A 72089-nucleotide genomic window follows, 5' to 3' on the forward strand; every position below is an offset into this window, starting at 1 on the left:
GGGGAGAGTACCTCTCAAATGAGTTTGCAAGGTTCCTGCAGGAGCGTGGTATAAAGCAGCAATATTCATGCAGTCATACCCCACAACAAAATGGAATTGCAGAAAGGAAAAAGAGACATATTGGAGAGGTATCTCATGCCATGCTTAATGAAAAAGACTTGCCAGATTTTTACTGGGCTGAAGCAGTTGCTACAGCAATCTACATAATGAACATGACTCCCACTGCAGCAATACATGGGATGACTCCAGAGGAGAGGTATACTGGTAGGAAACCAAATATTTCTCATTTGAAGATTTTTGGTTGCATTGCCTATGTTCATGTGCCAGATGAGTTGAGATCCAAGTTGGATCCAAAAGCTGAGAAGTGCATCTTTATTGGTTACTCTCTACAGTAGAAAGGGTATAGATGCTATAACCCTTTTACTCGTAAGTTTACAGTGAGCAAAGATGTTGTTTTTGATGAGATGAGTAGATGGTATAAAACAGTAAATGTTATTGATGATGTAGATGCACAAAATGGTAATGCTGCACAGAATTCACAACAGCAGTCACAAAATATTAGTGGACCTGGAACGTCTTCTAGCAGTGGTTTACATTCTTCGCCATGGACAGGCAGATTGAGATAAGGAGAATCTTCTCAAAGCAATGCAGATAGTGGTATTCAGGTATCATGAAAAGGAAAAGAGAAGGTAGATCAGCCCATGTTTGATGTGAATGCAGGTCACTCTTATGTGGATGGTGAATCTAGTGGCTCAGAACAGAGCATTGATGATGAGTTGGGTATTCCTTCTATTGTTACACCTGGAGTAAGGAAGACCAGGGATGTTTTGAGAGCACTTGGGAGTGAACCTACTTTGCGTAGGTCTACCAGAGCTAGGTATCCTATGGATAGGTTGAAATATGATGGATTTACAGCCATTCACTATGCCTATATGGTCAAAGTGATACAGGAACCAGAACCCACTTCTTTTGAGCAAGCCATGGGAAAAGAAAGATGGGAGAAAGCCATGGATGAAGAAATGGATGCCTTGGAAGCAAATGCTACATGGGAATTGGTACCTTTGCCTAAAGGTAAGAATGCAATTGGCTGTAAGTGGGTTTATAAGGTGAAGCACAATGCAGATGGTTCTGTGAACAGATACAAGGCAAGATTAGTAGTCAAGGGGTATGCACAAACATATGGTATTGATTATGAAGAAACATTTAGTCCGATTGCAAGGATGGCAACCGTAAGAGCAGTCATTGCTATGGCTGCATCAAAGGAATGGTCTTTACATCAGATGGATGTAAAGAATGCCTTCTTGCATGGTGATTTGCAAGAAGAGGTATATATGGAGCAGCCACCAGATTATATGCATGCTGTTCATCCTGAGTTTGTTTGCAGGTTGAAGAAAGCATTGTATGGCTTGAAGTAAGCACCTAGAGCATGGTCTGACAAGATAGGACAGTATCTTGTCACTATTGGCTTTCAGATTTCCAAGGCAGATTTCTCACTTTATGTGAGAAAAATAGAGAAATGTATTATGCTGCTTGTCATTTATGTAGATGATTTGATTATCACAGGTGACAGTGATGAAGTTATCCTTCATGTGAAAATGCTATTGAAGCAGAAGTTTGAGATGAAGGATTTGGGAGAGCTGTGTTATTTCTTGGGCATTGAGGTGATTAGATCACCAAGTGGGATATGGCTCTTACAGAGGCATTATGGATTGGACATACTGTCCAAATATGGGATGACAGGCTGTAAGCCTATTTCAGTTCCTTTGGAGCAGAATGTGAAGCTGAGCGCAGATGCAGGTGAGCTTCTGGAAGACCCTACTATGTACAGATGCATAGTAGAAAGTTTGATTTATATGACTATTACCAGGCCAGATTTGAGCTATGCTGTTGGATTGGTAAGTTAGTTTATGCAGGATCCAAGGAAATCGCATTTGGATGCGGCTAGACGCATACTCAGGTATGTGAAGTCCACATTGCAGTATGGACTACTTTATGAGACTAGGGTTCAGATACAGTTGCATGGATACACTGATGCTGATTGGGCTGGTAGTATTTTTGATAGACGATCTACCAGTGGATATGTGTTCTCTTTTGGGAGTGCTGCAGTCACTTGGAGCAACAAGAAACAGCCTACAGTTGCCTTGTCGAGCACAGAGGCTGAGTATATAGGGGCACAGCAATGGCTGCATGTGAGGTAGCTTGGTTGCATAAGCTACTTTATGATATGCATCAGCCTACAGATGGGCCAGTTGTGATTTATTGTGACAACATGAGTAGTATACACTTGGCAAATAACCCAGTCTATCATGCTAGAACAAAGCACATTGAGGTGCATTATCACTATGTGCGGGAGAGGGTTTTACTAGGTCTTATTGATCTAGTTTATGTCAGCACAGAGGATCAGGTAGCTGACATATTTACGAAGGCATTGGGCGCAGAGAAGCTACGCAAGTTCAGAGACCTGCTTGGTGTGCAGGAATTGGGATTGAGCTCGAGGGGGAGTGTTGAGATATCGAGCTCCACTCGTGATACACCAGGGTGACCGTTGTGTATTTATGTCACCGACTTGTCAGTTGCAGACGCGGTTGGTACACCGCCCATGAATAATAGCTACATGATAGCTATCCTTATCTACTCTAGTTCGTGGCTCAGTTAGTATGCCACCTTAGTTATTTGAGTTTGGTTTTGAGACCCATATATAGGGTTCTTCTATTTCTTTGTATGAGAGTTCTTTTTGGCTTACACAACTAAGAAGAGGAAAACTGTTTTCAGCCTCCACCTCTGTGTGTATTCCCCCATTGTGCAAGCAAGAAAGCTACAAGTGAGACTCCTTCCTTCTCTCCCACAATCTTGACAGTAGGCACACCCCCGAGTAGTGCACTTCCTTTTCTTTTCAAATACATTCTGCAACCCGCGATCAACCACTGACATCGAAGGCCCCCATCATCCACTCAATTCATCCTTGGCCTCCACAACTCCTCAATAACTGTGGTATGTCTCTTCTCCATAGCCAACCTCCCCAAAACCCCATCATTGACCCACATGGTAAACCTTCAACCACTCGAGCCCTTACTAATAACAAGTGCCTTGGGACTTGCACTCGGCTAGGAGGTGGGTAATGTTACAACCCAAAAAGAAGTCCAAAATGAAAAGGCCCCAAAAAGTCAAAAATGGAAGATAGCCCAAGGTGAGAAAAATGGAAGATAAAGGCAAGCTCAGAAAAATGTAGGAAAAGCCTTAAATGTAAAAGAAAGCACACAATAATAAGTGAACCAAATATTCTAGCAAAAAAAGCACTGAGCCTTTGCAATTCATTTTGTAAAAGAGCACCAAGCTCCCTCCTATGCAATTTGTAAATGTAGATGGGCATGGGTGAAAGAATCGTGAAAGTAGAAAGAAATTAGGAGAGAGGACCTAGGGTAAAATGGCTGATCATGTAAAAAGGGATGAGCACCCCAAGAGGAGGAGGGCATGTATAAAAAGGCAAAAAGTAAATGAAGAAGATCATTCTTGTGTGTTGCCAAAACTTGCTCTCTTCTTCTTCTTGTTCTTGCTTGCTTGAGCTTGTGGTTGAGAGAGGGAGTGTGAAGGAGTGAGGGAATGAGTGTGTGAGGGTGAGGGACCATAGTGGAGAAGCTATCCATCTTCTCCTCTCCTCTTCTTCTTTTCTCTTCTCTTCTCGTCTCGCGTGTGCGACAATGGAGCATGGAGCTTGGAGATTGAGGATCAAGCCTACTTGACCTTGCACCTCGGATGATTATGGAGCTACCAGAGTGCTTGAGGGAGGAGGAAACTCGATCGAGCATAGAGGTAAGCTCACTACACTCGTAGGTGTGAGAGCGCATATGGCTATGTGAGGGGTAGCCATTGCACTTGGCTTAAAATATTTGAAGTAATAGGTGGTCCGTGGGTCTTGGAGCTCCCAGAATTCCTCCAAAGACAAAAAATTTCGTATGTTGGGTGGCACACCCTCTCTTGAGGCTCATGGCTATTACAAGGATAATGCCTTAATAGTATTTTGTGAAGGCTAAAGTCAAAGAGTGTCAAAGTAAAGTCAAAGTGCAAGTATCGACTATTATTTTTTGGAAGGATTATAATTTTGTGGAGCTTCATTGTATTATTTTGGACACTTGTATATTATTATTGTACTCATGGATACTAGATTATCATGGATGTATTATTTTGCGAGAGCCACTCTTGTGAACATTGTATTTATCACTCGTGGTTGTATTTATCATACTCGTAAATTTTGCATATATTTCACACATATATTTGTGATTAGATTAGTGCAGGCTTGGTCTATTTAGACTAAGATACAAGCATGCTATAAGGATTGGCCAACCTAGATCCCACAAAATAGATAGGATGCCCAAAAGAGGGCAGAAATCCTAATTCATAGTGGTGGAAATCCCAAAACAACTCAGGGATGCAAATTCTAAAATGCAAAGTGGGGTGCAAACCCTAATCCTAAAATGGTACTCCATCCTAGAGAGATGACCTAATCCTAACCCTAATTTGTGACTATATAAGGGTGGGAGGTCTCAATTGTATTGACCCTTTTGGTACATCCATGCTGCAAAAGCTTTATCAGTGCAACTCTTGAAGATTTGTATTCTCTTTTTCTATTCTATTATCTTACCTCCATTATTGAGAGTGAATGAGAGTGAGCGAGTGAGAGGTATGTTGAGAGAGGGACTAAGAGAAGGTGAAGCTCTTTGTCCTCTTCTTGCTTTTCTCTTATTCTCTGCTAGCTTCTTGACTTGTTGGTATACTTGGTGGTGAATGTGAAGGAGCAATGATATTGGATCATGTTGATCGTGGTCGTGGAACCATCTTTTGAGACTTCAAGCTTTCAAACTACAACACACAAAGGTAAGTGGGTGAGTTCATTACAACTCAAAGCTAGTCTTGTATTCTCGATTTCTTGGGATAGAGATTAGTTAGTTAGAGTGGATTATTGAGAGACAAGATGAGAGATTGTTGCCGAAGTGAGTTATAGCTTCTGAAACTATAAAAGTCCATCCAATGTCTCGATTATCATGTGTTTGGCTCATTGTTTTGGTTCCATTTCCAAGACCTAGGAACCTTGCAACTCCACTCTTTCCTATCACCATAATGTGCAAAAAGACTAGGCATAAGCACTATTCTTGCACCTAGAATGCTTGTGGAATTAGTAAATGGTAAATAAGTTCTATCAACACAACAAACTAGTAGGGTAGAATTTAGCTTGGGTGGCAATTCTTCCAAAACAAACTTCCGAATTATGGACCTCAGCGCTTATGAGTGTTTGCTAGGAATGGATTTGGTTAATTCCAAATAATGCCCATGTCCATTGCGAAAAGCGCCAAATTACATTCCAGAACTCAAAGGGAGAACAAGTAACCACTTAGGGAGAAAGCAAGAAACCCTAAGGTTCAACTAGCTAAAGCCTCCTGAATAGTAAAGGGATTGAAGAAAGGATTACTCGTCTATCTAATTAAACTCAACAAGGTTGAGTAGGATAGTGAAGCCAAGGATCAACAATCTTGGCTAAAAGAATATGCTGATGTTTTTCCAGAAGACCTCAAAGCCCCCACCCGCAAGGGAAGTAGATCATGAAATCAAGCAATTCCTAAGGCCATTGAGCTAAAAGAACAACTCAAGAAGCTATTAGACCAGGGATACATTTGGCCAAGTAATTCACCATGGGGAGCCCTGGTTTTATTTCAGAAAAAGAAAGACAGAACACTGCGCCTTTGTATCGATTACCGTGGATTAAACCAAGTGACAATGAAAAACAAATATCCAATTCCCAGGATGGATGAGTTGCTTGATTGACTCCAGGGAGCAAAGGTCTTTTCAAAGATCGATCTTAGATTAAGATATTATCAAATAAGAATTAGGGAGAAAGATATCCCTAAAGTTGCTTTTAATACAAGGTACGGTCATTATGAGTTTATTGTGATGTCATTTGGGTTAACAAATGCTCCTAGCACCTTCAATAGGTTGATGCAAGACATTTTCGGCCCTACCTTGATGACTTTGTTCTCTTCTTCTTTGATGATATCTTAACATATTCCAAGAATGAAGAAGACCATGAACCACATCTATGAACAGTTCTTGAAACAATGAGAGCCCACAAGCTATATGCTAAAAAGAAGAAATGTGCTTTCTTCAAGAAGAAGATTGAATATCTAGGATTCATAATATCGACCAATGGCATTTCAGTGGATCCTACCAAGGTCCAAGATATACAAGACTGGCCACCCCCAACAATGGCCAAGGAAGTGCGAAGCTTTCTAGGGCTAACGGGTTTGTATAGAGTCTTCATTAAAGACTATACCTCAATTGCCGCACCTCTCACCGACCTTCTCAAAAAGCAAGTCTCCATTACATGGACGTCCACCGAACAATCTAGCTTTGAGAAGCCCTCTTGGTCCCTCACCCTTACTCTCTCACTCTCTTGCTCTCACCCTCACTTTCTCACAAATGAATGTAGAAAGGCAAGCACACAAAATTTGCACATACATGAATAGCTTGTTCTATTCGTTGTCATCCTTTTTATAAAGGATTTTAGGATTAGGGTTTCCCATCCCTCTTGGGCATCCAACCCACTTTTGGGACTCAAGAGAGATTGGCCATCTCTCATTGCATGCTTTTCCTAAAGTAAGAATGAACTAGAACCTTTGCGTTTCTTCTAGGGGAGCCTATATGATATCATTACAACTTGCAAGGGATCAAGATCGGCTTGTGGATTTACATGATTAATTAATACAATTGTTACAACCTCTTGGCAATTCAAATACGGAAGTGCTGCATGCACATTAAGTTGTGGTGAATAATTTGAAGATTAATCTGAAAAATAAGGCTCCTTCCTTGTGCTTTCTTACACATTGCACGGTTCTTACTGTTTGTGATTAACATGTAATAGTACTACCCTTAGTGGTAGACTCAAGAGAAATGAATAAACTATGTTGCAAAGTAATATGCTTAGTGACACCACTATTAAAGTATCACACATCCAAATCTGCAAGAAATGTATGAGAATCAAGTAAAAAAGGGATATAACTACATTTCACACTAAATTCTTAACGTTTGAAAATGCTACATTAGAAGAAGAGGCATCTACAACTACCATACTAGCCCCTTTCTTCTTAGCCTATTTTGTAATCGATTTAAAATAGTCCTCAATGGCATGATCTCTTGCCTATAACAACTATAAAATCTTTTACTATTAGTTTTTTCCTCATCCTTATCAACCTTCTTTATTTGACTAGTATTTGCAAATTTCTACTTACAACCACAAAAGCTTGACTTGTGATATGCATAATGAATCTATTTTCCAAGACTGTCCTTATTTTAGCAAAACAAAAACCAACTCATCAAATGACAAAGAATTGGAATTGCCTTTTATCATCAAACAAACAGAAGATGCAAAACTTTGATAAGAATCTAGAAGACCATTGAGATCAAGTTGCATATGTGAATTGTTTGATAAAATCTCACCGAAAGCAATCAACAACTCTTTAAAGATCTTTGATCTTAGAAAAAATTGTCCATGGAGTCACCTTCATCTAACTACTCACTCTCTAATTACTTACACATGAAGCTACACAAGCCTCATTTCTTCCTTGATACAAAAGTACAAGTGTATCCCAAGCCTCTTTAACTATCTTGAATGAGAAAATGTATGGAATCATGGTACCCTTAACAAATAATGAAATTAAAGTATGAGTTTTTGCAACTTTGCCATTCCAATGAATCTACTTAGCTATAGGTGTGGTGCTCTATCATTACTTGTAGCAAAATTAGAACCTACAACATCCTCAATAGCCCCTTTTCTACTACACTTGCAACTTCCATAGCCAAAACAGGACATACATTAATTTCCTAGAAAATGTTGTAGAACCCCTTTGTGGCCCCAATACATGACATATCATATAAGCCCATAGTGAATAGTTTGTTCCATCTAACTTTTCCTCAACATCCAACATATGGAATACATCTCATGCCAACCATGTCCATTGACTACACTTGATACAAAAGTTGCTTGTATGGAGGAAAATCTATACAAAACCAACATATGCTCTATAGCATAGCATAAAGTAGTTTGCAAAAGGCATTCCTTGTAAAAATGACATTTTTGTCAAAAATTCTACACAAAAGGATGAAGTGGCTTGTGGAATATTAATACTGTGAATGAAGCCCAAAATGAACTAGAATAAAAAAATTAACAAAGTTGAACCCTATGAGCTTATCCACTTTGTCCTCCTACGCATGTTGTTACCTTCAATATAAAAGTGTACTTTAAATTAACTTTCTCTTTCAGCTAGTTAAATTCATTATGCATATAATGATATAGTCATTGTCAAAAACCATCTCCAATATTTTAGCACTTTTTGTCTTTTCAATATAAATAACCTCTTATTAGTGGAAAAGTGAGGTCCTAGCTTTTCCTAGAAAACTTACTTCTTTTAGAAAGTCTTGTCCTACTTTTCTATAAGCACAGTGTGATATTGAATTTTAGCTTTTTGGTTAACTTTTTTGTCTCTTAGGGTGATATTATGATCACACATGAAAGCAACTCCATAATCAATCATAGCACTTACCATGGTGTTCTTCTCAATTTGTGAGTATTTTGCATTGTGGTTTGTAGTTATTTAAATTATTTTAGTTTTGCATTTATGATAGTTGAGCATATGCTCATACACTTCCATATTGTGAGCTGGGTTATTCTTAGTGGATGAATTTCACAAGCTTTAGGAGAAACCTAAAGCTTATAAAATTATATTGCGATTGCAAAAACCATTATGTGATTTATAAGAAAATTATCTCACAAATGAGTTTTTATAAGCTTTAGGAGAAACATAAAACTTTAAACAATACTTCATGGGTAAAAGAATTGCTTCTACAAAACCTAGCAACATCAAAGAAATAAGTCATTTCCAAAAATAAATATGAAACCAACAATAACCAAGTTTAAACTTTCCTACACTAGTGAACCACAATAGTATAAACATTTCTCTTCTCTAATGAACCACCATTTCTAATGTGAATACAATATTGCTCACCCTTCCAATGTTCATTTTGTGTTTTTTCCCCCCTCACCTCTCTTGCTATGCCTATTTTGTATGTCATTCCATCCACATTGATCTAATTTTTCTTGCTATATTGGTGGCTAACATTATATTGCTAAGTTGTTGGCTAAGAGATACACTCTCCTTGCCTCATAGCTATGTTTTTTCCATTCCTTAAAATTATGGTCACTAAAGAAGAATATTAATTTACTCCCACTAGTAAAAAATCTCTGAGCATCATGTGAAGCTCTAGACATAATGCTACCTTCACGAAATATATTATGCCTTTGCAAACATTCACTTCAAGGAGCTTTCCCACCCTAATATCAACATCAAGTCTCCTCCATTTTGCCTTCATCATGTATTCACACCCTATATGTGGTGGATGTAGCTGATCTTTCATGTATCACCATTTGATCACATCCTTATGCATGACTTTTAACCAGGGATCGTCTACCAACCTTATTACTGGGTATCCATCATTAACAAGGTGATTAGCCACCTACTACATCATGAGAGAGGACGTCCTTATACTCATCCTTTGATAATAAATAATGTAGGACCCTCATCCCAATCACAAATGACCTAAAAGATCAATGATAAAATCAAGACAAAGCCAAGCAAATAAGTCTTCAAGATTGAACATACATTATCTGAAATATAGAAGGGAGTTCATAAGAAGGGATCTCTCATTAAATTCAAAAGAAATTACATAGGATTTAAAAAGTGATTTATGAAGAAAAAGGTAAGTTAAAAGAACAACTAAACAATAGTGAAAGAGACACCAATGGACCATGTAGAAAAGTTGTAATGACAAAACTCTATTGGGTTTGTACAAACTCTCTAGCATATACATATGATGTATATTTTTCGGCATCCTTATTTGTCACTTTTTAGTTAATAAAAAAATTATTGCTTACATAACACCATAATATAAAAGCTTAAAATTTTCACATATTGATTAAAGTTCTGTAAACTAATAAGAAAACCTTGCCAACGACCATCCACTAATGTACATCTTTAGCACCCTTATTTATCATTTTTCATTTATAAAACATCTTCTATCTTGTACCGTACTAGAATATTTTTTAAAAGCTGCTCTAAAAACTCATGAGCTCAAAATTTGTGAAAATAATAAAGGAGCCTTGCAAAGCGATTCCCCAATTATCTCACAAGGCTTTTCATTTGAGAAATCACAATTGTCAAATCAATGTTGGTGAAGCAACAACTCTCATAAAATTACAAAGTAAAGAACTGAAAGCATCCTCCAATTAGCTCATTTCATTTCTTGATCGATGGATAATTGACATGCCAGTAGTGTTTGGGACTCATTATAAAAGAGCTTGCAAAAATAAGTAAAACCTCAAAAGGGATAGAGTGTTTTTTATACCTAGTTTGGAACTGCTACTTCATTGAATAAACCAACAACAATTTATGTAAACCTTACTTGCATTCACCTTAACAAGTTTCAATGATTTCAATCTTTCATGTGAAGTTTACATGCCTTCTCCCCCACAACTTCTAATTATTTCTTGTTTGAGAAATAAACATGGTTGCAAATGTTACCCTCTAAAAATTGATTTGCTCAATGTTGAAACAAATAAGTGTTTTCCATTTTCACAAATTGTATCTTTTCTTTTTTGAACTCAAGTTACTTGACCAAGTGGATTGTAGCGGAAATTGTTCTTCACTTTTTACTTGTGTGAAGAAACTACTTGACTACTTGTAGATAAAAAGTATCATAAGGTGGACTTTGTTGCATCGAGTCTTATGCTTATAACAAAATAGTTGTACATAATCTTCAGTAGACTGGTTACACAACAAATGATAAACACCCAACCCCTACCCAAAGTGTGTGCATGCAATTTTTTAAATTGGGCGTGAAAATCAACACCAACCCTTAACACACCAAAATAACACATTTTGCGGAAAAGAAAGTTTACAATTTTTTTGAAGGTTACAAATACAAAAAATGCACACACTTTACAAACTGGGTGAAGGAGACTCCCCGCCCAAAAGTGGGTGAGGAGTTTACATGTTTCATAGGTAAACAATAAGTCATTTCTCTCCAATGTGTAAAGGACTGCGGATGCCCAACCTTAAAAGTTCTTTGATAGGTTAAATCTTGGAAAGTGGATGTCTACCATTTGGTGTATAACCAACCTTATTCTATTTCTTAGAAGTTACCATATGGAAGGAAGGAATTGTGACTTGCTCATTTAATCAATCAATATGTGTTGTGTAATATGCTTTAGTGACCTGCTCCTTTAATCAATCAATATGCATATTAGTGTTTTGTTGTACAATCCTGTTCTGTTTTCAGGCTTTTTTGTCATGAGCACATGTGTGTGCGCACGTGCATGCATGCCACGGATGTATATGTGTACAATACAATTATGCTTCTTGTAAAAGTCCTTTTAAGATCAATAGATGCAACGTCACAAATCGTGTGTATACTGTCTAATTCAGTAGGTTAGAGTTTACTAGTTCAAGTGAAAGTACATTAGTTTCTTTTCTCAGCAAGCTGCATGTATTCAGAAGCTCTTGTGTAAGTTCATGAACTTCCAATGGACTTGATTGGCTAGGTCAGTGCCCTGTGAAGACTAAAGAAACAAAGTAAGGAGATTTTATATTATGTTGTGTATACATAACAGTGAGTAAATCTAAAAGGCTAGGATATCAACATTGCTGGAGCTTCCTGCACAGTGAATTTAATCCAGCATAACAGAATTGCAGACACATGATGTAGTCAACACCAAGTTACAACTTCAGAAAGGTGAAAGGCTGTTTTCAATATCCAACATGCAAGCTGAGCAGTCTATGGTATCTAAATAAATCAGGAGCATGCATAACATTAACTAACAGCATGTTACTCACCAGCAAATGCATGTGCTGTCAAGCAGATGAACTCCAAGACAGGACACCTTGTCCAAGACCCCAAACTTCCCATTGCAACGTGTGATTAGCTGGGTGTGCTCTAATTCTGAATGCACCTGCTCCCTTGATGGCTTCAGGTGAAGCTGTTTGTCACTTTCAATGACTTTTCATACCCTGCATGAGCAACTGCAGCAAAAGCAGACAATGCTTCGAACATAGGGGATAGATTCTCCCTTAGGCTATTGATGACATTCTCATGGCTTTTCAGTGGACTTCTGATGGAGTTGCCCAACAAACCTTCTTTCCTCTGAAAGGTCTTCTTGGCTGCTATTAGATCATCCTTGCCTTTCATCTTTAAATTATGTTTCTTGAGAAGATGAGTTCTGTAACTGGACTCCTTTCGAAAACTTTCTGCAAGTCTCTGCTTGGACTCCTCATTCTTTACCAACTGAGCATGTATAACCCCTGCAAAATATTCTATGATCTCTAGAGTTTGCATATGCTCTACAAGGCTTGTCAGAGCAGCATGCCAACTTTTGATAAGTAAATAGGTTGGACTTTGTTGCTTAGAATGATCCAGAAAAGAAACTTCCACATTCACATGGATTTCTGGCTCCATGAGACATATTTTGATCCATTCAAGCATCACATCAAGGTAATGTTTTTGTGAGGTTACCCATAAGTGGAGATGACTGTGCCATTTCTTAAGCTCATATTCCAGCTCGGTAATGGCATGCATATGAGCTTCGTCATCAGCATAAACAGTACCTAACTTGTCATCAATAGTCTCTATCTCCAATGCAACCCTTCTTTGAGCTTCATGGCACTCAGACATCACCCTCCACATGTGTGATAATCTATAAACAAGCATACAAACTCTCTCTCTCTCTCTCTCTCTCTCTCTCTCTCTCTCTCTCTCTACTTTTAAGATGCAATGGGAAATAAAGATCCTCATCTTCAAATAATCCTAAAAAGAAACCCCACTCACGTCAAATCCCTAAAAAGAATTTATTTTGCACTCAATGTCAAATGCCTAGGTCTTGCAAATCCTCTTCTTCAAAAACAAACCCACTCACATCAAATCCCTCAAAAGAATTGGCTTTGCACTCAATGGCAAATGCCTGGCCATGCGAGACCCACAACAAAAGGGAAATCAAAATCAAAATTTTGCTAAAAATCACGCCTCGGCTCATGACAAGGTGGCAATGCAGCCCCTCAAAGAGGGGGATTTGAGCCTACACCTCCTGATGGCCACCACCTTCAATGGAACCTTGCAGGTCATGTGACATTTCATAGTAGTCGTGTGTCATAGATGGTCATCTCCTGCCTGTGAACCTTAGTCTAAGTAAGATGAGGACATAAGGAGCTCTAAAAGAATCTGTGCCCATGATTTTACTTGTCCGAGACATTTTAGGTGGAGGTCCATATTTTCCCTTGTTCTAGCAGCCTGTTTTTCTTTGTTCCAGGCTGGCATTTATGCCACATTGCAGGGCAGACAGGTTCCACATGTGCAGGGAGTGCCAGGCAGCCTTATCTTTCTTCAGGTGGCTGAATTGACCAGTCCTGGCTAATTTGCTGGTTGGCCCATTTGCTTGTCACAGCCTATTTATGGCTGCCCCTCTCTTCATTGTCTCATTCATTCAGCCATCTTCATCAATCTGTTCCTCATCTTCTTGCCTCTGTTTGGTGCCCTCACTGACGCTCTAAGCTGCACGTAGGGACTGACTACAACCAGAGCCCTGTATCATTCAAATTTCTATTAGTTTGCTCCTCCAATTCACTACATTCCTTCCATCTCCTTCTTTTTAACTCCATGTTCATTGTTCCTTTACACTGCGCACTCTCACATGGTATCATTCACCTTGGTGGGAGCTGGAAATAACTATGGAGTCGTCATTTACAGGATGCATTTTTGTTGGTGGCATTGTGAGAAATTTGGGCAATCCTTCCAGACAGCTTCTCATCATCTAAGGAGTGTTGATTACCTGTGTTTCAACCAGAGTAGCCCGTTTCCCAACTGTCATGATCAGATTCAACATGTTCCAGGCTATATTTGCTGTCCCAGCCATCAGCCCCACCTATGTTTTGTTGATTTGTTGTCACGAGGACGTGAAATTTTATTGCTTTGCTTAACATTTGATTAAAAGTTAATCAAATGTGCAAATGTGACTTGTATATATGAGGTGCAAGTTAATTATTTCACAATGCAGGATTCACTACCTTGAAATATCAACCGATGCCAAAGGCAAAAGTTGTAATAAGTTATGCCTGATGACATTAGAGACTAGGCATAAATTGAGTAATTAATGGCGGTCTACAGGTCAATAATTACTTAAGAATACTTGGAAGACAAATTGGCCTAGTCAATTTAATTATTGGCTAGTGGAATTATTTTTTTAGAATAATTATTAAATTAATCTTCTAAATTAATATTCAGAAAAATAATTTAATAAGCTGGATAATGCTGGAAAATGGGATTAGAAGGCTGCCACTTGGCAAAACTTGCCCATGCAAGTGAAAAAGCGTTTTTAGGGGTTGGTGGAAGTCTATTCCAACCATTGTGAGAGAAAAAAAGGCTGATAGAGAGCGAGGAGAGGCTACTGATGTGATTTGCCGCCACCAGGGACCAATCCTACAGTAAGCAACAATAGTTTGGAGCCCTCCAGGTGTAGGTGACAACATCCCAAGATCCTTCTAGTGCAAGCGACAACATATAGGAGGCAGCAGCCTTTCTGGTGGTCCTAAGCTATAGGTGATAGCTTTCATGGCTGTTTGAGCATGGTAGCAACAGTTTTTCAGCCTCTCTCATGATGAAACTCCAAAACTTCTCTCTTTGTAGCATTCTCTCTTCTTTTTCTTAGGGTTAGGGAAATCCATCTCCCAACTTTTCTTAGGAAAATCCCGTCATTTGAGTCATGAAAGGTGGAGAATTTTGTTAATATATGCTGCAAACCCTAATTTACAATAGAAACTAGGGTTTGACAACTACCTCGAGATGCGTGCTCCAAATTGAGGGCTTAGGACTTGAATTCCAACAGCTGAAATTGAGAAATTTCAGGAGATTCAAGAGGCCAATCAACTAACATCAGATTTGGGGCTGAATTTGTCTTTCAAGGAGTAGGATTAAGGCCAATCCCCAAGTAAACCAAGGGAAAAATTGGTTTGAAGACTTACTGGTGGTCAATTTTGACAGCAAGACGCACTTGGATTAGTAGAGGAGATTAGAGGATCTTAGTTGTACTCCATCCATTTGCAATAAAGGTTAAAGAAATACCACAAGGGGCGTCGGTTTTGGTGCCAACTAGCTGTCCATTGTACAAGATTTAAGAGGTAAAGTGTGCATTTCAATTTATGTGAAAATTACTTGTTGTAATTACCGTTAAATCAAGTTATTACCACCCTATCCGAGGAGGAAGGCTGGTTTCATTTGCACCTTGAAACAATTGCATTTTCATGTTTCAGCCTAGATACTCCTCGATTGATCTGCTGGGAATCGAATTCATATGTACAACAACCATTCAAGCACCACATAGACTAACATCATCATTTTCCATGTCCCCTCTACTAGCAACAACCTTTTTCTTTGCATTTTGAAGGTTTTGTTGAACGATATATACAACAAACTAGTATGAGTGGAAAAATCATGTGGATTGGGATCACAATGACCACCAAAGTGATGATCAAGACCAAGAAAAATGGTGTTCCAATCGCCATTGTAGTAGGGATTGCCACAAAGATTGTTACAGACATATTACGGACCATACATCCCAACATGAAACAATTACAATAGTGATGGAAACTAAGGAAGAAACTCTCCATTCAGGAGAAACAATGGCAATTTTCGTAATCCAATGGGGCAAAGTGGACAGCAAAGGCCTAGAGAGGACCAGTGATTTGCTATCAATGTCAACAAAAAGGTCATATAGCTACATATTGTCCGAATGAGCATAGAAATCAAGATTATACCCCTCTTTATAGGAGGTTGTGTGGTAAAGGGATCATGAAGAGAATTGTCCTAAGCAAGAGGAAAACAAAACTAATGACAAAGGTAAATAAGTCTCTAATGAACCTTCAACGTCTACTCCAAATTTAGTCAAAGTAGAAACAAAAGAGCAAGAGAATCGAAGAAGAGGAAGACCAAGGAAGCCCAAGTCAAAAAGTGAATAGAGAAGCTCATTTTTCCCAAGCGAGAAAAGTGGAAAAGAAGGCAAGCTCAAAAAAAATGTAGAAAAGCACTGAATATTCTAGCAAGGTGCACCCAAGATTCTAGCAAGGTGCAAAGAATGTTCTAGCAAGGAAAGTGCAGGGCACAATGTAATTCATTTTATAAAAGAGCGCCAGGCTCCCTCCTGTGCAAATTGTAAACCTAAAAGTGCAAGAGCCAAAGAACCATGAAAAAAAGGAAGACATGAGGAAAAAAGACTTTGGCTAAGACGGCCGGTTATGTAAAAAAGAGGATGAGTGGCCAAAGGAATGATGGCATGTATAAAAGTCTTAAAGTGAATGGAGAAGCTCATTCTTGGTGTGTGGCTAAAGTGGTTCTCTTCTTCTCTTCTCCCTGCTTGTGCTTGTGCTTGTGTTTGAGAGAGGGAGTGTGAGAGTGTGAGTGAGTGAGTGAGTGAGGGCGAGGGACCATGGTGGAGAAGCTCTCCATCTTCTCCTCTCTTCTTCTCTTGTCTTCTCTTGCGCATGCATCTATGGAGGATGGAGCTTGGAGGTGGAGGATTGAGCTTGCTTGAGCTCGCATATCGGATCATGGAGCTACCGGAGTGCTTAAGGGAGGAGGCTACTCAATCGGGCATTACGGTAAGCTCACTACACTTATAGGATCAAGAGCGTGTACGGCTATGTGAGAGGTAGCCATAGCATTCGGCTTGAAACACTTGAAGCAATAAGTGGTCCGTGGGTCTTAGCAGTCTAGTGAAGGCTCCCACATTTTGGTTCTGTTGCTGAGACTAACGGATTCAAGCTTTGAGTACTTGCGTGCTCTAAAATCGAGCATTGAAGTAGGGTTTTCCCTGAACAGATGCTTGAGATAGGTAGGAAGCAAGGGAGTTGAAGAGGCATTCGATCTCCTTTGCAAGTAAGTTTTTCTGGCTTTTTGGATTTAGGGAAGTAGATTGGAGTAGCATGAGTGGTTACTTGTGATTTGAATGCATTTGGATAAGAAAAAGTTAGAAAAAACAGAGAAATGCATAGCAAGGTGTCTACTGTAATAGCAGGCTGAAAACAGGGAAAAAATAGAAAAAAATGAGCTTTAATGCATAAGAGAGAAGAAGAGGAGTGGAAGACTTATCAGGGGTTGAGAGACCAAGAGGGCAAAGAGAGAGCTCATTTGTGTACATTCAATTTGAGAGAGAGAGCTACAGGAGGGCAGGAGCACAAATCCGTACATTGATTCGCATTCCCGCATTCTCAAGCCCTCCAGGTATGTTCTGGATGTTGTTTGAGGCTTGTTAACCAATGTTAGCACTCCAGTTGCAATTGTTGGTAAGGCATGAGAATGCACATGCCTAAGATTTGAGTAAGTACAAAACGATTCTAAAAGAGTGTGCAGTCTGCAGGCAGAGGGTGGTCAATTGGGGCATGACCGGCTAGTCTTCCAATTGTGTTGGGCCTCACAGAGGTAGGGAAACTCCTCGATGATGGTTGCTGGGTTCCAAGAGGATTCTTCCAAGGGTAGGCCTTGCTATTTTATGATGTATTATTTAATGGATCGGGACCATAAGTGCTTATCTCATTGCCCAATGATTGCTTCAGGGATATATTGAGTGATGCCCTCTTCATCTATAAGGGGAAGTTCTTCCACATAGTCCACTGAGGGTCCCACAAAGGGTTTCGGCTAGCTGACATGAAACACATTGTGGATTTTGGTGGTAGGGGGGAGTTCTAATTGGTAGGCCAAGTCACCAACTCTCTTCAAGTTCTGGTATGGGCCATAGAAGCAGTGGGCCAGCTTGTTACTATTGCCCTCTTTGAGAGTCGAGTAGCGGGACTTAGGCACTTTCAAAAGGACAAATTCCCCCTCTTGGAATTCCAAATGCCTTCGTTTCTCATCAGCATAGAGTTTCATGTGTGTTTGGGCCTTTTGAAGGTTCATTTCACATTGCTGAAGTAAAGCTTGTATGCAATCCAACTCAACTTGACTCTAAGGATTGATCTTTTTTAGGATTTCTCGACATTCTGAAACTCATCGCTACACTCGAACAACGACCATAGGCTTCGGACGGCCGAGAGTCTTGAGCAGACTCGGATGTCTGAGTCACTAGTGTCTACTCGAACAACTCGGCCTCGGACAGACACATTCGGACAAGACCACTCGGCCTCGGACGGGGTCAAGTTTAAGCCTTGGATGGCCCAATTTGGACCTTCGACAGCCACCCTTTGGACACTTGGACACTCGGACACTTAGATTTGGCCCACCCAGCCATGTGTCATTCGGACAGTAGGACTCGGCCATTCGGCCCATCTGTATTCGGCCTACTCAGCCTCTGGGACTCAGATCTCTGCAACTTAGACCTTTGCAATTCGGACCACTTGGACCGAATGTGAAATTAGGCAAAATTGACATCCTCAAACCCTGACAAACTTGGACCCAAGCTCGATGAACCTCCAGAAGCCTTATAGACGAGTTAAGAGCCTTCCTGATGTGAGAAATAAAGAAACAATGACCTGACGACCCAGAAGCAACCGGTAGCTAACACATTAGCTGTCCGCCCCCGCTTAGTGCCCCAAATTGACCTACAGACCTTGATTATATCCTGACCAAGCTCGGAGACACAGTAGAGACCCTAATCAGCCCTTGAGAGTGGCCAGCAATCGCGCTTAGAGCCATGTTTGGCCAAAACTGGAATGAGGAGAGAGCAAGAGCTGCATTGTTCATCTAGCATTCGCGCCTCACATTGTTTTGACACTTAAAGTGCACTTGAAAGCTCAAAGCTTGATTTTGCACCGCGCACAAAAAAGAGCACCATACACACATAAGTTGAGGGCTGTTTGCAATAAGAAGAAACACACCAAGATGTAATAAACGAATTGAAGCCACTAATAGGGGACGACCCTTAGACTTAGATGGATGACTAAGAACCCTAACCAATAGGACCAAAGAGAAATTCAAGAGACTGAAAGCTCAGGAGTATGGACGAAGCAACATCATTGGAGACACATTGTTGCCGCACTTAATCAACCTGATCGATAGCCTAGTGGAGCAAGAAGCTGTCGACATGTCACGATCGAGCTCCAACCGCAAGAATGACCAGCTAGATTGGGGAGATTTTCCAGCCGATATCCAACAGCTGGTCAATAAATATGACTTGCAAACTAGGATGGAGCACCATGGTAGGCCGCCCGAGGACATCATAGTGGACCTTGAGGAGGAGAGGAGATTAGCACGGCAAGCACTACAGCACACAACAACGTACAACCATGAGCAGCGGGTTAGGAAGTTGCAGCAAGACATAGAGATACGGGAAGTCCAACGCGTGCTAGCTCTAGCCACTAGGAATCGAACAAGACCTAACACATAGAGGAAGAGAGCGTTGGAAGCAGACTTGACACTAAGCGAGCTTCTCATGAAGCCCCTCATAGACAATACAACCTCAGAGAGTTAGCGAAGATCACCGTAGTCGCAAAGCAGTTAGAAAAATATCAGCTGTCGTACAACCCCGTAGAGCAGTTCAAGCAAGTCTACGAGGCCAACGGCCTCACAGATCATGGTACACTAGTTTAGACATAGCGGAACAAAATAACTTCAACAACCTCAAGGATCTCTTCATCAAGAGGTTCTCCGAGGCTGGGTATTCCGACCACCTCATAGTATGACTGATGAACGTCAAGCAAAAGGACAAGGAGGACATTAGGGATTACGTTACCCACGTGCGGAGTCTCTTTAAGAGAATCCCACCTAATGAACAACCCAACGAAAGAGCGGTCTCCAAAGTGTTTATAAATGGAATTTACAAGAAGGAACTCTACAAGGCCTAAGCAACCAACTCGAGCTTGCAGAGAGATGTACTAGCTAGGGTCTTCGAAGAGGCCATACGAGTGGATGACCAACTCAAGGAGATAAGTTTCAAGCACTCAACTCGAGATAATGCCAATTCTAGACCCTCAAAGATAGCCACGACACCTAGCGAACAGTCAATCCCAAGCGACCAAGGCAAAGGAAAAAGTGTTGACCAGAGCCAAGAGCTAATGGAGATGAAGTTGGAGCTAGCTAAGCTGCAAGAGATGGTGAGGAGACCTACACGCCCACATATCCAATGTGCGCATTGCGGTGGAAACCACCTTCCAACAGAATGCTAGGACCCTCGGTCCCAACTTTGCATCAATGGCAGAAGGTTCGGCCATGATGCTATGCAATGCAAACTACCAAGGAAACTTCCATACAGCCAACCATACTTAGGGAATAGGCCACCAAACTTCTTCGGAAGGGAAGCCCCGTTGGCTCTCCCAGTACCTAACGATACGAAACCAACCATCCCTAGAATGGAGATTAATCCCACATGCATACCTAGGCCACCTGGACCTTTCATAACCCACCCACCGAGCAATGCCCCAGTCCACTACATGGAGGAGCCGAATGATGAGGAAGCATATGTGAACCCTTATGTCTCGTATGATGGAGGCTAGTCCTATTCTCATGGACTATCAACCTGTGCCAGTGATGGTGTAAGGCAGAGGTGGGGATAGAGGCCTAGGAGGGCAAACCTAAGAGCCAATTGCATGTTGTACTTGTGGTTACCCAAGGTATATTTCTTCGCACTGTCCTAAGAGAGAGCAAGCCAATCGAGAGAAGGCCGATCTTAGATGCCCAGAGTGCGGAATCACCTAGCTATTTGCCGATCACCCAGCTATTTGCATGTTGGACTTATGGTCACCCAAGGCATATTTCTTCGCGCTATCCCAAGAGGGAGCAAGCCAATCGAGAGAAGGCTGATCTTAGATGCCCAGAGTGCGGAATCAGCCAGCTATATGCCGATTGCTCTAGATGGAGACCACCCTCTGGTTCGGCGATCGTACCATCAGTACCATTGGGGTTGTTCGAAGTTGAAACACTCCAAGGAGAGGCTACACCTATCCCATTGCATGTTATGACTCCAGCATAGATGAAGCAAGCCAGCATATCACTGCCTACGCCTAGTAACCTTGATGCAGCCTCAATTGGTAAAAGAAGCCATAGGCAAAGGAGGAAGAGAACCGAAGTGAAGATCATACTTAAGACGAACAGTGCCACGACTCTAACCAATGGGAAAAAGGTCACACACGCAGAAGCGCCAAGGTCGGGGAGTGCCAAGGTTGAGGAGTACCCCAACCCAAAGCGCCAGCTTGAAGCCATAGATAAGGCCAAGGAGTGGGTGAGAGAAGCCCAAGAGTACCTCAAAGATGTTGATCCCATTCTAGAAGATGAAATCGGTGAGCTCTCTAGTGTGAGTACGCTAGTTTCACCTATGCAATTGAAGTCAAGAGATGCATCTGCACCACGAGTAGTGCCGCAAAGCTTAAGTGCCACGGGCCAGCAAACTAGCCAAGACCATTAGCCAAGAAACACAGAATTAGGAGGGCAGCAAGTAGCTGACAACTTTCTTATGACACTAATGACAACCCTTGTGACTTTGCACTTAGGAGACCTGCTTAGGCAACTCCCAGCGTTGTGGCAAGAGTTGAAGCAGTGGATGGAAGGACCAGCCGAGCAAGAGACAGCTGACTTACATGACCATGATGCAGTGACTCGGATACCTAGCTTGACGCTGCACTCAGTGCCTAAGTCCTTACACGTTAATGCCTTTTGGGAGGGCACAGAAATGCACATAGTCTTGCCAGTCTTAGAGCTAGGAGACACCACAAGGAAAGGGATAGTGGACACGGGAGCTAGAGTCAATGCACTTAGCCACACGGTCCTCCAGGCTTGGGGTGACCCGCTTGTCGTATGTACGAGTTGCCACAATTACAGAGATGGAGGACGAGGATAAGGAAGCAGTAGCACCCGCTTACCTATGCATAACAGTCACCGCCTAACAACCACATACTTTCAATGCGTTGATCGATGAGGGGGACCGACTTTAATATCTTGACTCACGATCATTGGACTCTCATTGATTGACCACAACTACAACCCACAAATGCTAAACTTGGCCCATTTGGGAGTCAGTCATACACACTTTTGGGAAAGTGCAAAGTTGCAGTCTCTATCGAGTCTGAGAGCATACCCATGGTCTTTTATGTGTTACCAAACACAAAGGATGCGAGTAAGGAATCGTTGTTAGGACGCGCATTTAAGAAGCAGGCACATTGCAACATCAATTACGAGTCACGGCGCATTCACCTTGCCCTTGGCAACATACACATCGTGACAGCTTTTAGCAAGGGCAGCGTGGCTCCATCAAAGCCCACTAAGCCACCGATAGAGGAACCAACAACCTGGTCTAAGGAGAGGGGTCGTGACTCGTCACGACTCTCTAAGCCTCAGCACCAGCAATCCATTGAGAGTGCATTCAAGGCAAATGATTCCAAGTTCAAATGGGTGCCTAAGCACCAAGGACTGCCATACAGAAATATGCAGACATGACCTCGCGCTACTAAAAACTCATACTCGAGGCCTAGGAGGCAAAGACGACATTATAGGCAAAGACAAATAGTCAAGCTGCGATGGGTCCCCAAAACCCTATTATAAGCGCAAGGCTATTACGAGGGCAATACCTGGAGCCAAGATGGCTAAGGGCACCGCTCAAGCACCACCCTCAATCTTACCTACACAAGGTCGCACCACAATTAAGGAACCAAAACCACAGGAGACTCAGACTACAATGCCTATAGAGCCCAAACCGCTAAGCCTGCAGAGCCTCAACACATCTATCAACAAAAACCGCAGCTTGCTGCTTCCAACCCGCCTCAACCTACCACTACTAGTGTCCCAAAGGCATCACAACCCACGCCTATGGCACACAAGACTAAACCACACCCTCAAGTTCAACCAAAGTCGCAGACACCAGCCACTGAGCTGTCTAGTCCAGTCAAACCCCAACCGCTTGCAGGGCTTAAATCCTCTTATGAGCGGCGATCCATCCTTACCTTGGCCTCTGACTTAGCTGAAAATATGGGGGATGACTTGGTCATCACTTGCATTCGACGTTTGGATGCTACATTTACCGAGCCTGCCAAAAGCTATGAGCGATTAGACTTAGGTCTTTTAGAAGAGCCTTTAACAACAAAAGTGCATACACTACCTTGCTCCTGGGAGGAATCAGACTTCGTGTTCATTAAGGCCACCACGGCAGTTGAAGCATTAATGGCCGACGAAATTTCTTGTGAGCAAGTGCGCAAACAACGACTCATCACATCTTATGACAAGAGCACAGGTCAAATTTTGGGCAGGGTCAAAAGGGTTGAATTAATTGATTTCAAAAATTAATTATATGGCTGAAAATTGCTGAAAAATGGATTAAGAAGGCTGTCACTTGGCAAAACTAACCATGCAAGAGGGCAGAAGGCTGTTTGGGGATGGTAGAGGCTCATTCTATGAATGAAAGTTGAGAGAGAGAGAGAGAGAGAGAGAGAGAGAGAGAGAGAGAGAGAGAGAGAGAGAGAGGGGAGACTATTGGTCTGATTTTCTTCTGTTGGAGACCCTCTAGAGGCTAGCGACAGCAGCAACCACCCATTCTCAAGCAGGCGACATCATTCATGCTCCCTTCTAGAACTGGTGATAGCATTTTCTGGCCTCCCTGACAGTAGGCGATAGCTTCTTTAACAATTTTGACACAGCAATAGCCAATTTGGCAGGTTTCTCTACAAAAAGGAACTCTGAAATTTCTCTCTCTACAGCATTCTCTCACCTTCTCCAGCCTATACTTAGCCATTCTCAACAATTCTTAACCACTTGGAGTAGATCTCAATCGGATTTGGTGGATAGCAAGAGGTGTCAAGGAGATGTAAATTTTGAGATGCTTTAATGTTGCTAATAACATTTGATTAAGTTATTAATCAAATGTGCAAGGTTGTTTAGTACATGTGATGCACATGGCAGTTATTCAATGGTAATAGGCCAAGGACCCTGAGAATACAATGGCTATCAAAGGCAAAAGTTGTGATAAGTTAAGCCAACTGGGTTTTAGTGGTCCGTCAATGTCAATTTTGACCCTAGGACTGTTGTTTGGCCAATAAGTGTCAGTGGTGACACTAGGGACTAGCATTAATTAATTAATTAATGCCAGCCTAAGGGTCAACAGAGGTTGGAGACCATTCCAAGTTACAAATGGCCTAGCCAAATGTAATTATGGATGGGCACATTAATTTTGGGCACAATCAGAAGGGTTGAAATAAATATTCAGAAAATTTGAAATTATTTTAATGGATGGATAATGTTGAAAAATGGGTTTAGAAGGCTGCCACTTAGCAAAAATGCCCATGTAAATTGAGAAAACGTATTTGGGGGCTAGGTCTCAGCCATTCAGGCAGTTTTTAGCTGGTGGGAGAGAGAGAGAGAGAGAGAGAGAGAGAGAGAGAGAAGACTGCTAATCATTTTCTATGCAGAGAAACAACAATTGGTTGAGGGCGACAACCATCTGGAACCTTCCAAGGGCAGGTAACAGCAAGGAGACACCTTCCAAGGGCTGGCGATAGCATTGCTGATGATTAAGTGACAGTATTTTGGGTGTGCCTGGCAATTAGGTGACTGCATTAAATGCACACTACAGTAGGCAGCAGGTGCATTTTAGGGTTTTCCCGCCAAGACAGACAAGATTTCTCTCTCATCTTGGCTCTCTCTCACCTTCTCCAATCCATTCTCAGGAGATCTTAGCTTATCTCAGTCATTTGGAGCAAATCTCAGTCAGATTTGGTGGACAGTAGAGGGAATTCTACTGTAAACCCTAAATTTTTGCAAAAATTAGGGTTTAGCCACCTCAAGACCTGTGCCATCAGTAGAAGACATCGTACACTGAAATCAGCACCTGCAATTTATGGTATTGATAGGGACTTCAGATGCCAAGCCATCCATTGTAAATTTGGGGCAGCATTTGGTCAATTGGCGTCCAATTAGAGCAAGTCCTAGGTGAAATTCAAGGGGCAAATTGCCCAATTTGTTTGCTGCTTGTTGGACTAGCTAGGGGCTTTTGAATCAGCCAAGGAGATTGTGAAATCTCAACTTATAATAAATCCATTGGCAATTGAAAATAAAGAAATATCGAAAGGGGCGCTAGTTTTGGGGCCAACAAGGTTTCCATTGTCCAAGAATTTTGAGGATAAAGTATGCATTTCAATTTATGTTTTTTTTTAATTATTGTAATTAAGTACTTGATCAGGGAATTACCACCCTCTTCAAGAAGAAAGGTTGATTTCAGGAGGATTTTTGCTATAAATCCTAATTTGTTGCAGAAATTAGGGTTTAGTAGCCACCTTGGGACCCATGCCAGCAATTAGAGGAGGTGATAACTAAAAATCAGCAGCTGGAATTTGAAGAATTGCTAAAGATTTCAGGAGCCAACCCATCCTGATTGATTTGGGGCAGCATTAAGGCCAGCCTAGGGTCAATTTATGAGAAGTCCTAGGTAAAAATCAAGGGGCAAACTGACAAGAAGGCTTGCTAGTCATTTATGGCAGCAAGGAGCACTTGGATCAACGAAGGAGATTGAAGAATGTCAGTTGTACTCCATCCAATTGCAATATACAGTGGTTGTTCGACTCCTCCCTCTCCTTCAGCTCTGCAATCTGCTCCACTAGGAGATAGTGGTTGTTGCCCACCCATGTGTCCCCAAGAGCTATCCATTTCCTCACCTCCCTTGCATTGCTCCACGGTCACTGACTCCAATGCAAGCATCAAGGAGATTCTATGCGATACCCCTTCCTCCACTCCCTCCTCTACTTAGGTTTGAAAGGCCACCTCTGGGGGCTGCTTAGCTTTTGTTCCATTGGAGCCCCAGATACCTTCTTAAACACCACTGGTGGGATTTTCTTCTTCCTCAAACACTCTAAAGGCCATGATCCATGAGTTTTTAGATTCCCTCTCTCACCAAGGGGGATTTAGAGGAACCTTGTCTTTCTTCTCCTTCAAAGGGGGTCTCTACTTCTCCTATAGTTATTCACATACCTTGTCGATAGCCCTTTACCTTCTTGGGGTGGTTGACATCTACATGCCATCTCACCCATTGATTCCCATTGATACCCAAGATCTACAAGTTCTTACTAGTTCGGGGACTTGAATGTCTCAACCATGACTTGGTGGCCCCTGGCTAGACCTCGTATACCTTTGATCATGGAGTAACAAAGCTTGTGGCTTCTTTCCTGTGGATGAGTTTCAGGTTCTATCAGCTCATTATGTCTACTGTTCTTCACTATATGTTACCGTACAGGTGAACACTAGGATTCCAGAGTGAATCTCTCTCTCTCTCTCTCTCTCTCTCTCTCTCTCTCCCTCCCCTTTTTGGGCCTGAGAGGTTGTTGAGAAACCCAGTCATTCATACATTTTTTTTACTTCATTCCTTTTCGTTTCACACTGATAGCCCCAAAAAAAGGGCTAGGCACCCACTTACCTAGGCGCCACACGAAACACACTGTGCCTAAAAACATTGTCTTCTTCATGCACCACTAAAGACAATATCCCTGTACTGAGTGTGAGGGCTCTATATGGGTTATTTGCTTGTGTGTGTGTGTGTGTGTGTGTGTGTGTGTGTGTGTGTGTGTGTGTGTCCTTGGCACAACATACAATCTCCACTCTCTCCTACTACTCTTTTCCATTTCTGTGGAAAGATTTTCAAGTTAAAGTGCTTCTGCAGTTCAGATAGCTAGGGTTAAAGATCATCTACTTTATCTTTACCCAGAGAATTTAAGTAAGATATGTGCAAAAGGTGAGACTGGATCAAGGAGAATGAAACTGTGTATGAGATATCTATGAGAGGTGTTGCAGAAAATATTTAAACCCTCTGAGGAAGAGTTGTGTTGCACAAGAATTGGCTTGTTCTGGGTTCTCTGGCCAAGATTGAGGTCTCAAAAGGATGTGAGTGTATTGTGTAAGAGGTTGTGCCTTGCCTGCACTTAATTTCACTTTATCCTAATCTAAGCCAAAACTCCAGTTTATGTGGAATCCTAGCCTAGATCTAAGGCTAGTCTAACATAGCATGGATTCTAACTATACCCCACCTTTCCTAAGATTTGTGGTTGTTCAAAAATGATGGGGTGGATTTTCCCAAGCAAGTGGTACTCAAGCGAATATTGTACATGCACAGTGATGCATATGGTGCGTTTAGTCACATTGTAATACTCCAATATAACATTGAGAAGCAGTGCAATGCTATGTTGGATGGCTGAAAAGATAAAGGTAACAACTCGCTTAAGAGGGAGTGTCAAGAATATAAGCTTCGGTGGTTTGCTGGGTTCAATCAGATCTAGAGCTGAACTTTTGCACAGGTACTTAGAAAAAATGCATGAAATGAACCCTCATAATATGCCTACTGAGACAAACTACTTTTCTCCCACCCTACATATCCTTCCTGCCCCTCTGCCCTATCTTTGCCCATGTCAAGCTTCAAGCCACAGATTGGTATCCACAAAAGCTCCATTGATGCTTTCAAACAAATTAGACACAATTCTTTGGAAAAAGGCAGAAGAAGGATAGTGGAGTGGAATGAACAGAAAGCAAAAACAGATTGAAAACACACCCTTTATCCTAACTTTAAAATGTAGTGATGAAATAATACACTTACGATCTGAGTAGATTAACAAGTTGGGGGTACAGTTGTTCACTTGTGAGTTGTTGTATTCTGGTCGAAATTGAACTTGCTGCTGTAACAGCCACCAACATATGGGAATCCAGACTTCTCATGGCCATTGTAGTTTTCTCTATCAGATTGGGATTCCCGCCTTCGGCATGAAGGCTGATCAACCGCTTTTTCTCTCTAGCAAAAGCAGCTTGAAGCTGTTCTCCAGCCTGCAGTCCCATTTCAAAATGAAGTTGCAAGAACCTGTATAAAGATTTGTTTGATCTTGCAATCAATAAGGAAAACAGGCTGCTTCCTCTTTTACCCCTCAGGGAACAAAATGAGAATAAACTGCAGCCAGAAAGAGTCAAAACGAAAACAAAGTCCTTGCACATAATGCACCATTTTTAACTGCATCGCATGCAGAATGATGGCTGTATACAATACACAGTCAAGTAGAGGTAGTATTGTTTCTTTAGCTTTTGATAAACTAGTTTTGCATGCTTAAATTTCCATGCCCCACCCCTCTGCCCCCCCAAATTTAAAAAACAAACAAACAAACAGGAACCAACCAACAAGAACAAACAGCAGGATCCAAGGTGTCCATACCAGTAGAGTCTGGGGCAAGCTTTAAATTCATGCTCAACATATTAACGGGAACAAAATGATTACCTTCAATTCTTTATAAAGCCTTTTCTCCCAGCTGTACAGCTTTTCTAAAGTTGAAGGATGGCTAAAGGATGAACCATTCATCAATGTATCAGCTCCGTCGATATCTTTCAAGTAAAGAGATGTTGTACGCGACCAGTGCACAGATATTGCATTGTTGAAGCTCGTTGAGTCTAAGCAAAATGAAAGGATTTCATCCACTGTGCCAGTTATTTAAGTGCCACCAAGCTTTTCAGAAATAGATTACCTGATTCAAGCTTCAGGGTGCTTACATCAGGAGAGAACAGCTCTGTTTCAAAAAGAATTTTTAGCTCATAGCCGCTTTCAGATGCCTTCATAAACTGATAGTTGAGATTCCTCATGAGTTCAACCAACTTTGATTTGAGAGTCACCCAAGTGCTGAGATCCTCTTTGTCATCTGTTTCTTGAGTTTCCTCCACAAGTTTCTTGTTCTCCACAACCTGATGCAAGCTGTTGTCCATCACTTCAGCCTTGGGATTCATGGCTTTCCGTAGTTTCAGGTGGTCATCCTCCACAAGCTGATGCCTTTCTTGATCAGCATGTTGTTCTTCCTCTAATTTCGGCAATCCCTCCTCTTGCATGAGCTGAAACAAACTTTCTTCCTCATCCTGCTCTGAATTCTGAACAGGGATATTCACAGTGACACCTCGGGAATACAACGGAATTAAGGGAGGATTAAAGAAGTTGAAGGGATCCCATGGAGCAGTCGGTGGGGAGGAAAGCAGAGATGGGTTGTAATACAAGGGTTTCGAAGCACTATGAGATGCCATGGGCGAGCCATTGTTGACCGTTCCTGTTATTGGGCTGCCGAAATAAGGTGAATATAAGCTTCTGTATATTGGTTGAGATGGCGTCCCATAGCTATTAAAATTGTAGATATCATGAAAGACGTGATCATCATTGGATATCGAGTATGAAGGACTTGATAAGCCATCGAGGCCCAAATCCTGGTCCGCAAGAACTCTTTCAGCTTCCGTATGATCAGCTCGAGTATGAGTAGGGAGGGAGGAGGAAATGTCATTCGGTGATATGACGTGCGGAGCTATAACAGCAGCAGGGATTGCAGATACTGGCAAAGATTGCACATCACCCGGCGTCACAGCCAGTGGGGGGTTTTTAGGAGGAATCTGTGAGACAGAAAGCTGCCCTTCTGAGCAGCTGCATAGTGCCTGCCCAACGTCCTGGAGAGATTGGATATAAGCAAGGTGTGCATACGCAAAGTCCTGCTGGTACCTCATAGCTCTTCTTAAGAGCCGCTTGCGGTCCAGACATCGACGCACCACCTCAGAGTCATTCAACTTGGAGCAATGGCAACCCATTATTTTCCAGATGATAATCAATGTTGTTTTGCCTCAATGCTTTCCGGACGTTCACAATCAAACGCTGCAAGACTCGATGCCGACTGATGATGAAGATAGATACAGGCCAAACAACTGCGCGTGGCAATGGCTATCATATTCCTGTATATTTGTAGACAATGGAATGCAATTTATGAATACATAAGGCACAAGAGAAATTGACAACACAAGCTGTGTCTGGGAAAGAAAAGAAACTATCCACAGTTGAATGAAGAACACCATCAAAATCCAAGCAAAGCGTGCCAAGTATGCTTACATTTTTTAAATCAAAATTCGACCGATTGATGGCGAACTGATGAGTGCATTTGTCTGATTCTTCTTGGAATTGACTTTATTATCCTTCTCCACTTGCTGGGGCTCTCCTTCTCTTTCCTCTTCTTCTTCTTCCTCTTCCTCTTCTTCTTCTTCTTCTTCTTCTTCTTCTTCTTCTACTACGACCACTACTACTACTACTTCTTCCTCTTCTTCTTCTTCTCCCGTGGCTTTGAATGTCTAATCGAATGCTTGCGCGCCTTCGAAGGATTCCTTTCAATCATTCGCACCACCAGCCATCGAGATTGGGAGCAGCTGCTCCACGACCCGACGTGGGGAGCTTCGAAACCAGTAATCATTCTTGACAGAAGCAAAGGGGGTACGCACCATCGGCAGTCCCAAGAGATCTCCTCCTGCTCTTCCTTCTTCTTCTTCTTGAATTTTCCCTTGTTTGACCCTACCTCTGGGCTGTCACACACACAACTGGAGTACCCCCCACATGGCAGCGGCCAGCCTTCCGGCTTCCTGTGAAGTCGTGTGACAGTTGAGCAACTCTTCTAGAGTGCACAAGTCCCAACGGTTCTTGAAAACCTAGGTGGGATTGCACTACATCTTATGTTAAATCCACTAAATTTGGTCATTTCATTACAAAGAGAAGTGATGGTTTTCATTTGAGAAGATTCTATGCAGTGTGTTCCACATCCATTAGTCTTATCTCCCCAAAAGCTGAAAACCCTCCCCCATGTCCTACATTGGTTCCCAATTTTCATTGAAAACTTTAGAAACCCTCCAACCTAGGTCTTTTTTGAGCATTGCTTCTAGCATGCACATACTTGTGAACGAGCAAGATCACCGATGGAAATTCACATATTCACATATGTTCTAACGAACAAGATTATAGAATGCTTCTGGGCTATCACAAACGTCCAAGTTGTTTTAACACAAGTTCAGTAGCATGCGTATGAGCATTACCCTTTTGTTAACAGCATTCTTTCCTAAAAGTAGGTCGCTTAACTAAGGGTAACTTTTCAAAGAAGAATTACCTTATCACTATACCATTGTAGTAGGCAAAAGGAACAAATGCCATGGATCACAAATGTACTACTAGTTATTGATTCCATGCAAGAGAACCATCCATAACACAAGTTTTCCTATCAGTTGCATACATAAGAGGGCCCAATAAAGTGACATCCAATGGTCCCTAATTATATCTTTTTATTCAAGTGAGTTACATAATAGTTTCTTACATCCTATGTCAATCAAATTTAAAAAGATTTGGGGCATTTCAATATTTTTATCAAGTAAACCAAATTATAAATAAAGGGTCCACCATAAAATGACAACGAGGGTCCAATAGAGTGACATTCAAGGATATAATGTTTGAAATTTTACACATTTCAAAATATAAACAAATTTACACGACTCAATTATTTGACTCACATTACACTCTTACTACATTACAATTTGTGCCATAGCTGAAGGCAACTAAAATATACATATTTTTTGCAAAACTTTCACTAAATTAGAGTGGGGTGTATTCTACATTCTTTTTCTTTTTTTCTTCAATTTTTGGGGGGGGGGGGGGGGGGGGGGGGGGGTTTGTGGCGGTTTTACCTTTATACTTTGATTTTCAAGGTAGTAAAAAAAAGTTGACAAGTGACCCCCTAAAAGGACCCTCCTTTCAGAGGGAATACCATACCATACTATGGCAAATTCCATATGGTGTGTGTACTCTAATACACATGTGTGAATATCTTGCTCATCAACTTCACACATGCACATGCATTCTCTCTCTCTCTCTCTCTCTCTCTCTCTCTCTCTCTCTCTCATTATGTCATGATACATAGGTACCATGACCTGCACTTGGATAATCTACAAGTATGGATCTTTTGTCCCTAATATGAGTAAAACCTAGGCACAGAAGGACTCTTATTTTCATAGAACAAAATTTTGTTTCAAGTTTTCATTGGCTTATGAGATGTCAAGCAATTTGGTTGCAAACCCAATTTTGGAAAAATATTATGCAAATCCAATTTTCTTTCATGGCTCTGAATGTCTAATCAAATGTTTGAGTGTCTTTGAAGAATTAATTTCAATCATTCGCACCACTAGCCATCAAGATTGGAAGCAATTGCTCATATGACATGACCCAATGTGCAGAGCTTCGAAACGACTAATCATTCTTGAGAGAAGCAAAGGGGGCAACCATCACCCCCCACAGTCCCAAGAGAACAACTCCTCCTCTTCCTTCTTCTTCTTGTATTGTCCCTTGTTTGACCCTTGATGGGACCTAAAACAGGCCGGCACTGGCTCATGCACTAGCCGGACCTCTATCATACCCTCAACAACCCCACAGCCTCGCGGCCAGGAGCGTTGATGACACATACATCATACATTGCCTTCCTAAACATCTTGCGTTTGTATCATGTCTCGTAGTCTAACTCTAACCCAATTAACACTCCTCAGAGGGAGTCCCAGCACATTGCCAAATAGCACGAAGTACAAACATAGGAGGTCCTCCCACGGCTGATTGCCGCTACCTCACTGCGACTCTCCTACACCTTGGGGATTGGCCCCTCGATGCATCGCTAAACATATATAACATACGAACACAAACTTCTCTCTTTTATGATTCGCGTATTTCCAGGAGATATACCATGCTTCCTCACTTTACTTTCCCCTTAGACCCAACACCTAGCCTACAGCGTAGACAACCTTACTCACTCAACATTGGTCATGTTCCTCTAGAAAGCAATTGCCATGCATCTAGGAGGTATTATCTGATACTCTTTAAATTTCTTTATGATTCATGCAAATTGTGAATGTCCATGTGCTCAAACAATTAAGGAAATCAGCATTGGTGCACATGTGGAAAACATTTCTTTCAATGAATTTGACTATTGCTCGTATGCGGCGTTGCATGAACCTAGCACCGAGAAACCCTCGTGCTACTAGGTTCTTAATTTCTAAATATCGACCAACCTAAATGGTATGCATAAAAACCAGCAAGCTTTTCATCATTTCATTCAGCATTTAAACACCTTTCATACACTCTACACCCTCACTCGTTTAGGTTGTGCATTATTGATCGGTTTAGGGTTCATTTTCCATGTTTTTATTGTATAAAAAGCCATAAAAACTCACTAGAACATAAAGGTAGGGCTGAACTGAGGCTAAACCTCATGCTTCAGACCCCCCATATATCCACAAACATGATTCTTTTTTTTTTCTTAATTTTCAGCACTCAAAATCCATTTTTCTCTTATTTTTTCCCACTTTCCCTATTTTTCTTGTATTTTTCACAATATTAAATGACTGAAAATACAAAATGAGTTGTGGACTGTGGCCCTTAGGTTCATTTGTAGCAAAATCACAAATTTGGTTGGTGTGTCTTATTATATTTTCCATTTATATCTCAAAAACACCCAATTTTCCCATATTTCGCGTGTTTTACGGGTTTTACACTATTAATTTCATCCACAACACTTATAATTTTCTGATTTTCTGATTTCAAATAGTTGGAAGACATTGAAAACAACATTATAATGCATAATCATCCCATGGGAACAAGTATTCATGAAGCAAATTGCATAAACCATCAATTTCCTTTGTAAAAATGAGATTACCGTTCTTTGCGGGTTGCGGGTTTTTATTTGCCATATCTCAGGACTGATTTCCAGCCACCATTAATGCTCACGACAGTCCACAATCAGCAATCTTCATTCCTCTTGCACCACGGAGCAATCCGGTCTTCATTGGACAAGCCTCTGTCATCCATTCTTCTTCTTCTTCTTCACCACATGAATCTCCTTAGGGGAGAGAGAGGGAGGAGAGAGAAATACTGAAATCAGAATTCTTCACAGAGACCACCATTTCTCGGGCGAGAGGCGGCGATATGATTGGCATCCAGGAGGGAAGCAAGGGCAATGATCAGTGATGTGGGTTGTTTGCAAGCTAGAAGTTGCCTCCTCCCATCCATGGCGTGAAAATTGGCGCCCTCTGTTGGCGCCTTCTTCTCCTCTCTCCGCACGATTTTTTTCATGCCTTTTGGTTGGGGGGTTAAAATGTCCCCAAAGGGCACCCCCCCTTTGGTCCATGTTGTGGCCACCCTTTCAAATCTTGACCATTCCTTGGCCACTTCCCCGTCCGGACCCCGAATTGAGCACTGAAAAATCCTGGCGTCCGGCTTGGCATCCCGCATTGGCCGGTAGCTCTTGTCAACCCACACGATAGTCTGAAAATTTATGAAAAATCAACAAGTGTCGCTCAGGCGCCTTTAAAGCACTTTGGCGCTTAAAATCGTCCTAGATCGAGCCGCCGCCTTCGACATTGAATATTTTTCCCTTGATATTCATAAATTTTTAGCTATTTTTAAGCACTTCTCGGCACCAAAATTCCGCTCTCATTGGCGACCATGGGATAGGGCGACTCAGCCCGTCGAATCCCACAATAGATCCGCACAAAATAACCAAAGGAAGCATCAAGCTGATACAAGATACATATTAAAACACACAGCACAGTGCTCACCCTACCCCCTGACAGAACCAAGGCATGACATCCACAAGGAGTAGGCCTAGCATAATTTGAGAAAAGGTCCGAAGCTAGTCACTAACCAACTGCTCCAACACAGCCAAACTAAAAAGAACTGTCAAAGAGGTTGCCCTAAGTGGTGGTCTGTACTACCTACCTAACTAAGGACAACACAACCAAGAGCTCCTACTAGGCGAGGACTCCTATAGCCTGATCAAGAAGTATTTGCTTTTAGCACATCTCTTCTTTTAGGGTTTTATTTTATTGGCATACTCAGGTATGTAAAAAGGAGGGAGCTGAGCGTAGTGACCCAAGGAGAACAAGGCATCGGCCTCAGGTCCTGTCTCGGTATCCAAGAACCTACCAAGCCCTCGCAAGGTGACACTTAATCCTTTTCTGACGCTCACTTTTATTTCCGCTCCAACCTTCCTTGTTTCTTCTTTTCTAGCAAGAAGCCACCCCTAGGAAGACAAGGCATCGGCTCCGGGTCTGACTCATCCCCATGAACCTACCAGGCCTTCGCAAGGCAATGATCAACAGCTTCTAAGATTTTTTCATTTTCTTGTCTTTTCTTTACTAGGGGTTAGAACCCCTTTTTACACACCTTTGTATTTATATTTTCTTGAAGATAGTCAGGGTTTTATTTCCCTTTATCATCATCATTTTTTCCGTCTGGCAGGCTTCTCTAACTACCTCACAACTAACAGGAACTCCTAGAACGGCTGCCTAGTAGGTTAGCAGAATAGGGTCACTAGAACTCCCTTCTGAAACAGGTCTTTCGGTGTCTAACAATGTCTTTACAGGAGGCAACAACTACTCAGACCTCCCTCAAACATACTGAACCCAAACCTCGGGACTTCATGCCTTGGACGCCGGTCCCCAACAAGAAAAGAAAAACCCCTTAACAAGTACACAAACACATAGGACATAACAACCACAGTACTCATAAAGAAAATATATCACCTGGATAGGGCCACGAGAAGCTTCCGCGCAACAAAAGGCTCCTTCCAAGCTCTTCTGCAAATCTGTCTAGCACAGAACTCAAACAAGAAACCATTAACCGCACCTGTACTAAACAGACAACGGGCCCTCTTGGCCTAATGAAATAAAACACTTCACTACAAAACTTGATCGGCCCTCTTGGCCTAACGAGATCAAACAAAATAGCAGCTACACAACCTTCCTTGGAAGAATACAGATATACAATAAGAAGCTCCCTTCCAAGGAGGAAAAACAGGCTCGTAGCCCTAAACTAAATGCATAAGGTTATGACCCATCCCTCTTGCATAGATAGCAAGAGGCGTACGCATAATATGTTGTCTAATCAACCTATGGGTCCCAGATAATAATGGTAGATTGGTCTCGGCTACTCTTTGCATCACCCATATCAACCATCGTCTGCCATATATTGCATGTTCTGATAACATACCCCACAAGCGACCGGGCCCTGTTTCATCATTGATAACAATATCCGAACTAGGACCACAATTAAAGAAGAGGTCTTCTTCATAAGCAAGATTTGCTAATGAATTCGCAAACTGATTCTAGTAACGTGGGATCAGCTGAAAAGACACACTCTCAAACTCCTCCAGTAGGGTCATCGCAGTCCGATGATACATACAAAGAATGGGATTCCGCACTGTGTATGTCCCATCTAGCTGATTCAGGATCAACTGGGAATCCCCTTTTACTAACAACCGACGAATACCACCTTGTTTGGCAATATACAGTCCCATAATCAAGGCTTTATACTCGGCCATATTGTTAGTGAATCCTACCCCGAGATAAGTAGCTAACTTCATCGTCACTCTCCGTCGGGGGATCTCGAATTACTACTCCAACACTTCCTTTTTTATTAGGGCCCCTGGACGCTCCGTCAAAATATAATGTATACGTCCACAATGGGTTTACACAGCTGGCCAACACGAACTCCCCTATTCGTAATTATGGTAATCAAAGTTTAGCATGTTAAGAGGATGAACTGACGGCTCCATCCCACCTTCTTCATTGAACTCAACAGGGATACTCGTCAACAATCGTAAACAGTGATAGCAAAAGACTTTAATCTCCCACACAAAGGTTCCGTCTTCTTGCTCAATCACTTTATATCCTTTGCTCCACCAGATGAGTTTCCCCTGATGGTATCTTTGCTCCAAATATGGGTGCTCCAAATACGGGATTAACCGACCCATCCACCATCTTTTAAGCTCTTCCGCAGGTCTCAGATCATTCCTAGCATGGACCTACAATGCATTTCTCTATATTAGCACACTTAGAAATAGTAATGTTTAATCTTATTAAGATTAACCTTATTCTTAAACTCTACTCCCTGTAGATCAGCTAATAGGACTGTAGACCTATTTTTCCCTAACCTCACAATCTTGTAGGGCCCATCCCATTTAGGTTCCAATTTCCCTGGGAATAGCTCCCTACGCACATCATAACATAAAACCAGTTGCCCATTCTTAAAGGTATACTTCTTCGCTTTTAGGTCATGCAACTGTTTCATGCAACGTTTAGCCACCTCTTGATGTAATAGGCTTTGCAACTTAAGTTCATCTAGGTGCGCTAAAGTCGTAAATCGCTCGAATAGGGCATCTTCACTACCCAAAGAATGGTTTATTGCGAATCTAATGGTCGGCAACTCAATTTCTAAGGGTAAAACGCACTCTTCACCATAAACTAGTTTGAACGGCGTGTGGCCAGTGGCTCGCTTAAACGTGGTATTATATGCCCATACTACCACATACAGCTTCTTATCCCAGTCGCATTTCTTTTCAGATACTATCTTGGACAAGATACCCACAAGTTGCTTGTTGGTACTTTCAACCTGCCCATTCGCTTGCGGATTATAAGGAGTCGTTTTATTGTGCTTGATTTGCCAAGCCTCATTCAAGCTTTTGATAACCTTGTTCAGGAAATGGGTTCCACGGTCCGACACTAATTCTTTCGGGGGACCAAAACGGCATATTATCTGCTCTAAAAGGAAACTAGCAGTTTCTTTAGCATCATTTTTCCTTGTTGCACGTGCTTCTGACCACTTAGTGAAGTAGTCAGTTGCCACAATAATATACCTCTTTTGCGCAGTCGACGACAGAGTAATAGGACCCACAAAGTCTATTTCCCACTTCTCAAATGAAAGTATCACCATAATAGGGGTGAGTGGTCTTTTCCTATTCTCTCGACTATCATGTCGTTGACAAATATTGCATCTCTTAACATACGCGAACGCATCCTAGAAAATGGCAGGCCACTAGTAACCTGCTCTTAAAGCCTTTTGTGCTGTAAGCCGTCTGGCAAAATGACCTCCACAAGCGGAATCATGGCACTCCTCCAAAATGAATGGCACCTCGTCAGGCATCACACATCGGCGATAGATATCATCAACCCCTTGCCGATATAATGTACCTGCGATCAAGGCAAACTTCAATGCCTGCTGCTTAATTTTCCTTCTCTCAGCTTTAGATAGTTCGGATCCAGCCTCTCCTGTCAATAAATAATGCGTTATTGCAGCATACCAGGAGGGAATAGACATTGTATCTATTTTAAATAACAACTCCATGTCACTACCTTTAGCCCCCACAGATTCTTTCGGCTCCCCAAAGTCCACAAGACATTCCACAATACCCTGTAACCTTGGTGGCTTACTCCTGATCTCATAATCAAACTTCTGCAAAGTGATTAACCACTTCGCTAGACGATCAGGCGACTGCAGCTTATTCATCAATAATCGAAGCCCCTCTACCTTCGTATAAAGCACAACTTTCTCATAGAGAATATAATGCCTGAATTTCTTAGTCCCAAAGACCATCACCAGACACAACTTCTCCATGTAGGTGTAATTGATCTCGGATACCCCCAGTTTCCGGCTAGCAAAAGCAATCGGGTGATGCCACTTTTCTTCCCAAATTTGGGCTAAACAGCAGCTAATACTATGCACGGTGGCTGCTGAAAATATATAAAATACCTCACCTCTTTTAGGTGCTTTTAAAACAGGTGCTTTTACTAGCTCTTGCTTCACATCCTCGAATGCTACCTTACAGGGGTCACCCCATACAAACAAACAGCTAAAGGACAATAGATTGGTAAGCGGCAACGTTCTTTCTGCCAAGGCGTTTATGAATCTACGGTAATAACCAACTGAAGACAGAAAGCTATGAACTTCTTTCGGAGTGCGTGGTGGACCCATGGCAACTATGACTTTGACCTTCTCGGGATCTGTCGCAATTCCTACCGAACTAACCACATGGCCCAACAATAGCCCATAAGGTATACCAAAAACACACTTCCGTGGGTTTAGAGCGATACAAAATTGCCTGCAGCGCTCAAAGCATTTTCTTAAAATGATAAACTGCCTTTCTCTCACGGTGGCGGCCCCTAAGTCATCAATAAACACCTTCAACTCTTCAGGGGATATGTCACCGAATATCTTATCTGCTGTTCGTTGCCACGAACCAGGCGCATTTCATAAACCAAAGGCCATCACATGGTACACAAAAGTACCAAAGACAGTGATAAAAGTCGTTTTCAACTTGTCCTCTTTTGCAATTGCCATCTGATTATATCCTGCAAAGCAATCCATAAACAAATATACCTCCCTACCCGCTAATTGATCCAAAATCTGGTCAATGAATGGCAACGGGTAGTAATCCTTAACCGTCTGCTTATTCAGCTCCCTAAAATCTACACATAATCGGATTTGATTATTTTTCTTCTTTCTGATCACAATTGGCGAACAACATTCCGTGTGTTGCACAGGAAAAATCAAACCCACTCTCCCAAGCTTTTGTAACTCTTCAAACAGCCCGTCCCTCAGTTCAAAAGGCATAGGCGTTACTTTCTGTCGCACAAGACGACTGCCCTCTTTTACAGGAATAGTATGAACATCCAAGCTGGGAGGAATGCCTCTCAGCTCATCATAACTCCAAGCAAAGATGTCACGGAATTCTTGAATTAGGGACACATAGTCCTCCCTTTCTGCTGAACTGAGCATAGAACCTAATTTAATTGGCCGCAAATCATCAGGCATACCAAGGTCTAGCTCGATAACATCTGGATCTCTTATACGATCTTGGGCCTCTATCGGCTCGTTCAAAGTGATCTGATAGATGTCTTCCGTAGTGGATCCCTCTTTGGACTCATCACTCGATGATGTCTCATTGGCAGATAAATCCTCTAATGTCTCCAATTCTGTGGAAGATAGAGGAGCTCTCTCACTTTGCGGGGACTCAGGATAGACATCAATCACCATGCGCTGAGTACCTCTACCGAATATCATCCGACCGGCGGGTATATCCATTTGACAGTCCGCTTGCAAGATCCAAGGTCGTCCAAGTAATACTTGGTAACTTGGACGCCCTGCAAAACGAATTACCCTAAAGTCCAACAGGCATTCTACATTTGCAACAGTGACATGGACCTTAGTAATGCAGCCTTCTGCCTATCTCAAACTATCATCCGCCATTCTGAGAATTGTGGAGGTATCTTTTTGGATCGCAAGACCCAACCTTTCCATTAGTTCAGAACTCATAATGTTAACAGATGATCCCGTGTCGACAATGGCATAATCTACTAATATCCCATCGACATAGGCTGCAACCCTTGGGCAATGCTTCTCAGCATGTTCGAACCAGTCATCACCAACTCACGCAATACCCAAAGGTTCCACGATATACCCGATACGCAGGATCTTTCTAAATTCCTTGCGTACTCCTGGGGAAAGCTTAATAAGCTGTAAAAGGTTCACATCCAGCTTGACTTCGCAAAGAGAGCTCGCCAAATCGAATTCATGATAGTTCGGTAGAGTTCGCTTTTCACGCCAAACCATCCGCTTTTTAGGTCGCTGAACCGGCTTTATTGCCTCTTTTTTAACTTTCACATTCTTCCTCGGTGGTTCCTTATCCTTCTTAACATTGGCTTTACTCTCCACGGGCTTCAGAGGTCCCCCTTCCATGGCAGGATCCAGAACTTGCGTTCCTTTGTCACCCTGTTTAGGGTTTCCGTCGACAGGCTTATCCTTGTCGACCTCTCTACCCTTTTGACCTCTTGTAAGGACAACTCACAGATTAGAGGTTTCAGCGTCATTAACGTGCACAGCCTCAATCAAACTAACCCCACTACCACTAGGCAGCTCCTCTACTGTAGTCTTTGGTCGTTGGAGTATTTGTTTAGGCCTGTCTTCTAGCTGGGAATCATTTCCTTGTGCACGATGATTAACACGCCCTGGTTGCCAACTACCTCGCTGGAGAGAACTAATCTTGCTCCAGCAAGTGGTTGCTAAATGGCCAGATTTTCCACAAATGTCGCACTTGACATTTGGGCAATTTCGTGGATAGTGTTGCCCACCACACCATTTGTAGCTAAACCTCGAAGGTGCACCCTCATCTGGGTATCTACTTTCCTATCAAATTTTGTTGTTTTTTAAGAAAGTTGACATCAACGGCTATTTGTCGATACTGCTCCGTAATCATGTCGGTATAATGCTTCATCATGTCCTTAACCTCGCCAAGAACATTGGAAGCACTTGACTCGTAGCCTTGATCATTACCCTGTCATTCCATCGGCCTAACAATTCGATTAGGCCTTGGTTGTTGAACCACAGGCATGGTATTAGGATTAACTGCCTAGCCTCCACCATTTGGAGCCATTTGACTGCCCGTAGGCATCGACATACTAGGGGAAGCTGGTAATAAAGGCACATTCTGCATCATGTTCCCTCTCCCATTAGGGTTAGCCATCGCTATCCCTTGGCTACTACTGCCATTGGCCGTTGCCATATTATTTCCCAATGCTAGACCCATATTCGAATTGCCTCGAGAGGCATAGGCTACTTGTAGTCGGGATTCCACTTCTTGTGCTTGTGTAATGGCAGTATCTATATCCCCCAAAGGGACACTACTCAACTGCAACTAGATATTAAAGTCCAAAACATGTAGAAAATATTGCAATTGGGCAGCTGCGTGGATAGGAATAGAGGTGTCCAACTTACGGAAAATCTCTTTTATTTTCTTCGCATAAGCACGAATATCCTCGTGTGGTTCTTGGCGGGTTATGTTAAGTACACGCAAGCAATATTGCCCACCCCTTTTAGGGGAAAACTCCCTTCGAAAAGCTCCATAAAATGAATCAATATTCAATATGGTTCCGGCTTCTAAACCATGATACCATATGGCAGCTCTTCCTTTGAGAGTCATGTTGAAGAACATCATCAAATGTCCTTCTTCTTGGATGCGACAGTTAAACATCAGCTTTTGAAACTCCCTGATGTGGAGTTCTGCATCTTCCTCAACTAGCCCATTAAAAATGGATAGTGGGTAACCTAGAGCCGGCAAATCCGTTGTTCCTGCAGGAATTGCAATAGGCTACGCCATGACGGAAATTGGATTTGCACTAGGTATAGGGGACGGTGGGGTTACACCTCCTGCAGTTAATATAGACTGTCTTATGGAAGAAAGGGGAGCACTAGAGCTTCCACCTTCTCCTAACTTATTGCTTGTGGCACCAAGACCACTAGATCCACTCCTTCGTAAGGGTTCAACACCGCTATGCTTAGGGGAATACCTCCTAAAAATTTCAGCACGTCACCTAGCTCTTTCGTCTCTCTCTTGCTTTTGGATTTTGGCTAGACGATGCTTATCGATGAAGAACGGGTCAATCTCAGTATCCTTTGGCATAAACTGCTAACTGGTCCCTAGACAACCAGGATTCGAGGACTGCCACTTCTAACTGGCTCCTGGTAGACGCACCACTGATGGGGCCTGAAACGGGCCGGCACTGGCTCATGCACTAGCCAGACCTCTATCATGCGCTCAATAACCCCACGGCCTCACGGCCAGGAGCGTTGATGACTCATACATCATACATTGCCTTCCTAAACATCTTGCGTTTGTATCACGTCTCATAGTCCAACTCTAACCCAATTAACACTCCTCAGAGGGAGTCCCAGCACATTGCCAAATAGCACGAAGTACAAACATAGGAGGTCCTCCCACGGCTGACTGCCGCTACCTCACTGCGACTCTCCTACACCTTGGGGATTGGCCCCTCGATGCATCGCTAAACATATATAACATACGAACACAAACTTCTCTCTTTTATGATTCACGTATTTCCAGGAGATATACCATGCTTCCTCACTTTACTTTCCCCTTAGACCCAACGCCTAGCCTACAGCGTAGACAACCTTACTCACTCAACATTGGTCATGTTCCTCTAGAAAGCAATTGCCATGCATCCAGGAGGTATTATCTGATACCCTTTAAATTTCTTTATGATTCATGCAAATTGTGAATGTCCATGTGCTCAAACAATTAAGAAAATCAGCATTGGTGCACATGTGGAAAACATTTCTTTCAATGAATTTGACTATTGCTCGTATGCGGCGTTGCATGAACCTAGCACCGAGAAACCCTCGTGCTACTAGGTTCTTAATTTCTAAATATCGACCAACCTAAATGGTATGCATAAAAACCAGCAAGCTTTTCATCATTTCATTCAACATTTAAACACCTTTCATACACTCTACATCCTCACTCATTTAGGTTGTGCATTATTGATCGGTTTAGGGTTCATTTTCCATGTTTTTATTGTATAAAAAGCCATAAAAACTCACTAGAACATAAAGGTAGGGCTGAACTGAGGCTAAACCTCATGCTTCAGACCCCCCATATATCCACAAACATGATTCTTATTTTTCCTTAATTTTCGGCACCACTCAAAATCTATTTTTCTCTTATTTTTTCCCATTTTTCTTATTTTTATTGTATTTTTTACAATATTAAATGACTAAAAATACAAAATGAGTTGTGGGCTATGGCCCTTAGGTTCATTTGCAACAAAATCACAAATTTAGTTGGTGTGTCTTATTATATTTTCCATTTATATCTCAAAAACACCCAATTTTCCTATATTTCGCGTGTTTTACGGGTTTTACACTATTAATTTCATCCACAACACTTATGATTTTTTGATTTTCTGATTTCAAACAGTTGGAAGACATTGAAAACAACGTTATAATGCATAATCATCCCATGGGAACAAGTATTCATGAAGCAAATTGCATAAACCATCAATTTCCTTTGTAAAAATGAGATTACCGTTCTTTGCGGGTTGCGGGTTTTTATTTGCCATATCTCGGGACTGATTTCCAGCCACCATTAATGCTTACGACAGTCCACAATCAGCAATCTTCCTTCCTCTTGCACCACGGAGCAATCCTGTCTTCATTGGATAAGCCTCCGTCATCCATTATTATTATTATTCTTCTTCACCACATGAATCTGCCCTTAGGGGAGAGAGAGGGAGGAGAGAGAAAGACTAAAATCAGAATTCTTCACAGAGACCACCATTTCTCGGGCGAGAGGCCGCAATATGATTGGCATCCAGGAGGGAAGCAAGGGCAATGATCAATGATGTGGGTTGTTTGCAGGCTGGAAGTTGCCTCCTCCCATCCATGGCGTGAAAATTTGCGCCCTCTGTTGGCACCTTCTTCTCCTCTCTCCCCACGATTTTTTTCATGCCTTTTGGTTGGGGGGTTAAAATGTCCCCAAAGGGCACCCCCCCTTTGGTCCATGTTGTGGCCACCCTTTCAAATCTTGACCATTCCTTGGCCATTTCCCCGTCTGGACTCCGAATTGAGCTCTGAAAAATCTTGGGCGTCCGGCTTGGCATCCCGCATTGGCCGGTAGCTCTTGTCAACTCACGCGATAGTCTGAAAAATTATGAAAAATCAACAAGTGTCGCTCGGGCGCCTTTAAAGCACTTTGGCGCTTAAAATCGTCCTAGATCGAGCCGCCGCCTTCGACGTTGAATATTTTTCCCTTGATATTCATAATTTTTTAGCTATTTTTAAGCACTTCTCGGCACCAAAATTCCGCTCGCAACCCTCCCTCTCACTAAAATAGAGTTATCCCAAGCATGCCATGTGGAAGCCTTCCACCTTCTTGTTGTGAAGTCATGTCACAATGATAATTGAGCACCTCTTCTAGATTTCTCAAGTTCCAACCATTGCTTGAAAAACACATTTTTCCCAAAATGTCAAAAAACCTAAGTGGGATTGCTAGGAGTTGTTTCTATGAGGGAAGAAACCAAACTCCCCAATGTTGGAGAAGATTGAATGGAGTGTGCTCCAAATCGATTAATCTCATCTCGCCAAAAATTGAAAACCCACCCACATGTCCTACACTAGTTTCCAATTTCATTGAAAACTTTGGAAACTCTTAGAACACCCCCCCACCTAAAGAACAACCACCTAAATATTTTTTTAGAATTGCTTCTAGCATGCACATACTTATGAACAAACAAGATTACCTATGAAAATTCACATATGTTCTAATGAACAAGATTATAGGATGCTTGTGGGCTATCACAAATGCCCAAATGGTTTTAACACAAGTTCACAAGCTTGTGCATAAGCATTACCCTTTTGTTAATAATATTCTTTCCTAAAAGTAGGTCGCTTAACTCCAGTTAACTAAGGGTGACTTTCCAAAGAAGAATCACCTTATAACTATACATTTGTAGTAGGAAATACCGACAAATGCCCTTGGTCACCAATGTACTATTAGCTCTTGATTCCATGAGAGAGAACCATCCATATCACAAGTTTTCCTATTCATTGTACACATAAGATAAGGGAGCCAATAGAGTGATATCCAGTGGTCCCCCATTATATCTTTTTATTCGAGTTACATAATAGTTTTCTACATCATATGTCAATTGAATTTAAAAAGTTTTGGGGCATTTTGATATTTTTATCAAGTAAAAACAAATTATAAATAAAGGGTCCACAAAAGAAGGATAATGAGGGGCCAATAGATGACACTCAAGGATGCAATGCTTGAAATTTTACAAAATTCAAAATATAGAGAAATTTAGATGGCTCAATTGTTTGACTCACATTATACTCTTAATATATAACAATTTGTGCCATAGCTTAAAGTGGCTAAAATATGCATATTTTCTGCAAATCTTTCACTAAAGTAGAGTGGAGTGTGTTCTACTTTCTTCTCTTTTTTTCTTTTGAGGGTGATTTGACCTTTATACTTTGATTTTTTGGGTAGCAAGACAAAGTAGACAAGTGACCCCTAAAAGTACCCTCCTTTTAGAGGGAATACCATACAATACTATGACAACTCCCCTGAGATATGTGTCCCCTAAATACATGTCTAACTATCTTGATCATCAACTTCATGTGCATGTGTACACACACACACACACACACACACACACACTCTCTCTCTCTCTCTCTCTCTCTCTCTCTCTCTCTCTCTCTCTCTCTCTCTCTCTCTCTCTCTCTCTCTCTCTCTCTCTCGTTATGTAATGCTACATGGGCTCCATGGAATTGACTTGCATGTGGATGATCTACAAGTATATGGAACCTTTGTCCTTAGGATGAGTAAATTTACCCAAGCACAAGGGCACTATTATTTTCATAGAATAAAATTCGGTTTCAAGTTTTCATTAGATAATGAGATCTTGTCAAAAGTTGGTTCCAAATCCAATTTTGGAGAAAAGAAAATGATTGCCAAAGTAAAAGGAGATCACGTGAGGAGAAATGAAATCAAAATTTCAAGTACTATTTAAATTAAGAACTCGTTATTTCCAATGTGTTTATGAATTTAGGCTTCATATTGTTTGTTTTTGTTGGGAGCTAAAGGTCGCATGTGCCTAACCACCTATATTTATCTTGTATTTATGAATTTAAATGAAATTTTATTTTATTTCGAATGTGTTTATGAATTTCGACTTCACATTGTTTGTTTTTGTTGGGGGTTAAATGATACATGTGCCTAGCCACCTATATTTATCTTGTACTTACTGTCCACACACTTATACACTATAGGTGGCAGCTGACCCATCACTCTCACTTTATTCTTTACCTATGACAATAGAAAGGGAAGGCAAGTTACACATTGTGACTATTGGAGTTTCCACATAATACGGTGTTGCTCTCTCTTCTTGCTCCAAACCTCCATAGCTCTTGCTTCTTGCTTTCTATTGTGCTCTTGTTGTTGCTCATTCTTTTCACCTTTCAATTGGCATCAAAGCAAAGATTCATGGAGCTTCATCCATTCTTCTTCAACTTGGGAAAGAGATCTTCAACCAAGCTTCTATTGCAACCATTTTTTCTTCCATTTGAGGTATTCATTCGCTCCCATCCTTTTCTAGTTTCTTCCCTAGCTCCAAGAGGGCATTTTGATCATTGCCCAATGAGACCATTGAGGTCAAACACATTAGGGAAACCCCATAGGGAACAATCCACATTTTTTAGCCCAAATTTAAGTGTTTTTCCTTGCATTCCTTGCCTCAGCCACCATTGGCTCCTATTCCTCCTCCTATGTCTTGCCTAGCATTTGGGGGTTCATTTTAGTTTATTAAAATCCATTTTAGGCATCATTCCAAGTTGATGTGATCGGCCATTGATTGATAGTTGTGAACAAACCCATTTGTTCAGATTTTGGGACTACAAACTCTTGAATATTAATGGTTCTCTAATGCTTATGCACTGAATATTCAATGCTACAATGATGTATTAATGCTTGGGAACCTCTACAAATCAGTTATAACTTGTTTTTCTCAACCATTGGAAGGTTTATTATTGTAATACCCTATGGATAGCAAGTATACACCTTGAATGCCTATGCATTTGATGCTTACATGCTACTCGAGGATGCTGCATGGACATATGGATGCTTGCCATTGATGTACATGCATAATTATGCTCTTGTTGAGCTTTAAGCTTTGGTTTTGAGCTTGCTTACATACATATTTGCAATGGCACTTGGTTCATTAGTTTCTCAGCTACAAGCTTAAGACCTATTGTATGTATATGCTCCCGAATGTATACTTGATATACTTGGGCTTCCCAGATGCTATGAACTCTATATATTGAGCTTACTTTTCTTCTTTAAACATTCTCAATTTTCTTTAGTGGGAGTACTTTGGTATTTCCTTGTGCAAATATTGGCTCATTAAAGATAGTGGGAGTCTCTTGTTTATGTATATGCTTAGTGGGTTTATGCATACATTGTCCTTTCTTCAGGCATTGCTTATTGTGGGCTAATCTACTTTTGCTTTGGATACCTAGTACTTACTCTTGTCAGTGGGTTGTTAATGGTAGATACATGCTTGTTAAGCACTTTGACATGCATCTATGTACTTGACACCTTTGGATGTTTGATAGTACTTGGTACTTGGTGGTTTATGGCCTTTCTTGACACTGTTAGTTGCATTATACATGCCAGTTTGCTACTTGGATCTCCCTAGTAGTGGAAGCTTGTCATGTTGGACTTTTGCCTAAATTTCCATAATCTTTTACTATAATTTTATGGACAATAACATTGAAACTCAATTTGGGGTCATTTTGTTGAGAGCTGACAAGTTTGAGCCCTTTAGTCCATTCAGTTTATGGACAACCATACATTGTATTGCATCATGCCTCTTGTATTCAATTTTGGGACTAATTTACTATAATTATAGCAGCCCATTCTATATTTGTGTTGTAGTCATAATGGCATCTACTTCAAGCACTTCTAGGAATAGTGCCATTTTCAACATAGACAAGTTGGATGGCAATAACTTGAACTATTGGAATACCTAGATATGGCAAGTATTTGTTCAAAATAAGCAAATTAGGCCATTGAAAACTAAAGGGGTAAAGCTTGAAAACTATGATATAGAGGCTTGAGTTGATCTTGATGAGTTATCCAAGTCCACTATCATCTTGGTTTTGTCAAAGCAGGTTTACTTATGGCATTGAGACTAAGGGTAGTGGTTGGCAATTATGGGAAAAAAATTGTAATCTTTATGATAAGCAAAGCCTTGCTTCATAATTGTATTGGCTTAAGAAGCTCATGGATCTTCGTATGAAGGAAGGCACTTTTATGTCTTCTTTTTTGAATGAGTTTCATTTGATTTTCTAGCTAGCTTACTTTGTAGGGGATTATGTTTGAGGAGGATGTCAGGGCTATACTCTTTATTATCACTCTTCTAGAGTCTTGGGATACACTTCATACTACTATCAATGCACTAATGCTATATAGATGATTTATACTCAAAGATGTATCGAGTGCCTTGCTTATTGAGAAAGTAAATAGAAAGAATATTAATGCAACTAGTGCCTCTCATCCACTCACTATTAGAGGCTGCAATGATAGCACATATGATAATGATAATCGTGGCAACGATGCACAATAGGGAAAATCAAAGTCTAGATCTCGTGGACAAGGTTGTAGTAAATCCCATGGCCCGGATCATCTCTTACATATCATTTTTGTAGGTAATATGGTCATATTTGGCCACAATGCCATAAAATGTGCCAATATATGCATGATAAAGGCAAGGAAAAGTGTACGATAATGCTAAGACCTCAGATGATCATAGTATCACAAAGTCATCAAGATTGATGAGATGAATGCATTGGAGTATAGTTCTAGTGAGTACATTCTAGTTGTTGCTTCATATAATGTCTAATTGACTGATATTTAGTCCTCTTTCTCTCAATGTTGGTTGCTTGATTTGAGGGCTTCCTTTCATTCGACAGATTCTATGAGACAAGGAGATGATTATGTTTATGATATTGTTGGCATTGGTGATGTTTGCTTGTGGTTTGCTATTGGTACTTCATTTTTTTTGCATGATGTATGCCATGTGCCAGCTTTGACTAAAACTCTCATTTTTGCTTGACACTTGAATGATGCTAGATGCCATGTCTCCTTTGGTGATTTTGCATGGAAAATCACTCATAGCAACCTCATTTTGGTTAGAGGTGCCAAGACTAGTAGTCTTTATCCCTTACTTGTATTTGGCACTATTGATCATATTTTGGCTATGACTAATCTTCCACCTATATCTCTTTGGTATCACTGTCTTGAGCATACGTTCCTCAAAGGAATGCAAGTCTTGATTTGTTTGTAGTATTTCTCACCCTTTGACTTTTCATGTTTTGATTTATGTGATCATTATTTATATCATAGGTGGACTCCTAACATGCATAAAAAGTCTGACTCTATACACACCATGAGGCTTTGGCTCTTCTTCATTTGCATGTTTGTGCTCCCATGCTCTATTAGTTCTTGGGTGGTGTTTAAGTACTTTTACATTCATTGGTGATTATTTACATAAAGTCTAGGTTTATCCCCCCATAAAGCAGAAGTTTGAAGTTTTACCTTTTTTTAGCATGGGTATATGTTGAAATTCCTAAGATTTGATAATATGGTTGAATATGCTCACATGTCTTTGAGTAGTTTGTGATGAGAGGGGTATTAAGTGTTAGTTGATCGCCCCTTACACCCCACCCTAGAATGGTGTTGCAAAGTGTATGAATAGGATTATTCAAGAAAGTATCCATAGTATGCTTGTTGGGGGTAAAGGCGACTTCGCCTAGCCGCCCGTGTATTACTACACTAACAACACCCGCACCTGCGCACTGCAAGCGGCAGGTGCCCATCACCATCACTTTATTATTTATTCTTTTAGTGACAGATGAATAAAGGGAAGACCGGTCACACATTGTGATTGTTGGAGTTCCCACATTGTGAGTCTCTCTCTCTCTTGCTCTTGCTCTCCCACCATAGCTCTCCTGTGCAAGCTTCGATTCTTTGCACCTTTCAACTAGTATCAGAGCATGGTTGTTTGAGCACTTGAGCATAGTTCGTGACTCCATCAACATCCCATTGAATCCCTACACCATTGGTGCATTCTCTTGGCAGCCATATCCGAATCCTTGGAGCTCTTAGCCTCTCGAGCACCTACCTTGCCCATTTGGGCACCCTCATGGTATTCCTTTAGAGGTATTGAAGCATTATTTTGAGTGTTTATTTCAGTTTACAAGGTACAACAGGAAGGGGCAGCCATAGCTCCAACCATTGGAGCTCCCCCGTTTCATATCTTGGCTCCTACTTGATTAGGCTTGACAAGGCTTTGAGTAGGCCTTCTTTAGGCCCTACTTGAGCCCCCCTTCCACCCCATTAATGCCTTGTGGACTAGCAGCATATCTAGCAACATCAACCCTATTTGTGCTAGCTTGAAGACCTGCAAAAATTCATTTTTTACTTCAGCCTTCCCTTGGCACTCGTTGGCAGCTTGAAAACACTTCATTTGTTGGGAACACCCCCTTGATGCTCGACATTGGTGGTTTATCATTGGCATTGATTTGTGGATTGATTGACCTCAGTCTAGGACTATTGTTGGCAGCTTGAAAACACTTCATTTGGCACTCGTTGTGTTGGCAGCTTGAAAATACTTCATTTGGCACTTGGGAACACCCCCTTGATGCTCGACATTGGTGGTTTATCATTGGCATTGATTTGTGGATTGATTGACCTCAGTCTAGGACTATTGTTGGCAGCTTGAAAACACTTCATTTGGCACTCGTTGTGTTGGCAGCTTGAAAATACTTCATTTGGCACTTGGGAACACCCCCTTGATGCTCGACATTGGTGGTTTATCATTGGCATTGATTTGTGGATTGATTGACCTCAGTCTAGGACTATTTTCCACAGTCCCCAGGTAGTCACAAATAGTGTTACATTAGCACTTTATGTTTATGCTCGGATATCATTGGCCATTTGATGCTCGAATGCCTATGGTTAATACCAAATGTTCAAGGAATGTATGCCTATTTCCTACTGATTTGCCATCATTTTGGGGTGATCTTGAGCTAGAAAATACTCACTTTCATGCAATGAATGTATGCTAGAAAATTCAGGGTTGAAGTGGTTTTGTCAGAGGTTTCTTATACCTATTGCAATCGGGTTATGTCTTGGAAGCTTTACATGATGTATTGATGTTTTGGGGTCGACACAGAGTTTTACATTGCTCCCAGATGTATTGTTGAGCTTGAGCTCTGCCTTGGTTAGCATTTTGGATCTCTGTTTCGATGTACTTTGGCATGTGTTGGTCTATGCTTGACCACCTTTTGACATGCTTGATGCTTATGTCACCTACACATGCTAGTTACATTGTTTGGACTTGAATGCTACTGGAGTTTCATTTGGGCTTGACTTTGGATACTCTTGAGCTTATTTTTTGGTCTTGCTTTGGCTTGTCAAAGATTGATTGGGATTGTCCTCATGGAATTGGATGCTATCATTGGATCCTTGACCACTCATATGCTTCATATGTCTTCTTGATGTATGACCTTGGATACACCATCACTGGTGCTCTTAAATGCCTTGTTTGAGCTTGGATGCCTGACTGTTACGGCTTTTGTGCCAATGGGACAGTTTATGTACATTGTCATTTGATAGACATTGAGCACACGGGTTATATACTTGAGCTTTTGGATACTTGAGACCGGGATCTCCTTGTGGATGATGTATGGTTGATATGCCTTGGTCCATGTAGATGTACTTGGGTTGATTTAGCTTTGTATTCACTAAGTAGACACCAACTTGTGTCAGGTCTTGGCAGTGGTATGTACATTTTGCCCTGTTGATTGGCGGGTGTATTAACTTTATTGACGGACTTAGTCTGACATGCTTGGGTGTTACATGCTTGACTGTTACATGCTTGTTGATGCCCGCTTGATGTTGGTTTTGCATTGACAATTAGTGGTTGACTTGGAATATTGTTTTTTGCCTACTATCAGCTCTCATTGTACACTACTGCAAATTATTACAACAAGCATATATCTCCAGACTGTGATGTATTTTTCATGCTAAATCATCCTGGTTTTGATGTACTTTTGATGGTACTTGGTGGGCAACATCATTAAATACTCGTTTCTCGCCAGTTTGCCTTGGTTTTCACTGTTTTTTGGTCATTTTCTGTAGTTTACAGCAAGCAGTTTTGAACTATCTGCACTGTTTCAGCTTGCAGTATGGCATCTTCTTCTACTGACAATGCTATCTTCAAAATCACTAGCTTGATGGCAAAAATTATGCCTATTGGAAGAGCCTTTGGCAGGTATTAGTGTAGAAATCGTAGATAAAACCACTAAGGTTGAGTGGAGAGCAGCCTGAAACTATGACTAATGAGGCATGGATGAAGCTTGATAAGTTATGCAAGTCTACCCTCATATTTTCTCTCACTGAAATAGGTGCATTACAATGTGGTTGAGGAAGCACAGAGTGCTTAGCAGCTTTGGAATAAGATAAATAACCTCTATGACAAGCAAAGTCCCGCAAGTCAAATGTATTAGCTGAAATAGCTTATGGATCTCCGCATGAAAGAGAATGTGACCATATCAGCTCATCTGAGCTAGTTTCATACTATTCTAAAGAACTTGGTTTTGCAGGCATTGATTAAAAAGAGGATGTCACTCTGTTGTTCTTGCTTGGAACTCTTAATGAGTCTTGGGATGTATTCCGCACTACCTTATGTGTTGTGCCACTACTTTGAAGCTATCTAATGTTGAGAGCTCTCTTCTGTAGCTAGGAGGAAATAAACCATAAGAATTTGGATGCCTCTCATGTGTCTCATGCTTTGACATTTAGAGACTGACATGATGGAAATGCAAATAATGACCGTGGTAATTACCATGGATGGGATTCACAGAAATCTCAGTCCAAGTCATATGGCATGTCGCACAATAAGTCTCATGGGAGAAATGCAAATTGGACTCGTCATCATTGTGGGAAGAAATGCCACATAAGGCCACAGTGTCATGAATTGTGCAATGAAAGGCGCAAAGACAAGGGGAAAGAGAAAGTGCATGAAAAGTCTTCTGATCGTAGCATAGTACCTACTAAGTCAAGTGTTAAAATTGAAGAGATCAATGTTATGCAACCCGAGGATAGTGATGGGGATTATATCCTTGCAGCAGCTTCATCTAGTGCTTCGCAGATAATAGAGATACACTCTATGTATGCATAGTGTTGGCTCTTGGACTCAGGTGCGTCCTTTCATGTGACACCTTATCGAGAGTGGTTCCATTCATACCATTCTGTTTCGGGTTCTGTGCACTTGGGTGATGACAGGTCTCTTGAGATTGTCGGCATTGGTGATGTTAGGGTGCAGTTTCCTTCTGGCAGCAGTTTTGTTATGCATGGTGTACGCCATGTACCTGCATTGACACGTAGTCTCATGTTTGCTGGACAGCTTGATGATGCAGGATATCATGTATCTTTTAGAGACTCTGCATGGAAGATTACTCGTGGTAGGCTTGTGCTTGTGAGAGGTGCCAAGGCTGGCAACCTCTACCCCCTAGTTGTTTCTGGATCTACAATTGATCATGCTTTGTCTGTGGGGTCTTTACCTCATGTATCTCTTTGGCATGCCCGTTTGGGGCACATATCCATTAAGGGAATGAAAATGCTTTTTGGTTTGTAGTACTTATCACCCTTGACTATTCTCACTTTGATTTTTGTGATCATTGTCTTTATGGTAGGAAGACTAGGTCTACGCATAAGAAGTCTAGTATGTCATGCATGAGTGAGCCCTTGGCTTTGGTTCATTCTGATGTTTGTAGGCCCATGCCTTGTCAATCTATGGGTGGTGCAAGGTATTTTTGTTACTTTCATAGATGATTTTTCATTTAAAGTATGGGCTTATCCCATAAAGCAAAAGTCTGATGTATTGGCACCTTTTCAGAGATGGCTTGCTTTGGCTAGAAAACCAGTCTGGGAATAGGCTAAAATGCCTAAGGACAGATAATGGGGGTGAGTATGTCTCACGTGCTTTTGAGAAGTTATGTGATGAGAGGGGTATCAAGCATCAGTTAACCGCCCCCTAAACCCCTCCCTAGAATGGTAGGAGTGGGTGAATAGGACCATCCAGGAGAGGGTTTGCAGTATGCTTAGCCATGCAGGCCTACCCCAACACTTTTGGATTGAGGTAGGTACGATTGCCGTGCATATCATTAATAGATCACTCTATAGTGCCATTGATTTCTAGGTTGCAGAGGAGGTATGGACAGGAAAGCCTCCCTCTTATGTGCATTTATGTGTCTTTGGATGTGAGGCATTTTGCCATGTGCCCAAGGACAAGCGTAACAAGATGGATCCTAAGAGTGTTAAATGCATGTTCCTTGGCTATGGAGATGTAGGAGAGATGGATTACTATCTATGGGATCCCTAGGCGCGGAAGTCATCCTCAACTATGATGTAGTCTTCCATGAAGACAAGATGCATAGGCAGCTTGAGAAGATAGTGGAGATACGTAGGGTTATATTTTAGGAGGAGCCACGTGCTCCCGTACAACCAGCTTGATAGCCTGCATAGCAGTAGCATGTACTCATGGCTAGGGTGTTGGATAGAATGTTGAGCGGGTGACATAGCCTACAATGCAGCGTTCTACTAGAGATAGATGCCCCCTGACAAATTTTAGCCCTTGATGCATTCTGTCTTGGTTACAGATGCAGGAGATCCTTTCACTTATGATGAGGCTATGCACAGGAGTGACAATCACTCATGGGAGAGGGCTACGCAGTCTGAGATAGACTCCTTGAATAAGAACGAGACTTGGGATTTGGTTTCCTTGCCTAGTGGCAAGAAGGCTCTGCCATGCAAATGGGTGTACAAGTTGAAGAATACCGCATGGAGTTGACTTTGATGAAGTTTTTTCTCCTATGGTTAAGATGACCACCCTTTGCTTGGTTTTGGACTTGGTCGCGCAGCTTGACTTGGACTTGTATCAAATGGATGTCAAGGTCGGATTTTTACATGGGGATTTGCATGATGAGATTTACATGGAGCAGCCTAAGGGCTTTGTAGAGCTAGGCAGGGAGCACCTAGTGTGCAAGTTGAAGAAAAGTCTTTATGGCTTGAAGAACGCACCTAGAGAATGGTACCATAATTTTGATGCTTTTATGCAGTCATAGGGCTACAGTCGTAGTACTATGGATCCATGCTTATACATGAAAAAAGTCCGTGATGGATCTTTGCTTATTTTGGTACTCTATGTGGATGATATGCTATTAACATGGAAAGCTCATGATGAGCCAGATGCTCTTAAGGCTCAGCTCAAGAAGAGCTTTGAGATGAAGGATCTGGGACATGTCTCTCACATACTTCGTATGCACATTAGACACGACATGCATGAGGGACTCCTCTACTTGTCACAGAGGGAGTACATTCATAAATTCCTTGAGTGCTTCTACATGCAGGACGTGAAGCCTATTGGTTGTCCATTGCCTTCTTATGTGAAGGTATCATAGGCCGATTGTCCATAGACAGTTGTCTGCAGACAGATGAACAGAGGGCCAAGATTCCCTATGCATCCATAGTGGGTAGTCTTATGTATGCCATGATAGCCACTCGTCCAGATATTGCCTTTGAAATTGGTGTAAAACACAATGCTTTGGCATATGACTTTGTTGAATCCATGGATGCTCACTTTTCTAGCACTTTCTTCCCACTACATTGAGGGTTTCTTTGAAGGTAAACTTTTGCAACACATCTTGAAAGCCATATTGATTTTCCAAATGAGGTCTTATGTATCGAATCCCAATGTGGGGTTGATTATGGTGTGTACAAAATGATTGACACATAATTATGGTGGATTGTAATAGACAAGAAACTCCATGGCTAAAGATAGAAAGCACACAATATGCACACTCAAATGTTCTCTCCTTCCTTATTGCATAAATTGCTTACATATATAAAGGAGGAGATGCTCCATCAATGATCACTCACACTTTTCATGTGTGTCCCCATGTACATGTGTACCCTATGTGGCACACTTTACTCCGCATCTCTCATCCATATTCATGTACCATACAATCTTAAGCACATAAGAGTGCTTTCACATATACACGCCCGCAAACACTGAAGCTTACATTCTCAACACCCCCTCTTAAGCAAGGTGTTACCTTTAATCTTTTCACCCATCCAATAGAGCATTGCACAACCACAATTGGTACCCCCCTTAATATCTCAACACTCCCCCTTAATGCTATATTAGAGTGTTTACATGACTAGACACATATAGTCCACCATATGCATACTTCATGTGCATGTATAATGTTCATTCGAGCACCACTTATTGAGGGGAATACACCCCATCCTTTTTGAACTACCCTAGAGGAAGTTACTATATATATATCCTCCACATCATGTGCATTCAAGGCCTATTTGTAAATATCCTTATATGTGAATTTTTCCTGAAATGAAACATAACCTTTTTTTATTCAATCTGTAAATAACCCCATTATATTACACCCTTCTATATGTAAAAAATGTATAAAAATAGTATTTTAAAAATACCTTATTTTGAACCCATGTGATGCACACATATATTCATGAGTAAGTTATCAGAGGAACTACCATAGTGTTCATGAAAGGCATGACAAACCCACATGTGCAACAACCACGTGCACACTCTACACACCACAAACTCACAAATTCTTTTGAGATCTCAATCTTGGGTAGAGGACCCCATCATAGGCCAATTCTTGTGTAGCTTCATCTCAATCACACTTTGTTGAAACACACGTGCATATAAATATATTCATTTTGAGCCTCTAGGTGGGCTTGAGAAAGTACCCTCATACCGTGGGTGAATTATAATTTTCATTTTGAGCTCTCAAGCTTGGGTATGGTAATGCATACTACAAATGCAAGCATTCACATAGCAGCCTTTACTACTTTCTTTTTTTTTGAAATAAAAGAAATATTAAAGGAAATGCCACATGTCTTTTTATTCTTGATCATCTTATCTTCTTCTTCTTCATCCTGCTCCTCATTTTGGCAATGCTACTTGTGAGCAAAGTAACTTGAAGTCTTGCAAGGCACCTTGTGTTCCGCTCTACCAATCTTGAGCTATATCCTTATGTAGCATGCAAACATAGCTTACATGAATAGGGCTTCAAGAAGCTCTCTGAATATTACTAACATGGATGTGTCTATTGCTATTGCTCATTTTAAGACAACAAATAGATTGTGAACTATTAAAGGTGCCTATAGTTGGTCATCATCATGTCTTCTGTTTCAATATTTACATGTTTTTGTTTTCGATTTTCGTTTCTCCTCTTTAGTGCATGTATCCTTCCAACTCCCTTGGATGCTAGCGATGCCACTTGCTACTAACCAAAGAGAATGGGGCTACCACATTCATGCTCTTGAGGCTTAAGGAGGCTAGCTCTCAACTTGATGTAATCAAAGAGGAGGAGAGATTCCTCTCTCTCTTCTATCTACACATATGACATGTAGATGTTGTTGATTGTAACAATGATAGTGTCCCTCATAATTGTGTTATTGCCTTTATTCCAGCACTGTCTACAATCCATGTCAAGCTTTCCAATGCGACTTGTTCTTCCAAGGTGGCCCATTAGCACTCTTTGTGGGCACCTGTGTTGTGCTTTTGACATTTTCTTGTAATTCTTCTTTTACCCCTTGGGTGCTGTCATCAATATTATAGAAGTTGTGATTGAGATTCTTCTACTCTTCTAAAGCATAGTGCCTTTTGAGTTTGTCTCTTTTTTTTTTGTCAGAGAGATGAAGCCAACAAGCATATTCATCATTTCCTTATGTTGTGTGATTTCTTTGACCCATAGCTTTTGTCTGCTTTCTTCTCTACAACTTCAGTAGACATCCTGCAATGCTGCCTCTCAAGTAGCTACTCCATATTACCATAGCATGTGTTTGATATTTCTACAATTAACCTATTGTAGCACATGCTTATGCTCCTTTTTTTCTATTCTACAATAGCTTTAGCAATATTCACTTCCATGAAAGAAGTAATTGTAGATGGCTTTGTTGTTGCTAATAGTGATGTTGCCAGCTTTGCTACCCACTGTGTGCTGACCCAATTAGGGCATCCCTTGTAGAAACCACAATCACTCTTTCAAGCATCCTAGGAATGCCATGAAGGATGCCTTTCACATGCCCCTTCTTTTACCAACCGTGCTCACTTTTCATGAGCATATTCACAAGTAATGTTGCTATCAACATGCCATCACATACTATAAACCGGTCATCACTCTTCGTTTGATTGCAACAAGCATTTACACCTTCACACACTCTTGCAAGAGCTATGGGATTTATTATCCCATACACTATAGCCAAAAAATAAAAAACTTGAGGTATCAATCCAAAGTACCTCTTGACTCCATGAGAGTATCTTTGATGACAATGACTCCTCATACTTATTGGAGGACTCCCTTTTCAGCTTCCATAATACAAATCTCATTTATTTGATGTTGATGGTCTCTCCATAGTCGTCAAAAGGTTTCAACTCCCTCATATGCAATCATAATGATAATGAGTGTGCATGATTTTTAAGAAAGGAATGGCTAAAACATACTAAAGGAATACAAAGATATATATTACATACACAAAAACACCATGATCAAGAGCCCTAATCATGGCTTTGATACCATGTCATGAATCCCAATGAGGGATTGATCATGGTGTGTACAAAATGATTAACACATAATTATGGTGGATTGTAATAGACAAAGAACCCCATGGCTAAAGAGAGAAAGCACACAATATGCACACTCAAATGCTCTCTCCTTTTTCATTGCATATACTGGTTCCATATATAAAGGAGGAGATGCTCCAACAATGATCCCTCACACTTTCCATGTGTGTCCCCTTGTGACACCATACAACCCACACTTTACATGTGTACCATGTGTGGCGCACTTTACTCCACATCTCTCATCCATATACATGCACCATACAATCTTAAGCACATAAGTGTGCTTTCATATATACACACCTGCAAACACCGAATCTTACATTCTCAACATTATGAGCTCCTATCTCCCCCAACTGATGTAGACAAAGAGAAGCTCAAGAGTGACCTCATCAAATCGTTCATAAGGATCAAATGCCTTTGGAAAGCTCAACACCAATGTTGACACAAATTTGTTGCATTTTTCATGTGGTATATATATATATATATATATATATATATATAATGGTTTAGTAATATATAATGCATTGATTTCATATTAGTTTGCATAGGTTGTATGTGTTTCAGACACACACACACTCATGAGATTATCTTTCTGTGGTCCTACCTTTAAATCATGATGGTACCTTATACTTAACCTTGTGAAATAGAAAATGAGTTTGGCAAGGTATGATTTCTACCTCAAAATTTTTTATTTTGTAAAGTTATATAAGATTGCATGCAATATGCATTATATCCTTAGCATTGGTTACATATTCACTCATATATAACCTTTGAGACTAAAGGGCACAACATTTTCACAAGAGTTAGGAAAGTGGAGTCACTAGCTACATTCTCATCACATTAGTTCCTCTTGGAGGCCTCTCTCTCTCTCTCTCTCTCTCTCTCTCTCTCTCTCTCTCTCTCTCTCTCTCTCTCTCTCTCTCTTTCTCTCTCTCTCTCCCCCCACACACACACACCCATGCACATAGGTTGAAGAAGCAAGACTAATGCGCCACCACCACCACCACCACCACCACCACCACCTCCTCCTCTTGGATTTGACATGAAAAGCACATTCTTCTTCTTTGCCTTCACTCTCACCTAACTTGACAAGTGTCTTCACAAACTAGCGACTGACACCTACTCTTTCTTCGCTCATCTTTGATATCCTCCTCAATTATGACAACAATGAGGCCAAGAAGAAAAATCATGGGCCAATGTAGCCAAATGAGAGAGGGAAGGCAACCAAGAGATGGGGGAGAGGAATATGTACACACACATATGTACAGACAAGCACACACATAAAGGTATGCTTTGTGATTGTGGGGATTTTGTGCATCATTAATAGGCCCAAAACATGCCATTTGTTGTGCATATCTACACTTAGAATCTAAGAATTTATGACATACCTTCAAGTGACTTTTAAAATTAATCATTTCATGCAGAGCACATTATTTGTTGCATGTGAAGCATGTTGCCTAACATCACATGGTTGCTTCTCATTGCTCACAAAAATGTGAAATGAATTGTGCAAAGCATGGTAGCAAGCAATGTTGGCGACATTAGCCAAGTTAGCTAGTACTATACATAATTCTCATGTTGACTTTGGGAAATTTTTAGCTTCCTTGAGGTTGTGAAACTAGTGAGCATCAATGTTGGCTTGCAAACCTGGATTTGAAATGCTAATGCTTGGCTCATGTAGTTGAATCAAAAGTGGTTGATTTGAAACATCAATGCTAGGCTATCATAGCCATCATAGTAATTAGGGGTGGTGTCATCTACACACACACACACACACACACACACACACACACACACACACACACACACACACACACACACACACACACACACACACACACACACACACACACACACACACACACACACACACACACACACACACACACACACACACACACACACACACACACACACACACACACACACACACACACACACACACACACACACACACACACACACACACACACACACACACACACACACACACACACACACACACACACACACACACACACACACACACACACACACACACACACACACACACACACACACACACACACACACACACACACACACACACACACACACACACACACACACACACACACACACACACACACACACACACACACACACACACACACACACACACACACACACACACACACACACAATGCCAAAACTTTTGCTAAAACACTAGGTGCAACATCTTGGCTGCAAGAAGCATGGAGTTTGCACACTTTGGCATAGCTAGTGTACCAATTGCACCTTGACATAAAACACTCATAGGGAAATATGTGGTGACAATGATCAAACAATTTTATGTAAGTATTTTAAGATTATACTTAGTTCAAATGGCAAGTGTAGTAATTTCCCTAGCAAAATCTATGTGATTGAACCTATGAGAACATAAAAGTTAATCAAAAGATGTAAGCAATTAGCTCAATCGCACCTTGACACTTCTAGGACCCTCTAGCATATAATCTCTCCATGTGATCCTCATTCTCCCAATAAATGGCTCCTTTGCATATGATAGGCTTGCACATATGAGAGAGAGAGAGAGAGAGAGAGAGAGAGAGAGAGAGAGAGAGAGAGAGAGAGAGAGAGAGAGAGAGAGAGAGAGAGAGAGAGAGAGAGAGAGAGAGAGAGAGAGAGAGAGAGAGAGAGAGAGAGAGAGAGAGAGAGAGAGAGAGAGAGAGAGAGAGAGAGAGAGAGAGAGAGAGAGAGAGAGAGAGAGAGAGAGAGAGAGATGGCTACTAAAAAACAAAGCATCAAAAGAAGAATGATTCATTGGCCAGGGGATGTGCACTTAATTGTACTAATATCCCACAACATGGTAGAGGTGGAGGCATAGATGGTGATATCCTCTGGAATGTCGACAATAAGGAAAGGTGTAGTAGAGACAAATTCAATAGGTGCACCGACCAAAGTGTTCTTAGATTTTATCTGTAGAGGTGGAGGGAAGCTATCAAAACGATAAAGCACTAGTGGGACCTACCAAGTAGCATGACACTCTATGCCAAGAAGAGCACCAAAGTGTGATCATGTTTATGGGCCCCATGCCCTAGTTTGAAGGAAGCCTAGCCCTATGTTTGGTAGTGGGTCCATGTGTCCCACACCATTTGAGGAAAGGGGCATTTGGACAAACATCACCCCTTGGGTGTTTTTTGGGGAAAATTGGGAACCTCCCCCATGTGACCTAGAGAAATTCTTGATTTTTCCCAAAGACCTTATGAAACCCTCCCTTTTGTAGGACTATTTCCCATGGGATCATAAGAGGGTCATAAAGACCTTCAAGATTTGAGATCTAAGGCCAAAGTTGGATCTAACATACAATCAATTGTGACCACTACTTTTTGGAAAAGTAAACCCAACTTGCTAGAAATTGGTTGTTGGGAAATTGTTACTAGAAAATGGCCTATGGAAAAGTACCTTAAAACTTATCAATATAACACGTGTACATGAGTATATTGTAATGGTTGAAAGATTGCTTCATATTTATGAGCTTATGGGTTCAAACCCTTTGACTTTTTCTCTTTGTTATGTCTTGAGGTCTTTTATTTCTCTCTAGAATTTTTGTTGACGAGAAAAAAGCTATTCTATTAAAAAAATTTAATCTTTTGGAAACTTCTACAAAATGTTATGTAATTTTTTGAAAGAGGTTAAGGTTTCTACAAACTATTTTAGTAAACAATTTTAAGATTTTGTTGATAAGAAAGACAAAAAGTTTTTGTAAGCTCGTAAGGGATGTTTAAGAAAAAAAATTGAGCTTGTAGCCAAAGGGAATGTGAAAGTTGCTAAGGGGGTTCAAAACAAAAATGTAAACTTTAAAGATAAAAAATTCTAGGAGTCATAATTACTATTGATATGCTTAGTGTACATGTGCAAACCCATCTAACCAGGGGGTCTAATATCAATGTTCACATGTGTTGAGCCATCTCAGCAATGCAATAGCAAAGAAGACACTAAGTCAAGAATTTAGGAGATAAAGCTAAATGACAAGAACTTGAAGAGATAGGATTGAGAGACCAAAGAAGAATTGACATGCCTTGATGTTTGCAAGAGAATACACACACACAAGACAAGAACACACAAGAATTGAGTCAAAGGCAAATTGACCCACAATCATAAACCTTTGAAATGACAATTGTGCATAAACTAAGAGAGCATAAAAGAGTCTCCTACTGACTCAAATAAACCAAGCTCTATATAAAAAATACCAAGTAGTCCCACTAGAGCAAATCCCAGGTATCCAAAGTAGCAAAAAAGCTCAAAGCATAGAGCTCATCGCATCCAAGTGCCCAACGTACATAATGTATATATCCGAGAGCATAAACCTTCAATAAGTCTTTAAGCCCACAAGTGGGAATCAACAAAGCAAGTAGCCGCTACTCAAATGTAAAATCCAAGATATAGAACTCAACATAAGCATACCCAAGCATAAGCAACAATGCCAAGCATTAGCATAACCATATAGCATACCCGAATAGGATATATGAGTTCAATACATAGGTATTTACTATGAATGCTTGTTGTCCAAACTTTGTTGTAGCAATAAAGCCTTCAATAACTAAGCTAATCAAGCCCAAATCATCCCAAGAAGGTTACCCAAGTATCAAACCAACATCCAAGAGTTGCAAACTTGCCCCTGTAAAGCATTACATGAACCTAAAGCATTCAAACACATACATTGTATTATAGTAGATACGATCTATTTACATACTCAATGGTTGAGCACAAGTACTTCAAATAGAGCTCAAGATCAAGCCTTCAATGCCAATAATAATATCCCAAGAGTGGAAGAAACACCCAAAAGCAAGAGGATAAGTTAGAGAAGTGTGCTAATGCAAAGAACATAGGAAGAGCTTGATGAGCTATGGAAGTTTACTATTATTTTATCATTGTCAAAGCAGGTATACTTCAATGTGATTGAGACTGAGGGTGGTGCGTGTGCATTATGAAAAAATATTTGTGACCTCTATGATAAGTAAATTCCTTCAACTCGGCTGTATTGGCTTAAGAAACTCATGCACCTCCATGTGAAGGAAGGGACATCTATGTCTTCTCATTTAAATGAGTTTCATTCCATTTTCAATCAACTTATTTTGTAGGGCCTCAAGTTCAAGGAGAATGTAAAGTCTCTTTTCTTGCTTGTTACATTGCTTGAGTCTTGGGATATATTTGGCACTATTATGAGTGCAAACCATGCTGAAGGGGGCTTTCAACTCAATGATGTAGAGGGTGCTTTGCTTATAGAAGAAGTAAACAAGAAGAATGTTGATGCAACCTTTACTTCTTATGCACTTACAATGACAGGTAGAAATGGTGGAAATGTGAATAATAATCATAGTAGAGACTCATAGCCCAAACAATAGAGGAAAGTCTAAGTCTTTTGAGCAATCACATAGTGGTCTTAAGTCTGGTCTTAAGTCTTCTCTTACTTGTCATTATTATGGGCAGCAAGGTCACATAAGGCCATAGTGCCATAAGGTGTGCAATGATAGACATGAAAGAAGAGACAAAGGAAAAATGTAGGATAATAACAAATATTTTGATGATCATAGCATTGTTCATAAGTCCATTGTTAAGATAGAATAGATAAATGCCTTAGAGTATAGCATGATTAGATACTTGTTGGTTCAATCACTTACTACTACTTAGTTGGTTGATGCTTCATCTTTTTACACTCAATGTTGGCTTCTTGATTCGAGGGTTTCACTCCATGTTACCCTGCATCGGTTTTACCTACTGTACTATCATAGGCTCGACTACTGCATTAGATATTATTAGCATAGGTGACGTGAGATTGCAAGTTGGTACTGGTTCTCTATTTATGCTTCATGATATAAATCATATTTTGGCTTTGACTAAAAGCCTTAGCTCTACTAGATAGTTGGATGATGACATGTACCTTGTCTCTTTGGTGATTCTATATGGAAGATTACTCTTGGCAGTCTTCTTTTTGCTTGAAGTGCCAAGGTTGGAAATCTCTATCATTTCCTTGTATTTGGCTCTATTGTTCATGTTTTGGCCATGATTGATCATTATTTTGTACCTCTTTGGCATCACTATCTTGGAAATTGTAATAATTGTTTATATGATAGACATACATATAACTCTTATAAAAAGTCTAGCTCTATGTGAGTGTGTGAGCCATTGGCTCTTGTTCATTCAAATGTTTGTGGTCCCATGCCATGCTAGTCATTAGGTGGTGGCAAGTACTTTGTGACATTCATTGATGATTATTCGCATAAAGTTTATGCCTATCCTATTAAGGAAAAATCAAAGGTGCTAGCTACATTTCAACACTTCCTTGCTATGGTTGTTGAGAACCACTTTGGACATAGGTTAAAATGCCTACGATCTAACAAGGGGGGTGAATATTTCTCTAAGGAATTTGAACAGTTTTGTGATGAGAGGGCTATAAAGCATTAGTTGATCGCCCTAGACACCCCACCCCATAATGGTGTTCCAAAGTGCATGAATAGAACTATTTATGAAAGAGTTCATAGTATGCTTGGTTAGACAAGCTTATCCCTAAACTTTTGAGCTAAGGCAATTGCTGTTGTGGTCTACTCTTGAGCTGAGGCAATTGCTATTGTGGTTCATTCAATTAAAAGATTTCCATGCATTGCTCTTGGTGGCAGAGTTATAGAAGAGGTATGGTCTTGTAAACCTCCTTCATATGCATACTTGCGTAACTTTAGATGTGAGGCTTTCTACCATATTCCCAAAGACAAACACAATAAACTCGATCCACAGTCCATTAGATTCATTTTTCTTAGATATGGTGATGCAGATGAGATGGCATAGCGCCTTTGGGATCTATAAGTTCAAAAGGCTATCCATAAACATAATGCCATACTCCATGAGAAAAATATGCACATGAGATTAGAGAAACTAGTTAAGATACATAGGGTGATATTTCAAGAGGAGCCTCCTTTGTTACAGTATAACCATCCCCAGTTTGATAGCTTGCTATATCTATTGTTTATGATGTTGTAGCCCAGGATTTTCCCGTTGTGTAGGATCATGATGTTGGACTATAGTATAGGCCCCATAACTAGTTTTGAGATGCTCCACTAGAGCCTCACATCCTTTTGATTGATTATTTGATCTATCTATGCATTATTTCATGGTGGTGATAGATTTTGGTGAGCCCCTTACTTATAAGGAGGATATGTGTAGAGATGTGAGTTACACTTAGGAGAGGGCCATGCAATCTTAATATGGTTCATTGTAGAAAAATCATACATGGGATTTGGTTCCTTTGCCAAATGGGAAATATGCATTGCTATACAAGTGGGTGTACAAGTTGAAAAGTACTATTGGTTGCCCTAAGCTAGCATATAAGACTAGATTAGTGGATAAGGATTTTAAGCATGTAAGACTAGATTAGTGGCTAAGGGTTTTAAGCAGGGGAAATGAGTTGACTTTGAGGAGACATTCTCTTCTGTGGTTAATATGACTACCCTATGTTTGGTGTTGGCCTTGGATACACGAATGGATCTAGACTTATACTAGATGGATGTTAAGATGACTTTCTTACATGGGGACTTGCATGAGGACATTCATATGTAGTAGCCTAAGGGCTTTGAGGAGAAACAGTGTAGTGAATACCCAGTGTGCAAGTTGACTGTATGAGCTTAAGCATGCACCTAGGAAATTGTATCATAATTTTGATGCCTTTATACACTCACATGGTTACTCCTATAGTGATATGAATCTGTGGCTTTATACAAAGAAAGCCCGTGATGGTAGCCTTATCATTTTCGTATTGTATGTTGATGACATACTAATCACTAGGAGTGCTGTGGAAGAAGAAGAAGAAAAAAACAGCAAGAAAACGTTTTGGCTCTATCTCTCTTCTTGTGTTCTTGAGTGAGCTTCCTCTTGTGTATACAGTGTGTGTTTGGCACAACACTTCAAGCAAGTCCCCCCACCATGCGATTCTTGACACCCTAGACATGGCATTCTATTTCTGATAACAATCCCTCTCAAAGTGACCAAACTACCCACAATAATGACAAGTGCCATCTCTTTGTGAAGAAGGACTAGACCGTCCTCTACCTCTAGGGAAAGATCTTCCCCTGCCTCTATGCATGAAGTCACCACGACCAAAGTTACCTCTTCCACAAGAAAAACCATAATTACTACGACCAAGTGAAGAGCCTCTAGCTCTAGATGAGCTGCCATGACCTCTCTGGTGATAGAAAACACTGTCTCCACCTGCATTTTTGCCACTTCTAGATGCATTCAATCCCAACTTGATTTCTTCTGTAGCAATCCTATAAGCTCCTCAAAGTCAGGCATAGAGCCTCCTCTAACTGAAATAGAGGTATCCAAAGATTTGAAAGCTGGTCCAAGCCCATTTAGTGTCACTGACACTGAATCATCATCATCAATAGGTGCATTAATGGATGTAAGGTCTTCTGCAATTTGCTTGATTTCTGCCACATAGTCACTGATACTGTGATTGCCTCTCCATGCACCATGTAATCTCTTCTTGAGTTGTATCTTACGAGCCTCTGTACATGTTCCATAAATTTTTTCTATGATTTCCCATGCCTAGTTACAAGTACTTGCCTTTTTGATATGAGGAATCAATGTCTCTGAAATACATATGGAGATCCAATGCAAAACTTTCATGTTCTTCCCTGTCCAATCCTTGTATGCTTTCTTTTGCTCTTCAGTTGGATGTTCAGGAACTTCTGGACATTGATCATCACTTGTTATGAGGTCCCATAGACCTCTACACATCAAAAAATTCTCCATCCTGTAAGACTAGACACTATAGTTGTCTTTGGTCAATTTGTCTCCCACGATCTGAGTAATCTGTGTTGTGTCAGTCATTATGACTACTACAAATTCAGAAAAAAACAACAATACAAACTATCCAGAAATGGTATTCAGCAGTATGCCCCAATCCAAAACATCAATGGTCCAATATGTGTCCAAAATCTGTCATATACATCCACCCATGATACCAACATGTCATACATTCAGTTCCCAACAAGAAACATCCAATTCGGACCCCAAACGTTGTCCGTATGACCCAAAATGCATCATGGCATCACCAATGACAGCAGTCCCAGAGACTCAAGAAGGGCAATATTCTCTCTGCTTGCAGCTATTCTGGCTCATTGCAGGAAGGCCAAAAATACTTGTAAACCCAACAACATCGCATCTTTGTTGTCTGCTTAGATATTCCTCTTATAAAACTGGTTACAACTTGCCAAACACAATCAAGCTTATACTCTTCCTCATCTTCTTTATTTATCTCTTTATAAAAACTGCATTTTACTCTCTGTTGGCCAAACCTTGTCCCTGCATCTTGAGGCTAGTCGGAGAAGAACATGCCAACTTAACGGCGTGGCCAAAGCCCAATTGATGGCATGCATGAGAAGCGCTTGCCAAGCTTGCAGAGCTGCCCATGGCTGCTGGGGATGGTGCAGGCTTCCAGAGTGTTTGGGAGTATAGTACTGCAGGAATTTTAGAAACTATATTTTTTACACCCCGTACAAGGCAATGTATAGTAGTTGTACTATATATATAATAAGGATACTCTCCTTGGATGGGACAAAATCGACATATTAGAGAAAAGACCAGGCTTTTACACAAAGAGTACAGTGACTAATAAGAGGATCCATATGCTGGAATCAAAACAAGAGGCCTGTAAGCCAGCACTGGGCAATTCACTTGACCCAGGTGAAGAAATGATGGGAGAAGTAGCAATTGCCATTGGATCTTGTGATCTCAGATTGGATCATCACTGTTAGTTCACTCAGCATGCGTCGCTTCATATGACAACTTTGTTTGGGACATGACCACCTAACTTTGAGGAGTTGGTATCAGCCTTGTCTCAAAGGGGAATAACTCACCTGCTTCTGATTCAGGAAGCAGTGCTCAAGCCTGCCCTTGCCGGGTCTGACATAATTGGACGGGCTAGGACTGGGGGAACTGAAAAAACACTTGCCTTTGGTATTCCTATTATTCAGTGACTCTTGGAACAGAATGAAGAGAACATGTCATTCCGACGCCTGTGGTATCTGCGAGCATTGGTTCTTGCACCTACCAGAGAACTGGCTGTGCAAGTTGAGAAGAACAAGGGGGAGTGTGTCTTCATTTCTGAGCATGTGCTTGTATGTCCTCGATGAAGTGTGCCTTAAAGCAGCAGTATCAGCTGCTTACCTTCTCTCAAATCTGATGTCTGTATCATGTGCACACCACCATACATTGCTAGAAGAAGAAGTGAATGAAGAGATGATGATTTTTGTGGTTGCATCAAAGCATGGACATATTGCTACTGACAAAACTCTCTATGGTGCTATTGAGGGATGAGCTTGACTCTGATACCATAATAAAAACTGAAGTGGAGGGAGTCTGTGAGATAAATCAAATGAGAAGTCAAGAGCTCCATGTCTTCTTCTCCTCCATTATTCTTCTCTATTTCTCCAAGAGTCAACTCCCACAAGTGGTATCCTCAAAAGATAGATACCTCAAACTTAAGGACACTTTACATATGCTTCTATTTTAGATACATATATCCATAGGATATGACTTAGGATATGTCATATTTATCACCAGAAGTGTACCATCCTTCTTCTTTTGGAACAATACTAGAGCCCCCCAAGGAGAACTATTGGGGTGTATGTATCAATGGTCCAATAGCTATTTGAATTGTTCCTTTAACTCAATAGCTTCAGGAATGGACATCTTGTAGGGCCTTTTTGTGATTGGTGCAGCTCTTGGTATTAGCTTAATCTCATGATCCACTTCCCTAGGTGGTGATAATTCAGTCAATTATTATGGGAACACATTTGCATACACTTTTAGCCATGATGGTTCTTCAATGGAGTCTTCTATCTATTTCAGCTTGTTCAGCTTGATTAAATAGATGGGTAATCCTTTTCTAATCCCTTGAGCTATTCGCATTGCCTTGGCTAACTGGATCTTTGGTTTACCTGCTTCTCCTTGAATTGTAACTAGCTCACCTTTAGGATTCCGAAAGGATTCTAATAAGTGATAAGTCAGTGGCCATGTGAGTATCATAATGACCACCAACGTGCTAAGTGTAGACGTGCGGACCCATCTAGCCAGGCGGTCCATCATCAATGTCTGCACGTGTTGAGCTTGCCATCTCAACACTCCCCCTCAAGCTCAAATCTATCTCTGCAAGTCCAAGTAAGCTTCGGAACTTTCGAATCTTCTCTGCACCCAATGCCTCTGTGAAAATGTCAGCTATCTGATCCTATGTGCTGACATATATTAAGTCAATCTCTCTTGCAAGTACCTTCTCTCGCACAAAGTGATAGTGCACCTCAATGTGTTTTGTCCTAGCATGGAACACTAGATTCCTACCTAGCTGTATGTTGCTCATGTTGTCACAATGAATGACATCTGGACCATCTCCCTGCACATCCAAATCACTTAATAACTTTTTCAGTCATACCACCTCACATGCTGCCATAGTAGCACCTCTATACTCAGCCTCTGTACTCGATAAAGCAATTGTAGGTTGCTTTTTGCTGCTCCATGTGACTACTGCACTACCAAGGGAAAACATGAATCCACTTGTAGATCTTCTGTCTGACATGCTACTGGCCCAACCTGCATCTGTGTATCCAAAGACCTGTACGTCCTTACCTGCCTCATAAAAAAGTCCATAATGTAAAGTGGACTTCACATACCTCAATATACATCTAACTGCATCCAAATGAGGCTTTCTAGGCATCTACATAAACTGACTGACAAGGCCAACAACATAGCTCAAGTTTGGCCTTGTGATAGTCATGTAAATCAAACTCCCTACTATCCTCTTGAACATAGTAGGGTCTTCTATCTCATCTCCAACATCAGCACTTAGCTTCACATTTTGCTCCAATGGTACTGAAAGAGGCTTGCATGCTGTCATACCATACTTGGATAACATATCCAAGCCATATTGTCTTTGGGATAGCCATATGCCATCATCACATCTGATCACCTCAATACCAAGAAAGTATCTCAGCTCACCCAAATCTTTCATCTCAAACTTCTTCTTCAAGAAGTCCTTAACTTCAGCAATCCCATTGTCACTGTCACTTGTAATAATCAAGTCATCCACATAGATGACTATGATAACCAACCATGCATCTCCCTTTCTCACATAAAGTGAGTGATCAGCATCAGAAATACAAAATCCAATATTGACAAGATACTCTCCAATCTTGTCAGACCATGCTCTAGGTGCTTGCTTCAGCCCATTGAGTGCCTTCTTTAACCTGCACACATATGTGGGATGCTCTAAATCCTCATAACCTGCTGGCTTCTCCATATACACTTCTTCTTGCAATTCACCATGCAAGAAGGCATTCTTAGCATCCATTTGTTGCAAACTCCAACCTTTGGCTACTGCCAAGGCAATTACACACCCAACAGTTGCCATCCTAGCAACTGGACTGAATGTCTCGTCATAATAATCTATGCCATATGTTTGAGCATAGCCTTTTGCAACCAGCCTAGCCTTATACCTGCTAACTGAACCATCTGCATTATGCTTGACTTTGTAAACCCACTTACAGCCAATGGCTTTCTTACCCTTAGGTAAGGGTACCAAATCCCAAGTCTTATTAGCTTCTAATGTAGCCATCTCCTCATCCATTGCTGCATCCCAATGAGCATGACCAACAGCATCCTCAAAACAAGTGGGCTCAACATCCTCAACTAGTTTCACCATATAAGCATAATGGTGAGATGCATAACCTTCAAAACCAAATCTTTTAACAAGGTACTTGACCTTGCTAGATCTGCATACCGCCAGATCACTCAATGGAGCCTTTACATTACTATGAGCTCTCTGTACACCTGGCATCCTGACTGAAGGAATGCCAAGCTCATCATCCAAACTCTCCGAACCACCAGAATCTCCATCAAATCCCAAATGATTGGTAGATGCATCATTACCATCCAACGCTTTATTCTTTCCTTTTTCCTTCCCTGCAACACTTATAGATCCACCTGAAGATGTGGGGCTACTCCTTAGTCTCCTAGACCAAGGGCTCACTGTAGGTGTAGTACCAAATGATCTTTTTGGTCCACTAAGACTCCGTGATTCTTGTTTATCTTTCTGCACATAGCTGTCCTGATCATTACCATCATCCAAAACATCACCAGTAGGTGTATACCAACTTCCCATCTCATCAAAGATAACATCCCTGCTCACTCTGAACTCACCTGTGACAGGGGTATAACAGCGATACCCTTTCTCCTCTAAAGAGTATCCAATAAAAACACATTTTTCTCCTTTGGATCAAGCTTCTTTTATAACTCATCTAGCACATGAA

The 72089-nt window shown here is 41.1% G+C and overlaps 1 protein-coding gene across 4 annotated transcripts; it reads right to left on the reverse strand.

Annotated features, from left to right (window-relative positions):
• Window positions 1–10716: 10716 nt before the first annotated feature.
• LOC148036730 (protein ALTERED PHOSPHATE STARVATION RESPONSE 1-like) lies at window positions 10717–30685 on the reverse strand. 4 transcript variants are annotated; one of them, XR_015690499.1, is made up of 6 exons: window positions 29927–30665; window positions 28539–29772; window positions 28295–28464; window positions 27629–27852; window positions 11934–12790; window positions 10726–11650 (listed from the first exon to the last, which is right to left on the reverse strand). XR_015690499.1 is itself a non-coding variant. In XM_087675613.1 (5 exons), the coding sequence occupies exons 2-5, from the start codon at window positions 29629–29631 to the stop codon at window positions 11638–11640; spliced, it is 1500 nt and encodes a 499-aa protein (XP_087531739.1). In that variant the 5' UTR covers window positions 29632–29772; window positions 29927–30685; the 3' UTR covers window positions 10717–11637. The 4 variants fall into 4 exon arrangements, 2 of the variants coding, with proteins under 2 accessions (XP_087531739.1, XP_087531738.1); XR_015690498.1 differs by having other exon boundaries at window positions 10726–11659; XM_087675613.1 differs by lacking the exon at window positions 11934–12790 and having other exon boundaries at window positions 10717–11650; window positions 29927–30685.
• Between the last annotated feature and the right edge of the window lie 41404 nt (window positions 30686–72089).

Source organism: Lygodium microphyllum, chromosome 4 (genome assembly GCF_053477565.2).
Source record: "Lygodium microphyllum isolate KBCC chromosome 4, Lygodium_microphyllum_v1.1.10, whole genome shotgun sequence".
Classification (NCBI taxonomy): Eukaryota; Viridiplantae; Streptophyta; class Polypodiopsida; order Schizaeales; family Lygodiaceae; genus Lygodium; species Lygodium microphyllum.

Excerpts from the sequence above, each read along its gene's own strand:
- LOC148036730 (XM_087675612.1), bottom strand. The coding sequence starts at position 29,631 with ATGGGTTGCCATTGCTCCAAGTTGAATGACTCTGAGGTGGTGCGTCGA. Across the intron at positions 28,465-28,538 it reads CACCCTGAAGCTTGAATCAG|ACTCAACGAGCTTCAACAAT; the intron begins GTAATCTATTTC and ends CATTTTGCTTAG. Across the intron at positions 12,791-27,628 it reads CTTGTTAATCTACTCAGATC|ATTATCACACATGTGGAGGG; the intron begins GTAAGTGTATTA and ends GCTTGTTTATAG.